The sequence below is a fragment of the Anastrepha ludens genome, chromosome X (assembly GCF_028408465.1).
Source record: "Anastrepha ludens isolate Willacy chromosome X, idAnaLude1.1, whole genome shotgun sequence".
Taxonomy (NCBI): Eukaryota; Metazoa; Arthropoda; class Insecta; order Diptera; family Tephritidae; genus Anastrepha; species Anastrepha ludens.
This window is the reverse complement of record NC_071503.1, coordinates 81,005,106-81,077,194: the sequence shown is the minus strand read 5'-3', so window position 1 is coordinate 81,077,194 and position 72,089 is coordinate 81,005,106. Positions and strand designations below refer to the sequence as shown.

Sequence of the window (72,089 nt, the reverse complement as noted above, 5' to 3'; positions counted from 1 at the left end):
ACGTGAACCGTCTTACCCTCCTCTTTGCACTTCGTGGCGTTCGATAAGGATCTAACGATGGACCAGAGCTTACTCACAGCAGTGGTGAAGTTGCAAATATTCAAATGCTTTTCCCGGTGGTTCCGCTTATGTTAGATGAACAGTTGCCGAATTTCCGAATTGAGATCCCTCATTTGGGGGATTCCCGAGATCGGCCTGGCGCAAGTAGTCACGCGCATTTGCTAAAACAGCTGCTTCAGATGGAAAATGCTGCTTCCACTAGGAATGAAACAAGCCGGAGCAGCTGCAATGCGCGGAATGCGCGCTCGCCTACGCAGACATCGGTGAAAATAGGGAGAGCGGTAAATTCCGCGAAGCCGGCACAATTAACTCTGTTGACGTATTTAAGTATATGAAGTGTTTGGAGCAGTCGTATCTGCATGGGCTAACGTAGTCATTCCGGTAACGTACAACCGGCTGCCATGATAGTGACGACCAACGCTAAGGAGGCCTGGCCATTCCTCTGCTACCCCCAGCTGATACCGCGTCGAATACTTTCAGAGCTGGAGCGTTTGTATTCATTCGGACAACATAACCCAGCCAACGTAACCGCTACATCTTTAATCGCTACGCTATGTCTATGTCGTCGTAAATCTCATACAGCTGATTGTTCCATGGCCTGGGATATTCGTCCTCACCAACGTGCAAAGGTACAAAATTCTTCCGCAGAATATTTCTCTCACACACTCCAAGTGACGCCATCGTCCAAGCTTATGAGTGTGTTCGAGCCGCTAAATAATTAAAAATATGTATATAGTATATATCAATGGCGCGTTTGGCCGAGCTCCTCCTCCTATTTGCGGTGTGCGTCTTGATATAGTTCCACAAAAGGAGGGACCTACAGTTTCAAGCCGACTCCGAACGGCAAATATTTTTTTGGAGGAGCTTTTTTTTATAATAATAAATAATTACTATAAATAATATTGCAACCCTGTTACTTTACTGGTGCTCTGTAGCTGATACTCAGGTGATACTGTGTAACAATACTGCAATGTTTATTTTTCGTCGAACGTGTTGCTTAAAAAAATGTAAATTTTAACTTATTTGATAGCAGATGAGGTGATGGAAAGGAGTTGTGATCATTTTTTAATAAACATGCACAAAAACAGTAGGAGAAGACATATGATAAAATGCTTATTGTTTAAAGATTGCTCCAAACAAAGAAAAGTGAGGAAAATGAAATCCTTTTTTGAAACTATTGCACTTTACCTTGAAAATATCTTTTTTACCCATTTTCAGATGACTCGACACACATTTCTTGTAAAAAATCAATTTGGATTATAGGAATATATGCATTTAGTATAATCGAAGTTATTTTATTTAGAAGTTACGTGGGGCTCTAAGCCCTTTCTGGTCCACAGTTGACACCAAGTATTCGTTGGAGCAATCGTTGTGCATCACCTTAAGGAAACTTGGCGACAGTAAGATTACTTATAGGGAAATCTCCGATCGCTTTAATGTTGGAAAAGGAAACGCACATAAACTATTTTTCAAAACCATCAAGACAATGTGACTCAAAACCGAAATTTCTTAGCCGAGCATAATTCAACAGTAGAACTTAGAACTTAAAAATAGAAAGTTGTCAAACTATTAGAACGAACTGTTTTCCATTCGTTATTGGATGCGTGGACAGTATTCACTTTCCGATTAACACACCAAAGAATGACGCTATAAGCTATTATCACCGTAAGGAAAATCATTCAATAATCATGCAGGTTGGTGGCATATTCCATGGATGCCAGAAATGCACATGTATACACTAATACAATTTTGTCTCTATTGTGATATTTTAGGCTACTTATATGCGACAGTAAGCTTCGTTTCTTAGACGTTTTTATCGGGTTTCCTGGAAGCTGCCACGACGCTAACGTTTGGAGCAATATTCCAATTTACAAAGCAAACAGTTTAATTATCACCTTAGCTCTACCCGAGTTTTAATAGAGCAAGCATTCGGCATTTTAAGGCAAAAATTCATAATACTTAATCATATGGATATACCTATTATCTCTAAAGAGCGGTTGTATCACAAGTGGTATTAGCGTGCGCTATATTGCATAATTTTATAATTAATAATTGTTAAGATGAACACAGTTTCGAAGATATTGGAACGACACGAAATTCTATTGGCGATTGCGAGAATAATCCTGAAGCGGAAATTACAGACAATATTAATGACACCAATGAAAGAATTTCTAGACAAAGTGAGTAGAGAATCTTGTTTAATTCATAAGAATTCATTTTGAAAACTTTATTTCATGTAAATAAAATACTAAATACTAAAACAAAAAACATTACTTCATTCAAAAAATAAGTATTCAATACTAATAACTCTTTGAAAAGGACTGAGATCAGTTTTTGCAAATGGTAATATCACTTGCTCATTAATTTATTTAGAACTTCCCTGAGCTTCATCATTCCGGACACTTTTTCCTTTTCAATTTGGAGTTTTTCTTTTTCCAACGCCATAACGTCGCTATGCCTCCTCTTTTCCTCTACAGCCTCTTTTTTCAAAAACTCCAGTAACTCGGTTGCTGGCATTTTACGTTTTTTATTACGAACATTTACATCGTTCTCTTTTTCATTATTTAGAGAACTGTGAGCAGTTTCCCCATAAGAATCAATGTCGGATTGATGATCGTTGCCTGGGCATTCATGAACTTCCCCATCATCTTGTATAACTTCGTTGCAAGGAATGCCGAGGGAACTCTGCAGATTTTGAGATGGAGGAGAAATGGAATGTCTACTGCCATTAACTTCGTAAAATTCATTAAAAAATTCCCAAGTTGTGACATCTCGTCTTGTACACTTGATTCTCTTTTTAATTCTTTTGCAGGTTATGACCATATTTAAAAATTTCCTCTGTCATTGACTTCTTGTAGGGCTGAAATCTGGAGCAACAGTTTTCATTTTATCCAGAACCTTGCCCCAAAGAACAAATTTTTTTTCCTCCTACTTACAAACTCATATTCCATGTCCAATCGACACCTGACCAACAACTTGGTTTCAGTAACAGTTAGTTTTATGCTAAAAAGAAGTAATAAACAATATTAGAACATAAAAATAACCTTTTTTGCGAAACTAACTTACTTTTTCCCCTCCATCTCAAGTGTGCAGTCAGAATTTTTATGTTGCATATGATGAGCAACAGATTGTCAACATTTTGTTCAACGAACGCGTGACGTTGCCAGTGTTGCCGAATTCTTTCCTTAGAACGTGATGCTCTGTCATAAAAAGCAACACTGCCGAAATATTCACAGCTCGAATGAGTCATACACCCTATGTATCATACAATAGGATAGGCATGATGACAGTCTCGTGAGCATTACTTTTATTCGTCGAGAGAGGACCTTAATACTCAATTGCCTACTTAGTCCAAAGTAACACTTGTGGGCAAGAGAGATTCTACATTGAGTTTTAGGGCTGACATTGTTATCGGTGTCGATGCTGGTTCCTAAATATACGAAGTCTTTTCCAACCTCGTAATTATAATTGTCAACATTTACGTGGGTGTCAATACGCGAAAGCGCAGACTGTTTGCTTGATGACAGGAGGTACTTCGGTTTGTCCTCGTTCACCACTGGACCCATTCATTTTGCCTCTTTTTCCAGTTTGGAGAAGACAGAACTAACAGCGTGGTTGCAAAGGCCGATAATATCAATACCTCGGTTGGTATCAAACGGCTCGAAGAGGTCCTTCCCAATTCTGATGGCGCTGCATGTACTGAGCAACGTCATCTTGCATAGCCGTGTTAATTTCAAGGGGATACTAAATTGAGACATTGTGGCATATAGGTAACTCCTTTTCGTAGTGTCGAATGCAGCTTCGAAATCTACGAAAATACGGTGTGTGTGGATTCTCCTTTCATGGGTGTTTCCAAGATTTGGCGTATTGTGAATATTTGGTCGATGGTAGACATTCCAAGTCTAAAGCCACACTTATAAGGTCCCATCAGTTGGTTGACGGTGGGCTTCAGCCTTTCACACAGTACGCTCGAAAGAGCCTTAAAGGCGATATTTAGAAGACTAATACCGCGATTATTGGCACAGATTGCAGGATCGCCCTTATTATGGATTGGGCAGAGCACACTTAAGTTCCAATCGGCAGGCATGCTTTCATCCGACCATATTTTGCATAGGAGCTGATGCATGCACCTTACCAGCTCCTCGCCGCCATGTTTGAATAGCTCAGCCGGCAGTCCGTCGGTGCCCGCGGTTTTGTTGTTCTTTAGCCGCGTTATCGCTATTCTCACCTCGTCATGGTCGGGTAGGCGAACGATAATTCCGTCGTCGACGATTGGGGTATCGAGATCTTCACATTCTGTGTGACAAGCGCAGCTATCACTATTAAGCAGGTTCGAGAAGTGTTACCTCCATAATTTAAGTATGCTCTGGATTTCAGTGCCCAGATCACCGTCTTTGTTCTTACAGGAAAACGCCCCGATCTTAAAACCTTCTGTAAGCCGCCGAACTTCCTGGTAGAATTTTCGGTATTTCTCCTATTGACCAGCATCTCAAGCTCCTCAAACTCACGTATTTCGGTCTCTCGTTTCCTCATTCTGATAATACGTCTCTCTTCCTTTTTGAGATCCCGGTAGCGATCCCACACGGCTCACAACGCGCACTATCATTTTTTTCGTAGTTGCATGTCCTTTTTCGCTGCACGTTGGTGCAGAATCTGGTGCTGAAGACTACCATGTTTCGAGTCCCGGCGAAGTCGTCCAGCCTCTGTTACCGGGTGTTTCGTTCTGCAGGCTGAATTTTCCGTGAACAGAATTTTCTAAGGGCGTCTCCAGACGCCCCTCGATATCCCTCTCCTTCAATTGATGTGGCACCCAGTTACCTGCTTTCTAGACCATTCTCATCGCGTGCAAACATTTGCCGACGGTTGATCTGTCAACATCCAACTCTTTAGATACATCATCAAGGGGTCGACTGCGTCTTCATCCAATAATTGTTGTAGTTGAGTATCTTCGACTTTTTCGGTGCCCCTTCGCGATCTTTATAACTCATTCCGTAATTGCCACTTTGGAAGAGTCGAAAACTCTCTTTACAAGTTGAATTTGATGGAGCGTGATTACCGTTAATGTTGATCAATATACGACACGTTTCATCTCCACCTTTCTTTAAAAGGTCATACTAAAGCATGACTTTTATGCCGTTAATGCTGTTTTTCCGGACGAACGTAGACATTTTTGACGAATGTCAACTACTGCGATCGAGACCTCATATATACACCTTCAAATCACCAGTACCGCCCTCTAGGGAAACTTATTCCCATACCCAATATGTAAATAGATTGCAGGTTTCTACAACCTCAATAAGAGATCTTTATTGTTGTCTGATATTGGCCTGGGCAGTAAAAGAAAGATAAACGTAAATGGGAGTCTTACAAAGGAAAATAGGGAAATAATGTACCATGCAACCCGAAAAGCGAAACTTGTCATCTGTGTCATCTACATTTAGCTCTCGGAAGTCTACAACAATGCAGAAACGATTACAGTAGACAGCAAGCAGAGCTGATGTCAGTCCAAATAATAAATTAAGTAAATGTATTGAAACTTTATTTACTTTATCTAACTGTTTATACTTTATATTTTGTCTTTGTCTTTCTCTCTCTTCTTTCTCCACCTTTGGCCTAAAATTATTCTTATACATATATCTTGTTTCTATTTTATCTTCAGAGGATGTGGAACACTGACAAAATTTGTGTAAAAATTTTACTTAACTTATGATCTCAAAATCTTTCTCGAATTACAGTTGTGCTACGTTATTTCTCGATGTTTTAATATTAATAAAGTGGACTAAATACGCGTTTTTGTTTGGAGACCATTTCATGCAGTCTGTGGGTGTATTCAGAAACGCATTATAATGCGCAGTAATTGCAGTGTTGGCAGCACCGCCAATGTGACAATTCATGCAATTGATAGATTTGCTGACGTTTTGCAAAAGAATTTGCTGCATTTAAGAACGCGCTCTGCAGTAAAATGGAATTATTACTAAGTTTAGTAGCCGACGATGCGAGTCAAAAACTGATATTTTTTTATTAAATTTAAGACAAAAAAACCGCGAAAAGCTTTTTTTTTATTTTTATTTCTATTATAAATTACGATCTGTTAATATTAACAATAAGTAATTGGTGTTAGGGTTTGGAATTAAAATGTCCCTTCCCTTTGAAAGAGAACATTATTGCCTTTGGTGGTATTTAGCTACAATTTTACTAATACTTAGTTTGCTATAATTTTATATTATTATGGGCTTCGCACCACCATACATAAAATGTTTTTTCTATATCGCAAGAAATTTTTCATATTAAGTTTTCTTTATAGAACTCGTAAAATGTTTAAACAGTTGAATTAGTTGATTTTTTTCATTCAACATACTTTCTAAAGATGTCACAATAGCCTTTTCTGTACTTTTTTAAAATTTGATTGTGGTGGTCACCTATATACAGGTAAGGTGAAAGAGCCGATAAAAACTTGTAATTAAACTTTGATTCTTTAATTTCCATTTCAATTTTTTACGCTAAAATTTTAAAATTTTTTTTAAAGTTTTATCAAACTTTTATGAATTTTTTTATTGAACATTTTTTTTTATTTTTTTTATGTTTGTTTATTTACAAATTTTTGTTTCAAAATTTTCAAATTTTTTTTTTAAGTTTTATCATTAGCATCACCCAGTGGGCTTCGCACCACCATACATAAAATGTTTTTTTTATATCGCAAGAAATTTTTCATATTAAGTTTTCTTTATAGAACTCGTAAAATGTTTAAACAGCTGAATTAGTTGATTTTTTTCATTCAACATACTTTCTAAAGATGTCACAATAGCCTTTTCTGTACTTTTTTAAAATTTGATTGTGGTGGTCACCTATATACAGGTAAGGTGAAAGAGCCGATAAAAACTTGTAATTAAACTTTGATTCTTTAATTTCCATTTCAATTTTTTACGCTAAATAAATTATGTGAAAATAAATAAAGTTAAAAATGTTTTTCCAGTTCCTTGAATGCTCCAGTTTTTATTATATTTTCGCCCAAAATTAATATTAACATAATACACTTACAACCACAACAGTACAACAGAAACGCTCATAAGCGGTTGTGTATTTGTTATTGTTTTTCCCATACAGGCATTTCGTATGAGAGGAAACCATTACTCAAATAAAATATCATAACTCAGGAACGGCTGCACCGATTTCAATCAAACTTCACACAAACCACCTCCTCAAAGATAGAAAAGAACTCTAAAATTTTTGTGTCAATCGGTTCGGCGGTTCTTGAGTTATAAGATTACCAAGGAAATGTAATATATAACGACAACTTGAAACAACCCAGGATCAGCAGTGTGGTTAGGAATTTCAGCTGATATAAGGCTATCGATTTGATCCGGAGTTATTTTATGTACCAGCCAAATTAGTATATGTGCGTGCGGCAATCCCCTTTTCTGCCATTCGATGGAGTACATATGGCAACGCAACTCCCCAAATACATATAATTTCACAATTAAATCCATAAGTGCTTTACATTTTTGCCGAAATGGATACTCATGTGGTTCAAACACATCCTAGGGTTATCCAGGTCCACGTTTTGGTCTATATCTCGAGACCCTAGTTACGGAGGGGCATTAAAAATACTCTATACTATAGAATCATCAGCAGCTTCCATTTGCTACCCATATTGTACAAACACATCCTAGGGTTACCCGGGTCCACGTTTTGGATTATATCTCGAGACCCTAGTCACGGAACGGTATGAAAAATACTCTATACTATAGAAATCATCAACAGCTTCCATTTGCTACCCATATTGTACGAACACATCCTTAAGTTATCGGGGTCCACATTTTGGGCGATAATATATATAATATATAAGTAATGCTAGCATCACCCAGTGCGCTTCGCACCACCATACATAAAATGTTTTTTTTTATATCGCAAGAAATTTTTTTATATTAAGTTTTCTTTATAGAACTCGTAAAATGTTTAAACAGTTGAATTAGTTGATTTTTTTCATTCAACATACTTTCTAAAGATGTCACAATAGCCTTTTCTGTACTTTTTTAAAATTTGATTGTGGTGGTCACCTATATACAGGTAAGGTGAAAGAGCCGATAAAAACTTGTAATTATATTTTGATTCTTTAATTTCCATTTCAATTTTTTACGCTAAATAAATTATGCTAAAATAAATAAAGTTAAAAATGTTTTTCCAGTTCCTTGAATGCTCCAGTTTTTATTATATTTTCGCCCAAAATTAATATTAACATAATACACTTACAACCACAACAGTACAACAGAAACGCTCATAAGCGGCTGTGTATTTGTTATTGTTTTTCCCATACAGGCATTGCGTATGAGAGGAAACCATTACTCACATAAAATATCATAACTCAGGAACGGCTGCACCGATTTCAATCAAACTTCACACAAACCACCTCCTTAAAGATAGAAAAGAGCTCTAAAATGTTTGTGTCAATCGGTTTGGCGGTTCTTGAGTTATAAGATTACCAAGGAAATGTAATGTATAACGACAACTTGAAATAAAAAAATATGATTAATATTATTATTAAATATATAGCAACGGGTACAGCGTTCTTTTGAACCAGCCATAATTTCGTTTACTTTTTTAACGCTTGGTTCGGAACTGAACTGTCAAATTGACAGTGTGAGTTACAATGTGTCAATATTTCTCTCTGATTTGGATGCCATAAGGCGAAGACGTAAGGGCAAAGTGTAAAAGTTGTTTGTGAATTTTTTTGGAGTGGATTTTGGAACAGTGCATAATTTCTTACGAAATTTGAGAATTAAATGTGAAATCCGAATGTTCAAATGAAATTGTGTGTTCGTGGAAGAAAACATGTTTTTCGTTTTTTTTTTTTTTTAAATATAAATGGATAATGGTTAAAAAAGCTCCAATGCTTAATAAAACATATAAATTGAAACGAAAAATTCATGGATGATCAGGAAAAAAGGCGATTGTTTCTTAGTTATTCATTTGCGTTGATTTGAAATTTAAAAACAATCTTCTTTTTTCCTGATTTTCAATTTATATTTTATATTTACTCAAAAACAATTAGAAAAACAAAAAATATTGTTTATGCCAAAGCGCTTGAATAAAGAATAAAGGAATAAATAATATGAAAACCATATCTTTTCTGTTCTAAACCATATCTATTCTATTTTAGTGTGCCCAGCGAAGCGGGTAATATATATAATATATATTCGGGTCTCGAGATATAATCCAAAACGTGGAAATAATGGTCTATACCCATTTTTTTATATAATTTTTTCCTATTTTATATCCGTTTTTTTGAATTTTTTTTCTTTAGGGTTCGTGCGGGGATTTTGTTTTTTGCATAAAAAATGCAATGCCATCAATCTGATGATTCGCAGTGAGAACATGTATAATAACCAGTTCGTAAATTGGCACACTTTAGGTGCACAGCTCGATCGCATACATTGCAATGAATCGAGTTGTTTCTGCTTAACTTTTTCGGCATTGCACCAATAAAAACTCAAATTTAACCAAAAATTTCATGATATATATACAAACAATGCATGAATATTGCGAGGTACTTATGAAAGATGCGTTAAAACGTCGAAAAAAACGGTGTCTCACAACTCCCCACATTTGTTGTCTTACAACTCCCCAAATCGTTTTTTTTTATAAATGGCCGCGTAGTCATAAACACATCGAACGTTCATGCCCAAGTGAATGTGTAAATTCAAAGCTAATAGGACAATTAATAATTTGTATATATAAACTTTTGCAATTCGCTTCAACAACTGATCGAATGTATCGCAAAACAAATGATGAAAAAAACTTACCGAGAAATTCCAAAACACAGTAACTGGAGAGACGCGTCGAATGCGTGTAAATATGACCAATGCTAGCTGAAAAGTGAGATCGCATCGAGAACACTTGTTGACACTTAAAATCGAATGTAAACAAATGAATAATGCCGAAAGGTAACAATGTCTCACAACTCCCTGTGTCTCACAACTCCCCATTTTCCCCTATATTAAATATATTTTTATTTGCTAATTTAGCTATCTGTTGTTCTTTGTTTTTTAGAGAGGAACTGTTTTGTATGCTCTTATTCTTTTTTGCCTTTGTTCTACTCCTTTTTTAAGGGTATTTGTGGAGAAGCGGCTTTTTGGCATAATTCTCTCTTTTCTTTTATCCATCTTGTTTTGTATAGCTTTTTTAAGAATTAAAAATAATTTTTTATTTTATATACTTTTTTTATTTTATATACTTTTTTTATTTTTATATTTTTTTATTTCTAGTTTTAATTTGGGAATTTGGAGATTACTCGCAGTGAAAAAGCGAGAAGGGTCGGTTAGGTAGCCGTTCACTTTGGCGCACAGGCCATCAACGTCATTGCCCAACACCATTATCGTGCAATCGTCAGTGTATGAGACCAGGGAGGAGCTTTTATTTGAATTTGATTTTTTTTATTGAATTTTTTTGTTTTTCTTTTATTCCAATTCTATATTTATGAAAGGAGAAAAAGGCTTTTTTTATATTTTTTCCAAATTTTAAAATTTTTTTTAAAGTTTTATCAAACTTTTATGAATTTTTTTATTGAACATTTTTTTTTATTTTTTTTATGTTTGTTTATTTACAAATTTTTGTTTCAAAATTTTCAAATTTTTTTTTTAAGTTTTATCAAAACTTCATCAATTTTTCAACAGAATTTTCAGAACTTTTCTGAAAAATTTAAAAAAGTATATATATTAATAAAAAAATTAACAAATCAAAAAGAATGAAAACATAAAAAATTAATTCCTTTCACCCATCACCCAGTGGGCTTCGCACCACCATACATAAAATGTTTTTTTTATATCGCAAGAAATTTTTCATATTAAGTTTTCTTTATAGAACTCGTAAAATGTTTAAACAGTTGAATTAGTTGATTTTTTTCATTCAACATACTTTCTAAGATGTCACAATAGCCTTTTCTGTACTTTTTTAAAATTTGATTGTGGTGGTCACCTATATACAGGTAAGGTGAAAGAGCCGATAAAAACTTGTAATTATACTTTGATTATTTAATTTCCATTTCAATTTTTTACGCTAAATAAATTATGCTAAAATAAATAAAGTTAAAAATGTTTTTCCAGTTCCTTGAATGCTCCAGTTTTTATTATATTTTCGCCCAAAAATAATATTAACATAATACACTTACAACCACAACAGTACAACAGAAACGCTCATAAGCGGTTGTGTATTTGTTATTGTTTTTCCCATACAGGCATTTCGTATGAGAGGAAACCATTACTCACAAAAAATATCATAACTCAGGAACGGCTGCACCGATTTCAATCAAACTTCACACAAACCACCTCCTCAAAGATAGAAAAGAACTCTAAAATTTTTGTGTCAATCGGTTCGGCGGTTCTTGAGTTATAAGATTACCAAGGAAATGGCTATATAACGACAACTTGAAATAACCCAGGATCAGCAGTGTGGTTAGGAATTTCAGCTGATATAAGGCTATCGATTTGATCCGGAGTTATTTTATGTACCAGCCAAATTAGTATATGTGCGTGCGGCAATCCCCTTTTCTGCCATTCGATGGAGTACATATGGCAACGCACCTCCCCAAATACATATAATTTCACAATTAAATCCATAAGTGCTTTACATTTTTGCCGATATGGATACTCATGTGGTTCAAACATATCCTAGCGTTATCCAGGTCCACGTTTTGGTCTATATCTGACCCTAGTTACGGAGGGGCATTAAAAATACTCTATACTATAGAATCATCAGCAGCTTCCATTTGCTACCCATATTGTACAAACACATCCTAGGGTTACCCGGGTCCACGTTTTGGATTATATCTCGAGACCCTAGTCACGGAACGGTATGAAAAATACTCTATACTATAGAAATCATCAACAGCTTCCATTTGCTACCCATATTGTACGAACACATCCTTAAGTTATCGGGGTCCACATTTTGGGCAATATCTCGAGACACTTGTTACGGAGGGGCATTAAAAATACTCTATACTATAGAATCATCAACAGCTTCCATTTGCTACCCATATTGTACAAACACATCCTAGGGTTACCCGGGTCCACGTTTAGGATTAAATCTCGAGACCCTAGTCACGGAACGGTATGAAAAATACTCTATACTATAAAAATCATCAACAGCTTCCATTTGCTACCCATATTGTACGAACACATCCTTAAGTTATCGGGGTCCACATTTTGGGCGATATCTAGAGACCCTAGTCACGGAGCGGCATCAAAAATACTCTATACTATAGCATCATCAGCGGCTTCCATTTGCTACCCATATTGTACAAACACATCCTAGGGTTACCCGGGTCCACGTTTTGGATTATATCTCTAGGCCCTAGTCATGGAACGGTATGAAAAATACTCTATACTATAGAAATCATCAACAGCTCCCATTTGCTACCCATATTGTACGAACACATCCTTAAGTTATCGGGGTTCACATTTTGGGCGATATCTCGAGACCCTAGTCACGGAGTGGCATCAAAAATACTCTATACTATAGAATCATCAGCAGCTTCCATTTGCTACCCATATTGTACAAACACATTCTAGGGTTACCCGGGTCCACGTTTTGGATTATATCTCGAGACCCTAGTCACGGAACGGTATGAAAAATACTCTATACTATAGAAATCATCAACAGCTCCCATTTGCTACCCATATTGTACGAACACATCCTTAAGTTATCGGGGTCCACATTTTGGGCGATATCTTGAGACCATAGTCACGGAGCGGCATCAAAAATACTCTATACTATAGAATCATCAACAGCTTCCATTTGCTACCCATATTGTACAAACACATCCTAGGGTTACCTGGGTTCACGTTTTGGCCTATTTCTCGAGACCCTGGTATCCGATTCTTAAAATTTTAAAACACGAACCATCTACTGAATAGTCCAAACAAAGCCTAAAAATTTGGTTTGGATAGGTGAGCTCGTTCTTGAGTTATAAGATTACCAAGGAAATGTAACTTCTTTTTATATATATATATAGATAGATGGGTATAGACCATTATTTCCACGTTTTGGATTATATCTCGAGACCCTAGTCACGGAACGGTATGAAATATACTCTATACTATAGAAATCATCAACAGCTTCCATTTGCTACCCATATTGTACAAACACATCCTAGGGTTACCCGGGTTCAAGTTTTGGCCTATTTCTCGAGACCCTGGTATCCGATTCTTAAAATTTTAAAACACAAACCAACTACTGAATAGTCCAAACAAAGCCTTAAAATTTGGTTTGGATAGGTGAGCCCGTTCTTGAGTTATAAGATTACCAAGGAAATGTTCGCTTATAACTCGAGAATGGCTGAACGGATTTATCTTATATTGGTCTTGAATTATTCGTGGAGGTCTAGGGAAGGTTTAAAAGGTGAGAAAAATTCGAATAATTGCCGGGAAAATGGTCAAAACGTGGACCCGGGTAACCTTCGGATGTGTATATACAATATGGGTATCAAATGAAAGCTGTTGGTGAATGCTTTAGTTCAGAGTATTTTTCATGCCGCTCCGTGACTAGGGTCTCGAGATAGAGACCAAAACGTGGACCCTAGAATGTGTTTGTACAATATGAATATCAAATTGAAGCTGTTGGTGAATGCTTTAGTACAGAGTATTTTTCATGCCGCTCCGAGACTGGGGTCTCGAGATATAGGTCAAAACGTGGGCCCGGGTAACCTTCGGATGTGTATATACAATATGGGTATCAAATGGAAGCTGTTGGTGAATGCTTTAGTTCAGAGTATTTTTCATGCGGCTCCGTGGCTAGGGTCCCGAGATAGAGACCAACACGTGGACCCTAGAATGTGTTTGTACAATATGGATATCAATTGGAAACTGTTGGTGAGTGCTTTAGTACAGAGTATTTCTCATGCCGCTCCGTGACTGGGGTCTCGAGATATAGGTCAAAACGTGGACCCGGGTAACCTTCGGATGTGTATATACAATATGGGTATCAAATGGAAGCTGTTGGTGAATGCTTTAGTTCAGAGTATTTTTCATGCCGCTCCGTGACTAGGGTCCCGAGATAGAGACCAACACGTGGACCCTAGAATGTGTTTGTACAATATGGATATCAAATGAAAGCTGTTGGTGAATGCTTTAGTACAGAGTATTTCTCATGCCGCTCCGTGACTGGGGTCTCGAGATATAGGTCAAAACGTGGGCCCGGGTAACCTTTGGTTGTGGATGTGCAATATGGGCATCAAATGAAAGCTGTCGATAAGTGCTTTAGTGTGGGGTAATTTTCATACCTATTGATGACTAGGGTCTCGAAATATGTGCCAAAACGTGGACCCGCCGTGTCTTTGCACCGAATTAAACCAAACTTACACACATTGTTAAGTAGGTATTGAAGATGGTTTCCGTATAGTTTGAATACCTATTGGTAGATAGGGTCTCGAGATATAGGTCAAAACGTGGACCCGGGTAACCTTCGGACGTATATGTACAATATGGGTAGCAAATGGAAGCTGTTGGTGAATGCTTTAGTACAGAGTATTTTTCATGTCGCTCCGTGACTGGGGTCTCGAGATATAGCTCAAAACGTGGACCCGGGTAACCCTAGGATATGTTTGTACAATATGGATATCAAATGAAAGCTGTTGATAAGTACTTTAATACGGGGTCATTTTCATACCTATTGATCACTAAGGTCTCGAAATATATGCCAAAACGTGGACCCGCCGTGTCTTTGCACCGAATTAAACCAAACTTACACACATTGTTAAATAAGTATTGAAAATGGGTTTCGTAAAGTTTGGTTGTAATTCGGAACACCGGCAACGCGTACAGCGTTCTTTGAACCAGCCATAATGTCGTTTACTTTTTTAACGCTTGGGGCGGAACTGAACTGTCAAATTGACAGTGTGAGTTACAATGTGTCAATATTTCTTTCAGATTTGGACACCATAAGGAGAAGACGTAAGTGCAAAGTGTAAACATTTTTTGTGAATTTTTTTGGAGTGGATTTTGGAACAGTGAGTAATTTCTTACGAAATTTGAGAGTTTAATGTGAAATCCGAATGTTCAAATGAAATTATGTTTTGTGGATTTATTTTTTCGGTTCATTTGCGATAAGCTACGATACACCATGAGTGAAAAAAAGGTAAAAAAAAATGAAAAAACAAAAGAAATTGTTAAAGGATGCAAGAGAAGAGCACGAAAAAAGCGTAACTTTGATGAAAAAATCAATAGTCTTATCATGCAAATTGTCACCAATTTTCAGAAGCAAAGAGATGATTTAAGAAAATCACAACAAAATAAAATAATGCTGACCATGTAGACTTGGGCTTTTAAACACATATGCATCGAAAATATAATCCACAAAATTGAAAAAAAACATGTTTTAAAATCTCAGAATACCATAATTACAATCATGTTTATTACAGTACAAATGCCAAGACAATCACGTAATCATATTGGTCGTTCGACAAATAATAATAGGAGCATGAGAAATGCCCGGAATAACGCGACATCAGAAGAACGTCAAGAACAAAATGAAGTAGTCAAACGATTGATGAATAATGCTATCCAAGCAACTATTTTAATTGGCAAATTCAAGAATGAAGACGTTCTAATACCCAGAATTCCAATGATTCCACCTGAATTGCCATTTGAATTCAAGCGTTTGCAACTGCCCATTCGTTTAGCATTTGCAATAACTATCAATAAATCACAAGGGTGAACTTTAGAAATATGCGGGATGAATTTAGAAGAACCAGTATTCACCCATGGTCAACTATACGTTGGCTGTTCACGTGTTGGGAAGCCAACAACATTATATATTTACTCAAAAGCAAATAGAAAAACAAAAAATATTGTTTATACCAAAGCGCATGAATAAAGCATAAAGAAATAAATAATATGAAAACCATATCTTTTCTGTTCTAAACCATATCTATTCTATTTTAGTGTGCCCAGCGAAGCGGGCCGGGTTTGCTAGTATACATATATATATATATTTATTTATTTATTTATTTATTTGTATGAAATAAATATTGCTTTTAATTATAGTGAGCCTAAGAACAGTTATTTTGCGTGACGCAATACGCAGGCTGGCATGACACTCGATGAAATTGTCTTCATTCACATAATACGTTATAACCTCTACAATTTTTCGTCGATTCAGACAAACTTAGGCTTAAAATGTAGGTGACAAAATTGTCTTTCAGAAAACCTATCTTATTTCGATATAAAAAAATTTTTTGTTCCTGAAAATAGTTAGTAAACTTTGATAATTTATTAAAAAACGTCAAAAATGCCTTTTTTTTACCTTCAACATCTGTTTTGCGAAAACTACGACTTCCATTGATACGAATTATATATTGCCATGTAGGTTATATGCATGCCTTTCGAAATTTATGCACTTCAAAGAAATGGCGTGCACTTTGTTCGAGATTGCAGGTAATAACTGCACTATTGCAAAACCGTTCCTTGAAAAAAAAATAAATAAATTCATTTTTGGTTTCAGCGACCTCAAATTAGTCTAAAAAACGCTTTTTGGTCGAGGACCATTTTTGAAAGTGAAAATTCGTAAAACTAGTGTTATTGATGAATCTTCAAGGACTTGTGATGATCACAGCAAGGGACTTCTGGAGAAACGGGCTCCACACAAACAATCGTAACTTTTACAATTATTAATTTTCTTTTAATTTTCCTAAAGTCAGGTCAAAACATGATGCATTATTACAATGTTTTTATTTTTGTAAAATAAAGTAATTGACTAGCAAAAGAACCCGATTGAAAATCGTCATTTTTTCGGGCATCCGACTACCCCTAACTCTTTAATTTAATGTGATAAACAATTTATTTAAATTACAGTATGTAGCTATAGAGAAAATATTACATATTGTGTAACATATACACTTGCCAGGAAAAGTATCCGTACACAAAGAAATGAAAGCAACATATTAAGAAATTCATTGTAAAAAAAACTTAAACATTTTAAACTTTTATGAGAAAAATTTAGTCAGTTATTTTTCTACAATTTCCATAAAATTTTTTCTAAGTACATTTTTAAAAAGGAAATATTACAAACCAAAAAACTTCACTTCAACGAAGCAGAAAAGGTGTCCGTACACATGAAAACAGGAATTCTCCGCAGTATGCAGTGGGACATTCATACCTTATAAAAGTTTTATTTTAGTTTGTAATTGATTTTCCTGTGATTACATCAATTTGGAGTTATTTTAAAGTTTTTGTGTACAAGAAATAGCGATGTCCCTCAAAACTAAGGAAATTAGTGTTGGCGAGAGAAAACTTACCCTGAAACTTAAAAATAAAGGGAAACCTTTCTCCGAAATTGGGCAAATCATAGGAAGAAGTCACTCTTCTGTGCAGTATGTCGTGCAAACATACAATACAATTGTGTCAAAGCCACATTCTGGTCGACCTATCAAGCTGACCGTACGTGTGAAAGGAACCATATTGCAATCAGTGAAAAATAGTCCTCTAATTACGGCTTCTCAAATATTTAAAAAGTTTTCAAATTCCTTTGACAAGAATGTTCACGACGATACTGTAAGTAAAATACTTAAAAAAGATGAGTATCGCGGATGTGTACCACGTAGAAAACCGTTCATGTACATACCTGAAATCAACACAAAGAAACCCATGGATTTTGCAAACGAATATTTTAACAAAGTTGCAAAATTTTTGGAACGTATTCTATTTTCGTATGAAAGCAAATATTGCATATTTGGCATTAAAGGAAGAAAACTAGTGTGGCGTAAGAGCGGTACAGCGGTCGCAAAAGTACCAACTGTGAGACATGGCGAAGTTAGGCGTGATGGTCTGGAGGTGTATGGCGGCGCAAAGAGTTGGCTAACTTGTTTTTATGGAGTCAGCATCGGATCAATTTTCTTATTTAAATATTCACTGGAGCAATTCCTTCCAGCAACCTCTCTCTAAATGCTTCTCCTCAGAGCTGGAATTGAATCCAACCCTGGGCCAGAAGTATTCTATTGCTACTTCTGCCATAAACGGCTCCACTTGAACTCCACCTCGGTTAGGTGCAATAAGTGCAACGGATGGAGCCATCTTAAGACCTGTTCAGGCCCAAATGCAATTCTTGCAATGGCTGGTGCCATTTCCGGAGATATTCCGGCCTGCACACCACCAGTGAGTGGACAATTTACTACGTTGCCCCCTGCTGCCGAGCTCTGCCCCCGCAACCGCCCCCCGTGGCGCGGCCGCCCACCATCCTCAGGCCGCAACAACTAGAGCGGATTGCACAGCAGGCGCAACGTAGGCAACCCCACGTGTCCCTCACCCCGCGAGTTACTACGACCTTACCAAGAAGCTTCAAGCTTCTTCAATTGAACTGCAACGGACTCACGAGCAAGGTCGACAAGATAGTTGACTTCATGAGCGGACACAGTATCACAATAACCGCGGTCCAGGAAACCAAGCTGCCCGCTAGGTCCTCTCTGATCACCAGGGATGGCTATAACGTGCACAGACACGATCGCGAGCGAGGCAATGGTGTAGGCCTAGCGTTTATAGTCCACCACACTGTGCAGTATCGTCTCATTTATGAAGGTATCGACCGCAGGGACAGGACCTTAGAATGTCAAGGCATAGCTGTCGGGACAGGTGATTTCGAGCTCGAATCCTGCTCCCCGGCAGGATATATATATATATAATTTGCGCGTACACCCTTTTTGGGTGTTTGGCCGAGCTCCTCCTACTATTTGTGGTGTGCGTCTTAATGTTGTTCCACAAATGGAGGGACCTACAGTTTCAAGCCCACTCCGAACGGCAGATATTTTTATGAAGAGCTTTTTCATGGCAGAAATACACTCGGAGGTTTGCCATTGCCTGCCGAGGGGCGACCGCTGTTAGAAAAATCTTTTTCTTAATTTTAGTGGTTCACCGAAATTCGAACCAACGTCCTCTTTGTGAATTCCGAATGGTAATCACGCACCAACCCATTCGGCTACGGCGGCCGCTCCCCCCGGCAGGATATCACCCTGATATAGGTGCGCCCATCAGAGGTGAAAACCGATTGGTTGCACGTGACTTAAATGCGCATCACGATCTTTGGAGTTCAAGCCGTCCAAACGATCGTAGGAGACAGCAATTGGCAGAGCAAATAGACCATTCGACATTCAGTACTGTGAACGACGACGCCCCCACCAGGGTAGTGGGCAATTGCAGCAGCTTGCCTGACCTAACAATAGCTAGCGCGGGACTGATAAATAGCATAACGTGGCGAACTATGCTATCCCTTGCATCAGACCACTTGCCCATTATCGTCTCGATTGAGAGACCTGCCGACTTCGCTTCCGCGAACCACCGGTCCTATTTTAACTTTAAAAAAGCTAATTGGGCCGGCTTCACGGAATTCACTGAAGACACCTTCGCCGCTCTTCCTATCCCCACCGATGTGCGCGCAGGCGAACGCGCAATCCGCAAGGTGCTCATAGCTGCTGCGGCTCGCTACATTCCTGCTGGAAGGTTCAAGGGCATTCGTCCTCATTTCCCAGCCGAAACAGCCAGCTTGGCAAACGTGCGTGACCACCATGTCGATCCCAGGGATCCCCGCATAAGGGATCTCAATTTGGAGATCCGGCAACTGGTAGATCAACACAAGCGGTCTAAATGTCGTCTATGTATCAGCAGACTGAGTAGACGTGTTTTTGAGTAGTCGCAGTTTAATCCGTATTTTTATTTAATCCACTGAGTGTTAGTTTGCTAAAAAACCACGTAAATCCTTTAAAAGCGGTTCTTTTGTCCGGGTAAATCAAAATCGTAATAAAGTTTACATAACTACTTGAAATACTGCGAAAAAACCTTGTTTCACCTGTTAAATTGTTTGAATTTGCTAACATGCCAAAAATGTCAACACGAACAACGGCAGTGAACAAATTGTCACCATCCCCGCAAACGCCTTCAGTACAAAGTAAGTCTCTTAGTACCGATGCATCAAGCGCTACTCTCAATGCGTGGTTTGCGAAAATTGAGAGTCGCCTAGAATCACAAAAGCAGAGCATCATTGAAGAGCTAACATTACGACTAAGAGAATCGGAAGAGCGAGTAATGGAGCGATTCAGTGAGTTGTCAGCGGATGTTATGAACTTGAAGTCGGCAGTTAAGCACATGGAAGAGCGCGTAAAAAAAACTGAACTGAAATGTGCTAATGTAGACAAATTGCGCAGCGAGGTATATGCACTCACCGAACAACTAAATGTATATGAGAATAACGCAATATCAACAGATGTGATTGTTAGTGGGTTGCCTATAAGGAAAGATGAGGACATACTAAATGATTTCTCCAAGCTGTGCCAAACGCTTCAAGTAAGACTAGCGCCCGTACGTTCTGCTTTCCGGTTACGACCAAACAATAAAAGCGTAGCTCCAATAATAATCAAATTGAGCTCTGCTGCAGATCGCTCTCAACTGCTGAAAGCTGTTGCTAAATTCTGCAAAGATAAGAGACGAGCACTTTCTCTTAGTGATGTCGGCGTCGGTAGTGAAGGGAAGCTATTTATCCACGAATGTCTTACGAGAAAAAATCGCGAACTAATGCGTTTGGCTATGCAATATAAAAAGCAAAAGCGTCTAACGTCAGTTTTCTCTGTTCATGGGCAAGTGTTTGTTAGAGCTCGACCCCAAACTGATGCTGTAATTATAACTGAAAAAACGAGTATAGAGAGCATTGCAACTGCTAATATGTAAAAACAAAAACATTTATGCGTTATATTATTAACGTTATGTATGCGTTAAATTTATTCTCTTATTTATCATTTATGTTTTCCAAACTCTTTGCTTTGCATTGTAATCATTGTTATTTTAGTATCATTTCTATTTCGTTCATCTCATTCGTACTTTTCATATTCTTGGCTTTGCAATGTAATCTTTTTTATTTTGATCTCATTCCTATCTATCTCATTATCCCCTTGCTTTATTTAAATTCCTCCACCTTGCGTATACTCCCAACCATAAACTGTCAATGTGTAATGAAATAGCAAAACAAGTAGACAAAGAACATGCAAGAGAATTGCTTAAACTCATTTCTAATCGCTACAATGGGTTTAATGTCTGTCAGTTGAATGCGCGAAGTTTGAATGCTGAAAAAATTGACTATCTAAATTTTGTTTTTGATAATTTGAGCATTGACTTAATATGTATTACAGAGACATGGTTTAAAGACTATATTGTTAATAATGTATATTCCCTGTGCGACTACACTATTATTAGATGTGAGCACCCCACTGCAAACCAAGTCTTTTGGATGTATTTTGCGTCAGTGACAGAGATTACGTCAGTCATATTGATCAGCTTCCTATGGCTGGAGTTTCCGACCACGAGTTGATATTCTTATCATACAACATCAAGTTCAACAGACACAATCAAGTAAAGGAGATATTTTTTAGAGACTTTAAGCTTATTCAGAATGATCTCTTAAATAAGGAGGCTGCCGAGCTTAATTGGAATATGTGTCGGTTATTCACAACAGTGGATGAAAAACTGCAACATTTCAATGCTTTAGTCAGCCATCTATTTGATAGGTTTGTTCCGTTGCGTAAAGTTAAAGTCCACGGAAATAGGAAACCATGGTTTACGCGTGAGATATTGTCTTTAATTAGAGAGCGTAGTAAAGCATATAAGAAATGGAAAAATGATAGAAACACTCACTTGTGGCAAAAACATCGTGTAGCAAGAAATAAAGTAACTGCAATCACTAGAGATGCCAAAAGGGCATATCTACAATGGAAGCTCAATGATAGTTTACCTCCGAAAGTCCTATGGAAAAACCTTAAAACCTTAGGTGTCTCAGCAGAGAATAAGCCCGTGTGCAGTTTGGACCCAGAAATGTTAAATACTCACTTTCTAGCATCTAACAGGGCTCCACTCGACATACCTGTAAAAGTTCCTCTACGAGAGCATGTTGATGACGGTGAGTTTGAATTTGTGTTTGCAACAGAGATGGATTTGATACAGTGTATACATACTGTTAAATCTAATGCTATAGGGACCGACGGCATTTGCCTTAAATTTCTTAAAATTATTCTACCATTTGTAATACGATCACTTACGCACATAATTAACTTTTCAATCACCTCATCTACATTTCTATATCTTTGGAAGACAGCAAATATAATACCTGTGCCAAAAACAAAATGCTCTACCGCTCCTCAGCACTTCAGACCAATAAGCATTTTACCTGCCCTATCGAAAGTATTTGAAAAATTTTTGGCGCGACAAATTACCTGCTACTTGGACAAGAATAATCTGCTGAGTAATTTCCAGTCGGGTTTCAGAAGTCTGCATAGTTGCTCCCCAGCTATGCTTAAAATTTTTGAAGATGTTCGCTCTGCTTATGATAAAAACTACCTAACAGTGCTAGTATTACTCGATTTTTCAAAAGCATTTGATACTATTGATCACAACATTTTACTGAAAAAATTGTGCTATCACTATAAGTTTGGAGCATTTTCTCTGCAACTAATAAAAAGTTACCTCTCGAATCGGCTACAACAAGTTAAGTGTGGCGATAACTACTCAAGTCTAAAACCAATTACGTCAGGTGTGCCGCAGGGCTCTATTTTAGGTCCAATTTAATTTTGCATTTTCATTAATGATATTGTTGAGTGTTGCCAAAATTCGTCGATTCACCTCTATGCTGATGACACCCAGATCTACCTGTCAAGGCCAATAGATCTTATTGAAGATTTGATAGCAAGGCTTAATGAAGACCTCACACGTATTTCTAACTGGTCCAAATCTAACAACTTAAAATTAAATGAGTCAAAGACGAAGGCGATTGCTATTTCTCATTCAAAGTATGACCTTAGCTCTTTGCCGCGAATATTACTTAATGAAGTAAATATTAACTTTGATGACATAGTAACTAACCTGGGTTTCAGAATAAATTCAAGACTATCATGCGTTGACCATGTAAACTTTGTTGTAAACAAGGTATATAATATTCTTAGAAAGCTATATTGTACTGCCTACTTACTGCCACGGCAAACTAAATTAAAACTTGTTAGATCACTCATTGTTCCTCATGTATCATACGCTGAATTAGTATATTGCAGGCTTGATAATAATTCGAAACAAAAATTGCAAATCGCTTTAAATAATGCAGCGCGTTTCGTGTTTGAAAAAAGGAAATATGACCATATATCTGTCTACTCAAAACAGATTCTCGATCATAACCTCGACTCGTATCTCAAAATACGCTCTGTTTTGTTCCTGCATAAACTAATATACACACAAAAACCATTGTACCTGTATAAAAACATTAAACAATGCCAGTGCACCCGAACATTGAATCTAATTGTTCCGACTTACACTTACTTGGAATCAGAACGCATGTTCTTTGACAGTGCCATTAAACTATGGAATTCTATACCAACTACAATAAAGCTTATAAAACAAGCAAGGTGTTTTAAAACTGCAGTTTCTAATTACTTCTAACCTTTAATACCCCTTTCCTTCTCCCATTCCCACCATCTTTCTCTTCTTCTCACTTATTACTCTAAGTTTTAGTCTATAAGTTTAATAGTTAAAATATTTTTAAATCTAAGTAGAATTTCTATGTATACCATCCTCGTATTCTAGAATTATAAGATGTACTACCACAAGACTCTGTCTTACTATGTACAAAACAAATCAAATAAATTGAATAAAAAAAAAATGGGTTGATTACTTGAAGACCTGTAACCTGGGGTGAGTAAGCTCTGGACACCGTTAGGTCCCTGTCGAACCTTAAGAAGCACAAAGATAAGGTGGCTGTCACCTTTAACGGTTGCACTTCCTCGGACCCGAAGAGATGCGCGAGCTACTTTAGCCGTCTTTTCATATTGCATGATCCGTCCGACAAAACCAAGCATCGTGCTACCAGAAGGCTGCACAAACTGACGAACGACAGTGCGTCACTTGCTTTCTCCGGTGATGAAGTCCAGGGGGGGCCATCAATAAATCTAAAACATCAAAAGCCTTTGGCCCTTACGGACTAAACGCGCTGATGGTGAAACACCTGGACCATTGGGAGTAGGATTTCTCACAACGGTTTTCAATCTGTCCTTAGCCACTCTCATCATCCCTGACAAGTGGAAAGCAGGGAGAGTGGTCCCACTACTGAAACCTGGGAAACCCGTCAACCAAGGGGAATCTTATCGTCCGATAGCTCTCCTTTCCCCAGTAGTGAAGACGCTTGAAGCCCTTCTACTCCACTCTTCCCGAAACATCTGGTCCCAGCCCCACATCAACATGGTTTCCGACAAGTGCATAGCACCACCACTGCACTCAGCGCCATAAACGCCCAGATAAACCGCGGGCTTAACCACAACCGCCCCTACGAGAGAACTGTCCTAGTAGCATTAGACTTGAATAAGTCTTTCGACACAGTCAGCCATTCTACGCTACTCGATGATATTTATTAGTCGACACTCCCGTCAAGCCTGAAGAGGTGGTACGCCAACTAACTGAGCGGTCGTGACTCGTCAGTGATTTTTCGTAACCATACATCTAAACAGAGGAAAACTAACCAAGATGTTCCGCAGGGTGGTGCCCTTTCAACCTTGCTTTTCAACTTCTACATCTCGAAGCACCCCCAAACACCAGAGGGAGTCTCCCTGGCCTCATACGCTGACAACTAGACGATAATGGCGACGGTAATGACATCGATGGCTTGTGCTCCAAAGTGAACAACTATCTCACCAACTTTTCTCGCTTTTTCACTGGGAGGAATCTCCAACTTTCCCCCACTAAATCCACGGCGACCCTCTTTACCACCTGGAAAAAGGAGGTCAAACTGGCCCTCAAGGTAAAAGTCGATGACACACCAATTCCGGCGATAAACAATCCCAAAACTTTGGATGTGACCTTTGACAGTTTGCTCTCCTTCTCAGCGCATACAACGACAATTGCCACTAAAGTCCAAAATCGCAACAAGGTCCTCAAATCGCTTGCCGGCAGCAGTTGGGGCAAAGACAAAGAACTGTTGCTATCGACATTTAAGGCAGACATGCTAAAATACTGCCATTCTGACAGCGACCGGCTGCCTCCTGATGTCCCCTATTCAACACCTTCGCAGGCACAAATGCTCCGTGTAGTGGAGCTCAATAATCAGCTCAGCAAGCAGTTCCTGCTGGGGTGCTACCGCAGGCTTCACACTTACAGACACCTGCTTGAGCCAGAACCGCCTCCTAGGCGCGTCAGGAGACACCTTTTAAATTACACCGACGAGATCCAAGTCAAAACTGACAGAAATCTACTGGACCAGACAGTATTTAGACATTTAATAAACGAAATTCACCTGGAGACCGTCACCACCTTCTTAAGCTCCCGCCCTGTGAATACCGTATTCGGAGACCAATCACCACCTATTGCAGATGAAGAGCTCCAGCATCCCCGTGAGGCACGCGTAACACTGGCACAACTACGTTCTGAATGCTGTAGCAGGTTAAACTCCTACTTATCCAGAATTGACCCCGGCATACCAAACATATATCCGGCATGTGACACTAACCACCTTTTCACATGCCCCTTAAACCTACTCATCTAACACCCCTCTCCCTCTGGACCCAACCCGTTGAAACAGCATGTTTCCTGGGCCTACCTTTAGATGAGCCAGACGAAGACGGCTGGTGATATACCCTACACTAGTGGGGCTTCTATTACTGTTAACAAACAAACAATATTAATTTAAAAGCATTTGTTTTTTTTTCGTTTTAGTTGATGTATAGGTTTAAAAACTTGTTTACAATAAGCTTAACTATTAATTTTACATACGTTAATCTCTCTGAGATGTAATTATGAGCGCTAGTGATAGATAGATCTGAAAGGTATTAATTTCATGTATGATTTCCATAGTACTCATACATCGGAATAATGTCATTTTCTATTACAATTCATTCAACAACTTGCTCCTTAGTTTTTATTCACTTTTTACATAGATAAATGTTCTCACAAATTTTAAGCGATTCTGAACATAAAGGAAGTCCCTAATATTTTTATAAGATTATCTTATACTATATTCATTTTCATACCAATTTTCCATTATCTATTGATTTCATTTCTTTAATAGTTATATTAATATATTTTCACTTGAACTTTCGTAAATATTCCTTACTGCTATAAAAAAAAATATATATCATTTTCAGCTTGCTTCTATCATTATACGCATGTATATATTTATATGTGATAAAAGATTTACAATAATATTTATAAGACCTTCCTAATTGCATACACTTTAAAGCAAATATTATGGATGTAGTCTTTCCTTAAAGGCATGTGTTGTTGATTAAAGTTCCGTTAATTATTTTCATCGCTAGTCTCGCTGCTAAGTACATGGTTGAAAAACGGATTAAGTCCTTTGACAGCGACACCTAAAAAATGTTTAACAAACTTAGATTAATTGGCGATAAAAAATAATAGTAATAAGTAGCACACCTTTGCCAGCTGATTGATCCTTCGAGTCCCGCCACTTAATAAAGGAATCTTGTGGTATTACATCAGCATCATAAAGTTCTCCAAACAGATCGCTCAGCAACCCTATTAGGAAAGATTTTAAATCAAAGCAATGAAATAAAATTGCAGTGACTACCTCTGGGATGTTCCAGGCGCGCTACTAATAGCTGCATTGAGTATAAGCATTCTAGTTCATATTCTTCTTTTGAATCAATATACCGATGTAAAACAGGTATGCAAATTTTTTGGAAGCACTCCGTATCCAACTTATAACTATTTTCCTTGTATGAAATTGCAAAATCACACAATTTAGTAGCTAAACTTCTGATAAAGTGCTTATCAATATCAACAACATTTCCCTGAATATGAATATATGAAAATATATTATAGAAAATATCACACCATATCTGAAAAAGCAAGAATTACGTACATTAATGTAATCTATTATACAACCTGCCGAAGTTTCCTCTTTTAACAAGCGTTCCACCTTCTCAGCAACTCTATTTATATAATCTTCCTTCGGTTCAATAATGACTATTGTAGGCTGTATTATTTCGTTGTCAATATATTCCAACTTCTATAAAACGATTGTACGAAAACAATAAATTATAGTAATAAATTCTCAAAATTATTAATAATTAATGGCCTACATTTGTTTGTATAAAAGTTTTGACCTCACTCTCATCCATAAAATCTGTCCATTTTATATTCGTCTTTTTCCACATGGTACGGGTAAAATTAGGACCAATTTCACTTAAACAGTAATCCAAAAATATTTTCAGGAACTTCTTTCCAAAGCTCGGAGCATTATCCCCTTTCACTTGCTTATTCCAAAGATCGTGGACTGTTATATATCTTTTGCTTACCAATGGGCCTATAATATTATATAACATTTGTATCTTTTTTATTATTAGTATTAGTATTGTATTACCCGTAAATTCGATGATATATTTCCAGAGATCAGGAATGTCGAGCGCTAAATCACTGGCTATTTCACAGAATTGCTTGTAAGCTAATAGAAAATGTTCGCGGGATATAAAATTATTGTTAATTAAATAAACCACTATATTGCCCAAATAACGTCTTTGCAGTTTTCCTATATGTTGCAAATGCAAGTAATCTGTCATAATATAATACAAAAGAGCACTACGTTGACTTTCCCGAATTCGAAGTATACATGGCTCTACAAAGTTCTTCAATGTTTTAGAGTTTGAAGCTACTTCTATCATCTCTGAAACAATCGACTTTAATACTCTGATATCACCAGAGCTAGATACTTCAAAAACTGCAGTTGGCGGCTCAGTAGGTGTCCCGCTACTGCTGCTTTCACCTAGTTGATTTGAATGGGAATATGTATCAATTCCACGTTGGGGATGTAATGATGACCCTGTCGACGAAAGCGTAGCCTAAAATAAAAAGTATTATGCCATTTTATGTCTTTCCTTAAAAACTTTTGAAATACTTTTGTTATTCTATTCGATGATGGCAATTGCTGCTGTGTATATTTAGAGTGGCTCAAAGACTTCTGCATTACAGCTGTACTCATCGATGAGCGTGATGTTTGGGGTCCCCGTGAAGAAGAGCTTTCTCGAGATGCCTGAGAGGAACCAGATCGCGGGTGCATACCTATTTAAAGCATTTATATTGGATAAATTAAGTTATAAAAATATATATAGTTAGGTCGTGTTTACCATAGCGTTCGCGCTCGATGGATCCTTTAGTGTATGATCCTTTGCTGCGAGGCCCACTTCGGTCCCTGTCACGATCACGGTCCCTGTCATTACTTCTATTAGTATCACTGAGTGCAGATAGAGCTGCAAAGGAATTCGTAGGAGTCGACGTGGGTGTAGAAGATTGTCGTGATCCATGTGACCATATAAACTGAGAAACTCCGCCCATTTTCTTAGTGTCGAAGTTATTGGCGGTTGTCTACGTAGAGAGAATTAGGAAACTAAAAAAGAGTTCCCTCAAATTTAAATACAATTAAGATACTAACCAAACCCTCCAATTTGTTTGTATCTAAACAACGACTTCCCTTACTAGTTTGAACAATCCATGTGCTGTCGTCATTATTGGAATTTGAGTGGCCTCCGCTCCCACCGTTATTACCACTACTCCCACCACCCTGCTGCCTCCTTAGGCTACCAGTATCGCCTCTCTGACTGTGACTACCACCATAATTTGACCGTGAGTCGGCATATCGACCACGTTCATCCCGTTTGCCCCCAGAACCTAAAGATGATGTTCCATTGGAACCACCTCCACTACCGCCCGAAACGGATCCAGCATAATTGTAATATTGTGATGACAATTGCTCAGTTTTCATCTCTTTTTCCACCTGGCCCATTGTCTTTGGAGCTTCGTTGCGTTTAGATTGCCATTTGTCACGCCGTAAGTCAATCACATCTTGAAGCATGAAACGAACACGTGAGCTAACCTTCGCTCCTTCTTTGTCTGATTTAGAAGCTATCGCTTGCATGCGACCTATTGTTTTATCCAAAGAATAGCAACGAGAAGATTCCTTCGTGTTAATAGGTGTCTGCTCAAATTTTGCACCAACGGTCGTTAAAAGTTTACACAAACATTCAAGCTGGTCTTCCGAATTGGGATTTAACAGGGCTTCAATGCATGAGTTTATAATCTTTCCGGTAAGCATAGAGATTTTAAAAAGTTCTCCTATAAAACGAACTGTTCCACCGGAACGTCGGCGAATTTTTCGTTCCTCTTCTTCCAGCTGCGCTTCTAATTCAGCCTTTTCGGTTCCATCAGTACATTTAGCGATTTTTTCAATAATCGGTTGCAGCTTCTTTTCCTTTGCTTTACTCTTTGTAACGTTTTGTGTGAATTCCCGTTCTGTTTTATCTAATAGAGCTGCACGGAATTGAGCCAAGTTAGTCTTTGTACCACTTTCCATTCGTTCGTCTCGCGCTTTCACTTCAGTAATCAAACGATGGCACAGACGTGCATATGAAACGGAAAAGTTCGGCTCATCTATAGCTTTTTCGAACACAAGAACCATTACGTCTTCCATTTTATCAGGTGTATCGATTTTGAGCTTAATAATTTCTTCAACCAAAGCATCAAACTTCTCGGGCGTTAGCTTATTTAATATGCCTCGCAATCTACGTATAAGATCCTCTTTTTCACGTTTCGCTTTAGCCTCGGGATCGGCTTCGGCCTCGGTGCCTTTAACCAATACTCTAGGTCGCCAGGCGTTGTCAGTTTCATTCAGTTTAACATCCTGGTTTAGTGAAAGATTCACGTGTATCATTCCTATTTTTTTTATAGAAATAATTGAAAGCGAATTAATACAAGTGTTAAACATGAAATTTCTAGAGTTCCGACTTATGACTAGTTAGCAATTTGTCAACAAACACAATTTTACTACGGAAAGGGAGAGTAAACTTTCTTTTCCTCTTCACATAATGACTTAAACATTTATGAGCTTATTGCTTGCGTAGTGAAGTTATCCAAATTAGAATAATGTACAATAGCAGGAGCAAAACGCAATCAGAGCTTGTGGTAAACACGGCAAGTTTTGGCATGAGAAGTAGTAAAATATATATACATACATATACATATATATAGTAGATGTTATCTTCTAAATTAACAATATTTATTTAATTTAATACTAAATGTAAAGCGATACAGAATAATAGGCAAAACTATAACGCGCGTTCGCTTGTTGTTGTTGTTGTAGCGGTATACTTAACCCTGTCGGTGTTGTAAAAATCACCGGTCGTCTTCGTCTAGCTCATCTATCCATAGGCCCAGAAAACTTGTTGCTTCGACAAGTTGGTTAGTGTTGGTAGTGGTCGCGATAACAGCATTCGGGGGTCGGGAGCTTAAGAAGGTGGTAAGTCTCTCCCAGTGAATGTTGTTTATAGTCTGTCTGTACACTGTCCGGTCAAGTATTTGCCGATATATTTTGTCCTGGATCAAGTCGGCATAATTGAAGAGGTGTCTGAGAGGTGGCAGATATCTACATGGGTGGGACCTACGGTAGCTCCTTCATAGGGAGCATCTGAGCCTCGTAGTGTAGGTGTTGTAGTGAGGACATCAGAAGGCATACCACCGCTGTCCGAATGGCAATATTTTGACAAGTCTGGGGCTTTCTCCAGAGCGTATCACTACTTTCAGGCGACCAGAGAGGCGCATCGTAGTTTAGAAACGGCCGGTCAACTGCCTTATATGTAGATAGCAACATTTCTTTGTCTTTGCCCCAAGTGCTACGGGCAAGCGACTTGAGGAGCTTGTTGCGATTTGAAGCTTTAGTGGCAATAACGGTTGTATGCACAGAGAACAGTAAACTTTTGAAGGTAACTCCCAAGATTTCGGGGTTGTTAAAAGTCGGTATTGGTGTATCGTAGACTTTTACCTTAAGTTACAGTTTGACCTCCTTTGTCCAGGTGCTGAAAACGGTCGCCGTGGACTTCTTGCGCGAAAGTTGAACATTCCTCGCAGTGAAGAAGCGAGAGAGGCAAGTGAGATAATCGTTCACTTTGGCGCACAGGCCATCAATGTCATTGCACGACACCATTATCGTGCAGTCTTCGGCGTAGGAGACCAGAGAGACTCCTTCTGATGGGTGGGCGAGTTTCGAGATATAGTAGTTGAAAAGCATGGGTGAAATAACACTATTCTGCGGAACACCCTTTTTTATCTTCCTCTGTTTCCAGGTTTGGTCTCGAAATATCACCGACGGATGTCGACCACTCAGATAGTACGCGGATCACCTCTTCAGCCCTGGCGGCAGTGTCGATTGTAAAATGTCATCTATTGGCGTGGAATGGCTGGCAGTGCCGAAAGTCATCTTTAGGTCCAGATCCAGCGCTATGAAGACAGTCCTCTTGCAGGCGCGGTTTTGGTTAAGCCCGCGGTTGATCTGGGTGTTTATGGCGGTGAGTAATGTTGTGGTACTATGCACTCTTCGGAAGCTCTATTGGTGTGGGGCTGGGGTCAGGTGTTTCGTGTAGAGTGGGAGTAGAAGGGCTTCAAGAATCTTCACTACTTCACACGCACTGTTGTTCGTAAGTTTGTACATCCGTCTGTTGGCACGACGCCTGGATCTGTCGACCGGAAAATGCAATATGAATTGCCGGCTAAAGTAGCTCGTGCATCTTTTCGGGTCCGACGAAGTTCAACCGTTGAAGGGGATATCCACCTTGTCGTTGTGCTTCGTCGCGTTCTACAGGGCCTTTCTGGTGAGCCAGAGCTTACTCACACCAGAGGTGAAGTTACAGGTCTTCAAATGCTCTTCCCATCTTTCCGGTTATGTTGGGTGACTAGTTGCCGGATTCAAATTGAAATCCATTATGCTGGGATCCCCGCGATCGGTCTGGCTTGGGAGATCATGCTCGTTTACCAGAACGGGTGCTTCAGCTGGGAAATTGGGGCGTATGTCCCTGAGCCTTCCAGAGGGGATGAAGCGAACCGCAGCGGCTCTGAGCCCCTTGCGGAATGCGAGTTCGCCTACGCGCACATCGGTGGAGATGGGGAGAGCGGCGAAGATGTCTTCGTTGAATTCCGCGACGCCAGCCCTATTAACTTTGTTAAAGTTAAAGTATCCGCGGAAACAAAGTCGACAGGTCTCTCGATGGAGATGATAGTGGACAAGTGGTCTGATGCAAGCGATAGCATAGTTCGCCAAGTTATGCTATTTATCAGACCAAGGCTATCAATTGTTTATGCCAAGCGAGCTGCTGCAATTGCCCACTACCCTGGAGGGGGCCGTCGTTGTTGTTGTTGTTTTAGTCTGGCTCATCTAAAGTTGAGTCTGACTCATTTAAAGTTGAGTCTGGCTCATCTAAAGGTAGGCCCAGGAAACATGCTGTTCCAACGGGTTGGGTCCAGAGGGAAAAGGGTGTTAAATGAGTAGGTTTAAGGGGGCATGTGAAAAGGTGGTTAGTGTCACATGCCGGACATATGTTTGGTATGCCGGGGTCAATTCTGGATAAGTAGGAGTTTAACCTGCTACAGCATTCAGAACGTAGTTGTGCCAGTGTTACGCGTGCCTCACGGGGATGCTGGAGCTCTTCATCTGCAATAGGTGGTGATTGGTCTCCGAATACGGTATTCACAGGGCGGGAGCTTAAGAAGGTGGTGACGGTCTCCAGGTGAATTTCGTTTATTAAATGTCTAAATACTGTCTGGTCCAGTAGATTTCTGTCAGTTTTGACTTGGATCTCGTCGGTGTAATTTAAAAGGTGTCTCCTGACGCGCCTAGGAGGCGGTTCTGGCTCAAGCAGGTGTCTGTAAGTGTGAAGCCTGCGGTAGCACCCCAGCAGGAACTGCTTGCTGAGCAGATTATTGAGCTCCACTACACGGAGCATTTGTGCCTGCGAAGGTGTTGAATAGGGGACATCAGGAGGCAACCGGTCGCTGTCAGCATGGCAGTATTTTAGCATGTCTGTATCTTTTTACACTGCGTGTCACTAGTTCCAGGCGACCAGACAACCGCAGCATAGTTCAGAACCGGCCGACCAATTGCCTTAAATGTCGATAGCAACAGTTCTTTGTCTTTGCCCCAACTGCTGCCGGCAAGCGATCTGAGGACCTTGTTGCGATTTTGGACTTTACTGGCAATTGCGGTTGTATGCGCTGAGAAGGAGAGCAAACTGTCAAAGGTCACACCCCAAGTTTTATGATTGTTTATCGCCGGAATTGGTGTGTCATCGACTTTTACCCTGAGGGACAGTTTGACCTCCTTTGTCCAGGTGGTAAAGGGGGTCGCCGTGGATTTAGCGGATGATGAGAATGGCCAAGGAGGAGGCGTCATCGTTTACTGTGCTGAATGTCGAGTCGTCTATCGGCTCTGCTAAGTGCTGCCCCTACAATCGTTTGGTAGGCTTGAATGCCAAAGATGGCGTCAAAGTCACCTATTACCAAACGGTTTGCACCTCTAATGAGCGCACCAATATCAGGGTGATATCCTGCCGGGCAACATGTGATACAGGGTATACAATTGTAAAATATTTTGAGCTCGGCATCACCTGATCGCACAGCTATACCTTGACATTCTATGTAGGTGCTATAGCTCGGGCCGATGCCTTCATCGATTAGAAGATACTGCAATGTGTGGTTCACTATAAACGCTAGGTCACCGTTGCCTCGCTCGCGATCCTTTCTGTGCACGTAATAGCCATCCCTTGTAATCAGAAAAAAGCTATCTTGATTACATGTCGACTCATGAAGTCGACTATCTCATCAATCTTACTCATGAGTCCGTTGCAGTTAAGGTGAAGGAGCCTGAAGCTCCTCGGGAGTGTAGTCGTAACTTGGGGTGTGAGGGACGCGTGAGGTTGTTTGAGTTGGCCCTGCTGTGCGTTCCGCAGTTGTTGTTGCAGCCTGATGGTGTCGGGTGGTCGCGCCACGGGGGGCGGTTGTGGGTGCAGAGCTCTGCAGCAGGGACAACATAGTCGCGTGTCCACTCACGAGTGGTGCGCAGGCCAGAGCACCTCCGAAAGTGGCACCAGCCATTGCAGGAAGTGCACTTGACAGATGTCAGGTTTCGAGAAACCCTGGCCTGTCACCCGGAACTGACTGTGCGGGAGACCAAAAGCTGCTGGTTTGTCCCCGCACTGGGGAGTCGTTGAGGCAGGGGCTGCCTGGTGGCGTGTGGACCACTCCCTATGTGTGTGGACCGCTCCCTATGTGTCTTTAAGCCTTGCTTCATAGGTTTGCTCCTGTGACGATAGATTGGTTTCCCTCGTTCGCAACCCTTGCCATTGATTTCGTTGCTGATCGATATTTTATTATTATTATTATTATTATTTCAAAATATAAGCTGGCTTAAGCCTATCGATGAAAACTTTGACTCGTTTCGATCAAATAAGTATCGTATACGTTCTTGGATACCTGTTGACAAGCAACGCAAGCTCCTTCGGCTTCCCGCGCTATGAGATTTGCGTTGGTCTAGTGGTTGGGAAATGTAAGTAATGTTAATGTTATAATTGACGTAAAAAACTTTGTTCGTCTACCGGATGACTTTTTCGATGTCCAGCAAACTGCTGGGTAAGCGCACTGGCCGCATAGCATCTGTATAATATAATAATTAATGTATAAACAGATAATTCTCTAGTCTTCCTTTACGATTATTCTTATCTTAAACCCAGCAAAACGGTGTCCGTCGAGAGACATCTAAGTGAGGTCTTTAACACACGGTACCACCTTTCTACCATTTCGTTCGCCTACGGGTAGCGAGTAAGTAATATGAATGAGCTTTCAAATTGTCATCCTTGGTCTGAAGTGATACACGTGTCCAACAGCTCTATCCAGGCCTACAGCAACCCTTAGCACGTCTCAATTTTGGCTGCCATATCAGTCAACGTAATGATTTCCCACCATCTTTAGAAACAGATTCACAGGTTGAGCGGTATGTGGCCTGAAAGGTCCGACGGTATCTACATTTATATTCTCAAAGCGTGGGGCAAGAATAGAAAAAAGGTGAAGCTTTCCTTTCATAGAGCGTAGAGTATTGCATCACCGGCATGCGGGAAAACTACGTACTCGTTTTCGCAAGTCGCTAAACATTGCTTTCCAACCGAAACCTTTTGAGATTCATTTAATAGTTGCTTTTGCTCTCGGATAGGGTAAACTGTGGTTGGCACAGAACACAATTTCCGAGGCAACGGCTTGATACCTTTAGCCGACCCTAGATGGCCAAAAAATCTCATCTTGGCGTAGTTGACCTTTCTAGTTTTCCGCAAGTGTTTTGCCATAGCGCATGACTGGAGACGTCGTGTTGCACTTTCCCCAATTGGACGATGGTATCAACAGAAAATTGCGCTTACCACGTTCTTTCGAGGTGACTGCAGGCGTGCAGTATCACCGTCACGATTGTATTCGTTTTGCAATGCGCTACGATGGTTATTAAGCTCCAATCTAACTAACCTGATCATCAAATCAGAGATTGCACACGAGATTGCTGACGACATTCACTTTGCTATTCATTGCCTAAACTTCCATTATGTTGTTGGCCTTCTTAGCTAACTTCGTCGTAGCCAATTAGCCAATTACTTTCATCAAGGTCTGCCAGTACAGTGTAGTCACCAGCCGTCATCATCCAAAAAAAGAGAGGTGCTAAGTGAGTGGGTTTAAGGGTTGGTGGTTGTCAGTGTAGTTGAATATATGCCTCCTGACTCGCCGGGGATGTGGTTCAGCCTCTAGCAAGTGCCTGCAGGGGCGGTTTTTGCGGTAGCAACCCAGCAGGAAGAGTTTGCTGAGCAACATTAACCGGGAGCATCATAGCCTTCTTGGGGGGATGTTTTAGGGTAAACATCAGGAAACACCCCGTCGCAGTCCTGATGACTGTATGCTGACAGTTTTGAAGCTTACTTCACTGCGAATAACTAAATGTATAAAAGGGGAAGTTTGATATAGAAGTTGAAAAACAAGGACGAAGGGCACTCCTTGTTTCATCTTCCTTTTTATCTCGAAGTATGACTGACGAGTGTCGTCCGCACATGTAGTTTTAGAAACTAACTCTTCAGTTCCGGCAAATTTAATATTTCAATATCGACATCGTCTGACCGGATAGCTGAATAGGTTATAAGGTCTACATCGATAAGTCCATATTGCTCGATATGGTGGACTCTGAACGCTAGGACACCACCACTGTCTCTCTTGCGATCCTTACAGTGCACATTGTAACCCTCACTGGTAATCAGTGAGAAACTGGCGTACAGTTAATTTGTCGTACTTGCCGACAACGGATACAGCTGCATTCGTACCCATAGAGTGTGACAATACTGCTGAGTCAATTTCAGCAACTATCGTAAAATATTTCGTGTGGTCGGTAGTGATATCTGCCATTGCGAATCGGGCTTCCACCATTCCGACCTAAAGACACGGGTCTAGTTTTGGTGCAACAGAGTATTCAAACGTACTGTTTGCCGAAGTAGCAACGCATAAGAATAATTGTTATCAGAAAAAACTTTAGAAAAATATATACAAATGTATGTGATTAGCTTAGAGTGTGGACACCGAAAAGATCAAATGTGTTAGCGCACATCACGGTGGTACGAATTTATTAAACGTTCCTGCTTTCGCTCTTATGGGAAAAGCTTAATGCCGCGTCAGAGCTGTTCGGCAAATTAATTGATAAACTACTTACAGGCGGGAGTGATGTAAAGAAATGTATATATAATGTAAAAAATGTATAAAAGGGGTTTTCCATAACAGGTGTATTTAAATATAATATATAAAAGGCTATCGAGAGATGATTAACGATTTTTATGGCCGGAATTGGATTGTATTGATCTGGACAACGTTTATTTCCTACAAGAAGGCGCTACGTGCCACAAAAGCAACGATCTTTACGGGAAAATTTTCCGGACCGTTTTATCTCGTGATCACAATTGGCCACCGACATCTTGTGATTTAACACCTTGTGACTTTTTTCTTCGGGGACACGTGAAAGATAAGGTCTACGCCAACAGCCCAGGGTCGATTCAAGACCTCAAAGACGGAATTCGTGAGGCTATCGAGGACATAAGGCAGCCACTTTGCAATTCGGTTATGGTAAATTTCATGAAAAAGATATTGTGCTGTAAGCGTGGTCGTAATTTGCCTAATGTTATTTTCCACTTCCTCTTTATAATGAAATAAACATCCGATCATTTATATTAAAAAATAGCATTTTTCTTTGAATATCAAAAAAACACTTCTTATTAGAAAGCCCTTTATAATGTAAGAATTGTATATATATTGTGTATGTTACCTTTCATGCTTCCCCGACCATGAACTCCTGACATTGAAGTCTGCTTGTTTCCATAGTTAGCGCCGCCATCTACTCCAGAAACGCTCCCAGCCGCACCGCGATTACTGCTCAATGAACCTACCATAGATTGCACACGTTTGGGATTACGGACGAAGGATGGCATCAAATTGGGTGTCGGTAATATAGATATATTATTCACTTCAGGCTGCCGGCGCGAGGCCTTCGACTCCCGTAACTGCAAAAGTTGCTCTCTGCCGTACTGCTTTTTCCCTGTTGGGTTTCTAGGTGACCATTGGCCCTCATAGTAGTTTATCAAATATTGTTGCGAGAATGACTGATCGTTACCACCTGGAGTATTGCTGCCGTCTGATTCGGATGGCCTGTTAATGGTTGGATTATTACCAGAAGCGTCAGCATTTGCATTGGCATTATTCTCGGTGTCACTGTTACCATTTTTAACACAACTACTCGCATCTGCTGAGTCTGTTATTTCACTTGTTGGTAGTGTAGTTATGTTTTCTGTCATTGCAGAAGCCGTAATATCACCTGAAATTGTGGATGTACTACTTTGCTCTGAATTTTCTTCTATATTATTAGATATTTGCTGTTGTTGATGGAGGGCACGATCAGTCTCATGGTATTCAATTACCGACGTTGTACTACTTCTACATATGGAACTATGCGGCTGCTGCAATTGGGGTTGGGCTTGATCTTGGGCAGGTTTAGTGTCAATCAACGAGGACTGGCTACTTCTGCTTACATTATTGTCAACATGATTGACCACAGCTTCATCTATCGAATTATTATTATTTTTGTTTTCAGTCGTCGACGTTAACAAAATCTCAGCACATTGTGTGATGGCAGCACTATTTCTCGCTTCCGATTGTTCTATGCCATTAGTAGTTTGTTTCACTTCTTTGGTCACAGCACCATGTGCATCATTTTGTTTATCGTCAGTATGTATTACTTCTGTAAGTTGCATATTATGCGCATTTAATTCAGTCACTAGCATCTGTGTTCCCAAATTTGTAGACAATTCAGATGCTCCGGCTGCCTCCACGATTACGGGTGCTTGTGACCCCGGAGTTTCATTAGACGGGAAATCTTGTTGAAATTGTGTCGGTGCAATATTGGGATTTTGAATAGCTTCCGAAGCTCCTGTCGATCCCGAAATATTAATCGGCAGGTTAATTGCGGTATTAGCACTGTAGTTTTGTTTTTGTTGTCGGTTATTACTTTCTCCAGCAGCACGTTCTTTGGATATGTTACTATTAATGTTGTCGCTAATAACTAAATTTGCGGTTGCAGTTCCTTGCACTTGCGGTTGCTTGGAATTGATTTGTGGCACTCGATGGGGCTGTTGGTATGGTTGTTGTTGCTGGGATTGTTGTGAAACAGCTAGTTGCTGTTGAATACAGTCGGACTTTTTAGCATGTACGGCTTCTTCTACAAGTGTAATTAATGGCTGTAGTGGCTGATTCTGATGTTGTTGCAAAGGTTTGTTGGCCAAATTATCACCTTGAGTACCTCCTACAATAAAAATTTCACTTTTTGTAGTTAGTTTTATAATATTAAGTCAAATGTAAAATTTTCTGAAGAACATCTTCACAATAGACTAAGAATTAATCATTTTGACAGCTGAAAAACAAAACATACAAAACAGAACGAGAAAATTCTCATACCTTCTACGGCATTTAGGACAAATACAAAAAAAAATGTTGTTTACTACATACAAGGCAATTGGCCGACCGGTTTCAAATTGCACAGCAATAATTTTGTTACCATTCACAGCAGGATGTGGTGAACGAAACTCTTACTTCCATGTTAAGAGGAAGAAAATTGTGTATACTTGATTGATACCGCAGTGACCATCCCAGCAGACTGCGCACAAATACTGCCTCTTCTATACCTGTACTTGTAAGTAATTTCTTCACTCAATCCTTTTTTCGATATTGGTACTCGGTGGTATAGGTACTTTGTGCCGTATTTGCTATATGGCAACCAGCGCGAATCCATACAAGATGGCTTCGGTAGGACAACAACATATTTTGTTTTCAATGAGCTATAATTGTCACTATCATTTAGCACTGTAAAAATTTGTACGATAAATGTTCTCGTGGCCGCTGTTGCCTCACTCACGAATTCCGGGAAAGTAGTCCAACATCATTTGTTGTGGGAGAAAATATCGATGTTATGCGCGAAATGATAGAGCAAGGTTGTCATGTCACATATCGTGAGATTGGGGCAGCCTTGGACATTTATATGAAGAGCACCAATAAGATTTTATATGATCCATTTGTAAAATGTGTGTACGCGTGGGATCCCACGTAACTTGAAAACCGCCCTGGAAACGATTTCAGCCAAAGTGCCTCGAGAATTGGTTAAAACGAATGCATAAGTGTAGTGATCATCGCTGATAATATTTTGAAAAGCAATGAAACCATTTTCAGCCACCAATTTTAATTTTTCCATAGTTAGGCCAGAAATATAAATAGCGAACCTATATGTTGTATCTATATAGAAATTCGGATGTAATACTTGCAAATAAACCTATTAAGAATTGCTTAAAGAACATCGCAGCTTTCAAAGGTTGGAAAGGTCGAGGAATTTGATCTTCAAAAAAAATTTGTATCTCAAGTGAAACGAAAACACGATTCCAAGCAGTGTTACTATCCTTATCATGTCGGTCTCCTTGCCGCAGGGATGAGGCTTAACCGTCAACTTCGACACCTGTAACGGAAACGGGAAAGCGTGGCAGAACAGAGGATTCCTCTGTAGCGCGGCGCTCTTCCGGAAACGAAACGGGGTATGTACCAACGACCGGGAAGAGGATAAAGGCAAAGAAGAGGAAAGTCGAGAGACGGAATTCGGAAATGCCTGCATCCTCGACCCAATCCAAGGCAGACAAACCTTTGCCTGACAAGGTAGAGGCTAAGGGACCTCAAATGTCGAATGACACTCTTCCGTCAACGTCTGGCGAATCATTCGCGAGAATGGCAGCAAAGGCAATGACGGTGGAGATATATACCGACAAACAAGATGGTCTACTGTCCAAAGGGCAACAAGACTATCTTGACAGCTATCTTTGGAAAGCTATCGGTGAGTCGACAGACGCGCCGACTTTCGAGGGGAAAAGCGTGGTGGACGGCATCGTAAAGGTGCACTGTTCCAATGCTTTTCCCGAGAATGGATAGAAAAAGAGATAGCAAAGATTCCAGCCTGCGAAAACAGGAAGTTTATTCTTGTTGAGAGTAGCAAAGAAAAGCTGGTACGAGCGAGTGTCTGGATTCCGGGTCCTTCCTGTAATTCAGCTGAACTCCTCAAACGCATCCGTGTTCAGAATAAGGATCCTGTCACGACTCTCTGGAGAGTATACTCGTGCATTAGGCAGAAATCCGCTACCACTTCGGAGGCGGGTTCCCACCTGGTACTGGGTATCGATCTTGAGTCCCTCAAGGTTCTTAAGTCGAAGTACGGGTGCCGTCCTCACCTACATCTGGGGCGAATCCACTTCCGTGTCCAGGATAAGGTGGAGGACAAAGCGTAAATATACTCAGTCTCATGACTGAAGTAATATTTACACAGATAAATCTGCAGCATAGCAAAGCGTCTACGGCTCTCTTGTGCCGTAGGCATGCAAAACTGCAAAGAAACACACACATAATACTTATACAAGAATCATGGGTATGTCACAAGCGTATCTGTGGTCTAAGTGATATGTGGTCTAAGGGAATGTGAGACCGCGAGCATGTATTATCATGCCGAGGTTGTTCGAACACACGATGTTAAAAGAGCTATGCTCCGGAGATATCGTTGCTGCAAAAATAAAGTACTTGAAAAGTGGAAACAATGTCGAAGCAATCATAGTTTCGGCCTATCTACCCTACGACTCTTTACAGCCACCTCCTTCGAGGGAGCTAAGAGAAGTGCTTAAATACGCAGAATCCAATAATCTGGGGCTAATAGTCGGCTGTGATGCAAATTCACAGAACATTGTGTGGGGAAGCAGCAAATGCAACCTCAGAGGTCTCAAGTTACTGGATTTTATCCTGTCATCCGATTTGGTCATTCAAAACACTGGTAACAAACCAACTTTTGCGACCAGAAGGAGACAAGAGGTGATTGATTTAACACTTACCAATAGGCCAGCTGGAAATCAAATCAACCAATGGCGAGTTTTGGAAGAGGACTCTCTTTCTGATCATCGTCTTATCGAATTCCGACTAGGAATTGACGCAATATCTACCTTCTGGTAGGAATCCTCGAAATGTGGACTGGGACAGGTATGATGAGCTTGTAACAGAGCGTTTACCAAACCTGAAAAAACTCAAATCAGCAGAAATGATTGAAGATGCTACTAAGAAATTAGAAGGTACTTTAATCAATTGCTTTGAGGAACTGTGTCCACTCAGGCAAAGCAGACAGGGGAAAGCGGTTCCTTGGTGGAACCCTGAACTGTCGAAGCTTCGTGTACGGTCCAGGAAACTTCTTAATAAGGCCTTGAAGACCAAAACAGAAGAGGACTGGGCTAATCATCGACTTACACAGAGAGAATATAAGGAAAAAAGTACGGAAAGCCAAACTTGAATCCTATAGAAATTTCTGCAGTAACGTCGAAGAAATGAGGGAAACAGCGAGACTTTGTAAGGTCCTTCATGCAGGGAGGTTTGACGGATATTTTCTTTACTGATGGTCCTTAAACGATAGTAATAAGTATCACTATGCTATGGGGAGAATGGCAACTGTTTTCCAAACTGAAGTTTTTGCCATCTTAAAAGTAGCCGAATGGATAATCGAGAGGGGATGGAGCGGGAAACAGATTGGAGTCTTCAGTGACAGTCAGGCTGCATTGAAGGCCCTGAAGAACGCGAAGCAAACCTCAAGGATTGTTCAAGAATGTAAGAAGAAGCTTAATTCTGTCGCAAGACAAAACAAGTTTGTACTTATATGGGTTCCGGGACACTCCGGTGTTCAAGGAAACGAAATTGCCGAGGAATTGGCCAACCGTGGATCTGCGGTGCCCCCACAGGGGCCAGAGCCAATAATCGGAATCAGTCCCGCAGGAATCAAGAATTGGATCAGCGATTATGTAGGCAATCTACATAAAGAGCGATGGTCCGGTCTAGAACGCTGCAGAACTGCAAAGTGTTTTGTGACAAGTCCGAACAGAAAACTGTCAAACTTTCTACTAAAACTTAGAAGGAAAGACATTCCGTTGATGGTCGGCATCATTACAGGACACAACCCATGGGGTCAGCATATGACCACCATTGGAATCATCGAGGACCCGGTATGCCTGTCATGCTTGGAGGAGGCGGATAGCACTGAGCACTTTCTCTGTGAGTGTCCTGCCTTTGCTAGAGCGCGACTACGAGTATTGGGTTCCGATGCCATGAGAATGAGTAATATTCGTTCTCTAAAACAGGAGGATATTTACCGATTTGCCAAAGAATCTGGAAAATTCTCACAGGACTAACTATCTCTATCTCTGTCTCTATTCTTTCCTATCTCTTTCCCTGATACTTTTCTCCCTCCCTCCTTGACTATCTACCCCCTTTCCAGAGCTTTAAATACAATGGGCTCTTTAGCCCGAGTGTTTTAGGAGCCACCAAATCTCCTGGTGCTCCTTGGCTCGACCTTTTCAAATTCATTCAATTCAGTGTTCCTATCTATAAATCCTAAAGGTCCAAAAATGTCACGTGCATCTGTAGCAAAATATTTGAAGAAGTCGAAGACATTCATAAATACTTGGGTGGAACAGTACGCCCAAGTTAATCACGTTAGCGACTCCCCCGGACGAGGCTTAAATAAATACCTCTCCAAAGCAAGATCAGAAGATCATTGATTTGTTTGCGACAAAGCTGAATTCATCGTTGCGTGAAGCTGAAACAGTTTTAAGGAAAAGTGGTGTCAATATATCCAAAGACCCGCTTCGAGGACATTTACGTACAGAAAACCTCAAGTTCCGGAGCACATTGCAAAAACCGCCGCTCTCATTATCATACATTTAAAAAAAGATTTGAATGGCCTAAAGCAAATTCAAAACGGAATTGGGCACACGTAATATTCAGGGCTGAATCTTTCTTTTGGGAAAAAATCGACAGCTTCGACGAGCTGTTATACATCCAGTTAAACTTCATGCTTGGGACCACTTCTTCGAAAAATGATTTGGCCACCAATTTAAATGCAGTTTTCAGGGAAAGTGGGCTAATGTATCCACAGACACGATTCGAAGACGTCTCAAATTGCAGAGCACATTGAAAACCCCGCTCATTATCACACAATGAAAAAAGACTTGGAATTGGGCAAACTTTATATTTACGGATAAATCTTCCTTTTGGGCTGATAATTGAGGGTATTAACGTACTGATAAGCATCCAGTCAAAATTCATGTTTGGGGTTGCTTCATCGAAAAAGGATTTGGCGGTTTATTTGTATTTACCGCCAACTCCAATGCAGTTTTGATCAATAAAATTTACCAAAAAGCATTACTCTAGGGGCTTAAATCACAGCTCCGAGGCGGCCAATTGATATCGGAATTCAAAAACGGTAGCCAAAAGTTCGAGTGTAACTTTGGCAGTGTGACAAGTTGCACCGTCCTGTTGAAACCAAATGTCGGTCATATCATCCTCTTCAATTTTTGGAAACAAAAACTCGTTGAGCATGTCACGGTAACGCTCGCCATTTACTGTAACCGCGGAAGAAGAAGACTCACCACTTTGGAAATAGGTTTTCAATATTTCACAATTTTCTTCAAGCGTATAGCGTCCCATTTCGCAAATGTCAAACATTTAAGTAAATTATCAACACATTTAACATGTCATTTGTGTTACCATTCTCAAAAAAAAGGTGGTTCAAAAAGCAAACGCTATATGGCTCACCCTGTATATAAATAAACGAAAACGTATATATCCATAGCCTTCTCATTTATTTTAAGCATAAATAAAAAAATACTATGAAGTCTGGTTACTCCGGGCGTGACGTACTGATAAGTCCTAGCGTAAGAGTTTGCGCCCGTTGTATGCTGCGTACTTAAAAAGGCAATTCCCCGGTTAAGAGGTTAAGAAATTTTGAAAACTCTACAACATCGAGTTTTTTTACATTGTGTAGTAATATTTACTAGGAGTCTGAAAGCCTTTCAACTAAACGCAACACAGATTTGAAAAACAAATTTTTTTGTGTTTTTTTTTTAATCAAACTAAAAAGCGAAATCCGATTGATGGAGTACTTCTTAAACAAAAAAATTATTTGTAAAACTCATGACAAATCTGTTCATCCGTTCTGTTTAAAGTCCAGTTTGGCATCGAAATTTAGAAACTCCGAAAGTAGGTTTCTTATAGACCCTTTTTTCATAATGTTTATTTAGGAGCTCTTCTAAGATTTAAAACTTGAGCCTTCCAGTATAAACTCCAGTGTATGCATATACGCGAAAGATGGCCACAAATGTTTCCCATTGGATTTAAGTGCGGGGGCCATGATGGCCCATTAATTCTTTAATTTACTTTTCCTGAAGCCAATAGGTCCTCAATAAAGCTAATCAGAACTTAACCAACAAATCTGTGTAGTCATCTGAGTTCATACGTCCGGAAATTTAGCACATGAGTGTTCCGCTATGTTAACTCAAATCAACCCAAAAAATCAAAGAACTCCCTCCAAGGTTTGGTAGAAAAACACTCGGGATCCTGCAAATCATACCAGTGGTAATTTAAACTAAAAGGACAATCGAGGTTAAATATCACATTCTTCTACTCATAGGTCCACGAAATGTGCTGGTTTACAAATTCTTGTCTGCCACGTTTATGTGGTTCCATCGAAACAGGTTTTGACTTATTTTCTTTCCAGACTAACGATTATCACTGACTGAAATCTATTGCATGCGACGTTTACACACTGGGGTAAGTTTAAATCACTCACAATTTTCCATGCCGGTATTTTTTTTTTTTGTTTTAGGCCACCTCGAATAATAGTGGATGCTTATCACGAAAATAACTTTTGGTTATTCTTGTTTGAACGATTGGTGTTATATACCTTCCTTATTTTTACCTTTCCCTTGGTTTTGCCACATTATCAATTACTGAATCCAAACGATTCTGTTTCTATTCGAACTTCTTGATTTATTTAAGTGTTCACAAGAATTGAAATCGTATACAAATATATCAAATCAAAACTTTGCAGTTACGCATAATTTCAATTGATATTATGCGCAACTTACTCATTTGAAGACCCAGAATAACTGCTTTTAATTGAGTTTCAAAAGAAAACTACCTCCCAGTCGAGAAATTTCAAAATTACGAAGAAGGAACTTACCGTACTAACTTTTGTGAAAAAAACATCAAAAATTAACTAAAACGGAAAACTTAGGGAGCAAAAACGCGGCACCGCTATAATTGAAACAAATTTTAATAGCATAAATGACAGCTGAAAATCATTTTAAACCTAAGCCAAAAGCAAAAGCCAAAGATGTACAGGGTGGGCCATATAGCGTTTGCTTTTTGAACCACCTATTTTTTGAGAATGGTAACACAAATGACATGTTAAATGTGTTCATAATTTACTTAAAGGTTTGACATTCACGAAATGGGACGCTATACGCTTGAACAAAATTGTGAAATATTGAAAACCTATTTCCAAAGTGGTGAGTCTTCTTCTTCCGCGGTTACAGTAAATGGCGAGCGTTACCGTGACATGCTCAACGAGTTTTTGTTTCCAAAAATTGAAGAGGATGACATGGACGACATTTGGTTTCAACAGGACGGTGCAACTTGTCACACTGCCAAAGTTACACTCGAACTTTTGGGTACCGTTTTTGAATTCCGATATCAATTGGCCGCCTCGGAACTGTGATTTAAGCCCGTTGCACTATTTTTTGTGGGGAGCCGTTAAGGACAAATGCTATGCGAACCATTCAGAGACGATTGATGATTTAAAACACGAAATCGAAGTTGCCATTCATGAAATTGGAGCCCAAACAATCGAAAATGTGCTTAAAAATTGGGTTGATCGAATGGCCTACTGTAAAGCCAGTCGTGGCAGTCATTTGAACGATATTATTTTTCATTCATAAATGACAATGTTCAATCTTCAAAATAAAAAAAAGTGGTTGTCTGTAAAGTCGGTTTACTGACGTGACGTGAACGTGACATCATAAGAAAATACTGATGGAATGGTTGGAATTTTCAAAACAAAATTTTAATTTTATTTGTTTGATAGATATTTTGTATGGATATAGAGAAGGAGGTAAATCGAATCGCAATGGAATAGGTCAAGTTACATTTACACAAACGTGAAAAATTACGAAACATTTATCAAATTCATGAAAGATATGTTCAATTTCTATTGCGCATCAGACGTTAATAAGTCAACAACACGAAGAGGCACCATCATCGATTTGACTTTTTCAAGAAACATTACACTCGAAACACTCCCTTTCATATTTCCTACTTTTCCTCTCATCGTCCTATTCTCAACAGAGAAATGGTTCATTACCATGCACACAGGAAGAAGACATATGCAAATACAAATATGTGAATTTATATACATATGCGCATATACATACATATTTATGTATGCTCACTCAAGTAGAAGAACGCCAGATGTCGAACGTTGCCGAACGCGGGGGCCGATTGTGCTCTTTGTCATTCGTTTCGCGTTCTCGGTTGCAGTTTAAGCAATGCACATTAGCTTACATTTACCCGATTTACACGAGGAGACATCTGGAAGGGAAACATTTTGTTCAAAGGCGAAGGACGGTCGGGGAAGAGAGAAGGGATTCTGTCTCCCGTACTCGGCGACACGCTTTGCTCTTCTTATTCGTATTTCTTATCTTAAAGCAATTTTTGACAGTTGCTTCATTCGTTTTCTTCTTTTGTGGAAGAAAGTTCTAAGTTATGTGTTGGTTTTCATACAAACGGAAGATAACAACGACGACAAACATCCGAACGCTGCTTGGGAAATGCACGATTATTTTTGCTAGTAAATTAGGTATAATTTAAAATAGTTATGGGACATATTTATGTTGATTTCTAATTTTTCCCTGCATTTCTAGATACTCAAGTTAATTTTAAGTTAATTATTTACATATGAAGTATTTTTAATTTAATTTTTTTTATTCAAGTATAAGAATTTATAAATATACTAGCATCACCCAGTGGGCTTCGCACCACCATACATAAAATGTTTTCTTTATATCGCAAGAAATCTTTCATATTAAGTTTTCTTTATAGAACTCGTAAAATGTTTAAACAGTTGAATTAGTTGATTTTTTTCATTCAACATACTTTCTAAAGATGTCACAATAGCCTTTTCTGTACTTTTTTAAAATTTGATTGTGGTGGTCACCTATATACGGGTAAGGTGAAAGAGCCGATAAAAACTTGTAATTAAACTTTTATTCTTTAATTTCCATTTCAATTTTTTTCGCTAAATAAATTATGCTAAAATAAATAAAGTTAAAAATGTTTTTCCAGTTCCTTGAATGCTCCAGTTTTTATTATATTTTCGCCCAAAATTAATATTAACATAATACACTTACAACCACAACAGTACAACAGAAACGCTCATTAGCGGCTGTGTATTTGTTATTGTTTTTTCCCATAGAGGCCTTTCGTATGAGAGGAAACCATTACTCACATAAAATAGCATAACTCAGGAACGGCTGCACCGATTTAAATCAAATTTCACACAAACCACCTCCTCAAAGATAGAAAAGAACTCTAAAATGTTTGTGTCAATCGGTTCGGCGGTTCTTGAGTTATAAGATTACCAAGGAAATGTAATATATAACGACAACTTGAAATAACTCAGGATCAGTAGTGTGGTTAGGAATTTCAGCTGATATAAGGCTATCGATTTGATCCGGAGTTATTTTATGTACCAGCCAAATTAGTATATGTGCGTGCGGCAATCCCCTTTTCTGCCATTCGATGGAGTACATATGGCAACGCACCTCCCCAAATACATATAATTTCACAATTAAATCCATAAGTGCTTTACATTTTTGCCGAAATGGATACTCATGTGGTTCAAACACATCCTAGGGTTATCCAGATCCACGTTTTGGTCTATATCTCGAGACCCTAGTTACGGAGGGGCATTAAAAATACTCTATACTATAGAATCATCAGCAGCTTCCATTTGCTACCCATATTGTACGAACACATCCTTAAGTTATAGGGGTCCACAGTTTGGGCAATATCTCGAGACCCTAGTCACGGAGCGGCATCAAAAATACTCTATACTATAGAATCATCAGCAGCTTCCATTTGCTACCCATATTGTACAAACACATCCTAGGGTTACCCGGGTCCACGTTTTGGATTATATCTCGAGACCCTAGTCACGGAACGGTATGAAAAATACTCTATACTATAGAAATCATCAACAGCTCCCATTTGCTACCCATATTGTACGAACACATCCTTAAGTTATCGGGGTCCACATTTTGAGCGATATCTTGAGACCCTAGTCACGGAGCGGCTTCAAAAATACTCTATACTATAGAATCATCAACAGCTTCCATTTGCTACCCATATTGTACAAACACATCCTAGGGTTACCCGGGTTCACGTTTTGGCCTATTTCTCGAGACCCTGGTATCCGATTCTTAAAATTTTAAAACACAAACCATCTGCTGAATAGTCCAAACAAAGCCTAAAAATTTGGTTTGGATAGGTGAGCCCGTTCTTGAGTTATAAGATTACCAAGGAAATGTAACTTCTTTTTATATATATAGATTTCAATAAAAAAAACAACAAATTATTTATTATTTAACCAGTTTGCATTTTTCATTCATATATTTAAGAAACTGTTGTCGAACGCTCTCTGCTTTACATGTAAGCGCGTGCTAGAATACATCCGAACCAGACGATGCTAAAGTATTAAATGTCAAAATGTCGCGGAAACATTTTTGCCCGTGTGTACGCGAATGAATCAAAAGAGAATTTCCAGTGTCTCCCTTCCAGATGTCTCCTCGTGTAAATCGGGTAATTTGCTTGCGTACAGAATGAATTCGTACATTTGATATGTCCATATGACTTGTATGCATCTTTACATATGGATTTGTTCTTTTTGTTTGAAAATTGCGCGAAATTTTATATAAGCATGTTTATATATATTGGCATATCACATATGTATATTATATATATATATATAGAATTGGCGCGTACATATGTACATATATTAGTCTATGAAAATTGCACCAAAGTATATGTATGTATGCATGTTTATATACATATATTAGTATACAACATATCTTATAAGGTATGTGGTAAATATTACCATACATTTTTTCCTTCATATATAATAATAAATTAATAATAAAAACATTAAAACAACAGGTATTATTAACAACTAGTCTTCTTCTTCTTCTTAATTGGCGCGATAACCGCTTACGCGATTTTGGCCGAGATTAACAAAGCGCGCCAGTCGTTTCTCTCTCGTGCTAACCGGCGCCAATTGGACACACCAAGTGAAGCCAAGTCCTTCTCCACCTGATCTTTCCAACGCAGAGGAGGCCTTCCTCTTCCTCTGCTACCACCAGCTGGTACCGCATCGAATACTTTCAAAGCCGGAGCGTTTGTATCCATTCGGACGACATGACCCAGCCAACGAAGCCGCTGGATCTTTATTCGCTGCGCTATGTCTATGTCGTCGTAAAGCTCATACAGCTCATCGTTCCATCGTCTACGATATTCGCCATTGCCAACGTGCAAAGGTCCAAAAATCTTACGCAGAATCTTTCTCTCGAACACTCCAAGCGTCGCTTCATCGGATGTTGTCATCGTCCAAGCTTCTGCGCCATACGTTAGGACGGGCATGATGAGAGTCTTGTAGAGTGTTAGTTTTGTTCGTCGAGAGAGGACTTTACTGCTCAATTGCCTACTTAGTCCAAAGTAGCACTTGTTGGCAAGAGAGATTCTACGTTGGATTTCAAGGCTGACATTGTTATCGGTGTTAATGCTGGTTCCTAAATACACGAAGTCTTTTACAACCTCAAAATTATAACTGTCAACAGTGACGTGGGTGCCGATACACGAGTGCGCCGACTGTTTGTTTGAAGACAGGAGGTACTTCGTTTTGTCCTCGTTCACCACCAAACCCATTCGCTTTGCCTCTTTATCCAGTTTGGAGAAGGCAGAACTAACAGCGCGGTTGTTAAGGCCGATGATGTCAATATCATCGGCATACGCCAGCAATTGTACGCTCTTATAAAAAATTGTTCCTGAGCGATTAAGTTCTGCGGCTCGTACGATGCTCTCCAACATCAGGTTAAAGAAGTCACACGACAGCGAGTCACCCTGTCTGAAACCTCGTTTGGTATCAAACGGCTCGGAGAGGTCCTTCCCAATTCTGACGGCGCTGCTGGTGTTGAGCAACGTCATCTTACATAGCCGTATTAGTTTTGCGGGGATACCAAATTCAGACATCGCGGCATACAGGTAACTCCTTTCCGTACTGTCGAATGCAGCTTTGAAGACGACGAAAAGGTGGTGTGTGTCGATTCTCCTTTCATGGGTCTTTTCCAAGATTTGGCGTATTGAGAATATTTGGTCAATGGTGGACTTTCCAGGTCTGAAGCCACACTGATAAGGTCCAATCAGTTGGTTGACGGTGGGCTTCAGCCTTTCACACAATACGCTCGCTAGAACCTTATAGGCGATATTTAGAAGACTAATCCCGCGGTAGTTGGCACAAATTGCAGGATCGCCCTTCTTATGGATTGGGCAGAGCACACTTAAATTCCAATCGGCAGGCATGCTTTCATCCGACCATATTTTGCATAGGAGCTGATGCATGCACTTTACCAGCTCCTCGCCGCCATGTTTGAATAGCTCAGCCGGCAGTCCGTCGGCGCCCGCGGCTTTGTTGTTTTTTAGCCGTGATATTGCTATTCTCACCTCGTCATGGTCGGGTAACGGAACGACAATTCCGTCGTCAACGATTGGGGTATCGGGATCTTCACATTCTCTATGACATGCGCAGCTGTCACCGTTTAACAGGTTCGAGAAGTGTTCCCTCCATAATTTAAGATTGCTCTGTACGTCAGTCACCAGATCGCCGTCTTTGTTCTTACAGGAAAACGCCCCGGTCTTGAAACCTTCTGTAAGCCGCCGAACTTTCTGGTAAAATTTTCGGGCGTTGTTCCTGTTGGCCAGCATCTCAAGCTCCTCGCACTCACGTATTTCGGCCTCTCGTTTCTTCTGTCGGATAATACGTCTCTCTTCCTTTTTCAGCTCTCTGTAGCGATCCCACATGGCTCGCGTTGCGCCCGATTGCAGCGTGGCTCTATAGGCGGCATCCTTTCTTTCTGCGGCAGCATGACATTCCTCGTCGTACCAATTGTTTTTTCGGGCTCGCCGGAATCCGATTTCTTCTTCGGCGGCGGTACGTAGTGAACGAGAAATGTTGCTCCATTGCTCGCGCATGCCGGTTTGTTGGGCAGTGCTCTCCGAGAGCAGGAGTGAGAGTCGAGTGGCGAAACTTCTGGCTGTCTGTTGTGATTGCAGCTTTTCGATGTCGAACATTCTTTGCGTAGGTAGATGTACGTTTTTTGCTGCACAGAGGCGGGTGCGCAGCTTGGCTGCAACAAGGTAATGATCCGAGTCGATGTTGGGCCCTCGGATCGTACGTACATCTAATACACTAGAAGCGTGTCTTCCATCTATCACAACATGATCGATCTGGTTTCGCGTTTTTCGATCAGGAGACAGCCAGGTAGCTTGGTGTATCTTTTTATGCTGGAATCTGGTGCTGCAGACTACCATGTTTCGGGCCCCGGCGAAGTCGATCAGCCTCTGTCCGTTACCGGATGTTTCGTTGTGCAGGCTGAATTTTCCGACTGTGGGACCAAAAATTCCCTCCTTGCCCACCCTGGCGTTGAAGTCGCCAAGCACGATTTTTATGTCGTGGCGGGGGCAGCGCTCATAGGAACGTTCCAAGCGCTCATAGAAGGAATCTTTGGTCGCATCGTCCTTCTCTTCCGTCGGGGCGTGGGCGCAAATTAGCGAGATGTTAAAAAATCGCGCTTTGATGCGGATTATTGCGAGACGCTCGTCCAACGGAGTGAACGACAGTACTTGGCGACGAAGTCTCTCTCCCACAACAAATCCGACACCGAATTTGCGCTCCTTTACATGGCAGCTGTAGTAGACGTCGCAAGGTCCTATGGTTTTCTTACCTTGCCCCGTCCATCGCATCTCTTGGATGGCAGTGATGTCAGCCTTTACTCTCACGAGGACATCAACCAGCCGGGCAGAGGCACCTTCCCTATTAAGGGACCGGACATTCCAGGTGCATGCCCTCAAATCATATTCCTTATTTCGTTTGCAGGGGTCGTCATCAGTAAAGGCAGTTCTCATCCGAGGCTTTGTAATTCTTTTCATTGGGGGGGATTTTTAAGTGGCGGGTCCCAAACCCAGCGCACAATCAGCTATCCTGGAATGCTTCGCCTTCTCACGTTAGCTCACTCCCGAACGGGTGTTCGGGAGCTACCCAGAGGATACGTGGACTAATCCCGGCCGTTGTGAGCTGCTTGAACCATATGTAGAAGAATCGTCCTGGCCACTCCCAAGTGAATGGCGATCAGTAACTTTCCCCACTTGCGTGGACTTCTACACATGGAACCATCCTCCCTAGTCACTAATTATAAATTCGGTAAGGATGATGATGATACACTGGTTTTATTTTAAATTCTTCAAGTAAATCAAATTAATAATAATCAATAAGAAGGCATATGCAAATACAAATATGTGAATTTATATATGTATGTACATATGCGCATATATATGCTCACTCAAGTAGGTGTGCAGATGTCGAACGTTGCCGAATGCGGGGGCTGATTGTGGTCTTTGCCGTTCGTTCCGCGCTTTCGCTTGCAATTCAAGCAAGGTAACGACCATGAGCAAGGTAACGACGATTGAGCAAGATAACGACGATTGAGCAAGATAGTGACACATTTTTTCGTGCGTGCAGCCGGCTAAATCGAATTATAAGACGTTATCACGTCACAAGTTTGAAAAAATATTGATTAGTTTTTTTTATAGCCGATTCAAAAAGCAAATTTTACATGGCCCACCCTATATAACTCTGAAGTACAGCCTTGTCCAGTTCTGTGAACAACGTAGAAAGGAAAAAAAACAGAATCCGCAAAATGAAGTAATTAGCTTTACGCTTGAACAACGCTTATTTCCAAAGTCAATATTGAAATGCATTTATTGAAAATAAATCCAAATCATTTTTTCTGACGAAGCTCATTTTCATCTCGGCGTCTTATTTAACTAGCAAAACTGCTACATCTGCGGATCGGAAGACCAACACGTGCTCCTCGAGAAACGAATGCATCCACCGCAGTTCCGCGCGGCATCGTTGGTCCATTTTTTTTTTTAAATGCTGCTGGTAAGCGCTACAAATTGCTCGCAAATTTTGATGATGGTATTATCCTCCGCCTCGGCGATATCAATTATGACGCTTTAGAAGATTGGCCGGCTTCAAATATTAGACTAGTTGTATTTTATACGCTTTATCTCCCAAGTAGTGCCATAAGATCGGCCAACTTGTTGAAATCGTCGCCGAATCGATTCTTCCGGGTCTTCGGCAAAACTCGCATTTACAGCCGCTATATTCTTGAACACTTTTCACAGAGCGTCGATTTTTGTATACCATTGTACGACTTGCAAACGTTGTTGAGGCGTAAGTCTGTAGATTAGATTAGATTTGTGGGGGGTTGGACAAGTCCAAGCACTCAGTCAGTAGACCATTGTACTACACCCGGATAGATATCAGTAGAAAGAATTAAGATAGGAGAGATAAAAAGTGAATGGTAAGACGGATAAATTAGCTAGCTTCCACAAATCTTTTGGATACATTGATGAATTTTAAGAGATCCGGAAGATGAAGAGTATGAACTTTACCCATACTCAGTTTATCGCATGTTGTAAGTCTGATTCTAGAAAATACAGGACAGCTACTGAGAAAATGCTCTGCAGTGTCGTCATTCTCAAGACAGGATAAGCATATCGGGCTGACCACAGACGTTTTGCCCTGTGATTACACCCACCAGTACTCTCAGGTTCTTTCTGCTGAGTTTTAGGAGCAAGGTCGCTGTTTTCCTGTTTGGTTCCTTCACAAAGCACTTGGCTACTCTGCACGAGTTCAACGACCTCTGTGGGTAGACCTCATAAAGTCCTCAATCAGGGCCTAGTGGCATACTTGCAGAGCCTTCATTTGCCAATTTATCGGCTAACTCGTTCCCTGTAATACCACAATGTCCAGGCACCCAAATAAGACTAAGTTTGTTGTGTTTTGCAACACCGTTCAGTTTTGTCTTACATTCACATTCTTGACTGTCACTACAAATTCCAATACTGTTACCCCGCCTCCTTCGCTCAATTAGCCAGTACGCCACATTCAAGATGACATAGACTTCTGCTCGACGTGCTTCTTCCAGGTAAGCCTACTATCTAGGAGTACTTCTAAATATTTAATCTCAGAAGACAGTTGCAGTGTTATCCCTTTCAATGTGGGTAGTAACAGGCCTTTCATATTGCGTTTCCTAGTGAAAAGCACTAAGGTACTTTTTGTAGGATTCACCGAAAGATCATGCAATTCGCACCAATACTCAACCTTATTTAGAGCAACGCTGACTCCTTTATCGCTTTCTCTATCCATGGTAAGCACTCATGGTAAGCAGTTTGGATGGCATAGAGTGGATCCACCTGACAATGATTTCTTCTACTCCATAACTTCTGATAGAAGAACACATAGAGTCAAAGGTAGCATTGTCGAAAGCTCCTTCAATGTCCACAAACACACCAAGAGTGTACTCTCTTGTTTCCCGCCGATTCGCAAGATTTCCCCCTTTGATAAGCATGTTGTCTGACGTTGAGAGGGTTATAAGGGTCCTGAAGTGTTTCTCCACCATACGTTCCAGACTCTTAAGCATAAATGATGTCAGGCTTATAGGTCTGAAACTTTTTGGAAAAGCGTAGCTGTCCTTGCCTGGCTTTGGGACAAATACAACTTTCACCAAACGTCACAATTGTGGAACATAAGCGAGCGCAAGACATGCCGTAAAGATTATTTTCAAAGCCTTTATTAGTTGTTCTCCGCCCCGCTTGAGCATGATTGGGTAAATGCCATCGGGTCCTGGGGACTTAAGGTTTTAGAATTACGAGAAGCCGAACCTTATCGTTTCCTCGTTAACTATCCTGTATGCAATAAACCATTCACGTCTGCTGGTAATAATATTGGCATAATCAGATTGATCGATAGAGCTTTGACCAATAACATTCCTGGAGCCAGGGAAATGTGTTAAAAAGAGAACATCGTACACTTCTGATTTTTAGTATAAGTACCATCTGGTTTGAGCAGTGAGTCCAGCCTAGCCGTCCGGACTCTTTGGAGGGCTTGGCATAACCTCATTGAACTCTTCCGTTCCTCAAGTTCACTGCAGAAGGTTCTATAAGAGTCCAATTTAGATGATCTAAATTTCTTTCTATATTTCTTCCCCAGCTTTCGGTAGGCAGTCCAATCTTCTTCCAACTGAGTTTAAGAGCTCTGTAAAGAAGTTTCCTGGAAGTTTTCCAGAGTTTCGAGAGTTCGGCGTAAGTCTTACCTTGATGAAATGTCAATGAATACTGAAAAAAATTATGTATTTAGTTTGACAGTTGTCCCGCGTGATCTGTTAAACAACCCTATTGGAAAGAGTATCTCCAATCTGATCACCCAATATTAACTGTAAGACACACTATAATTCTACATTCATAACCTGTAAGAAATGTTGTGTTCATAAATTATTATTTGAATAAATAACAAAATAAACCAAGTACACCAAAAAAACTTTATGTTTGCTAATTTTTTTTGAATTTCTTAAAAGAAACTACTATATGTAGAACTACTACCTGTAGATAACATAAAAGTGATGAATTCATATGACCAGATAAGTATTACTACAAATGGTGCCTAAATCATATGTGACATAAATTAACCAAGTATATACATATGTATTTGTATTGGCAATAACACGAAATGTAAGAATCTTATTCTGAAATAGGCAGGAGTACAAGAGTATTCACATTGCACGCCGCCAAGTTCCAGTAAAAAAATAACAAAAAATTGGCCCAGGGTCTCATTTGCCATTCTGTGTAAGAGTGGATGATAGTCCTTTTTAAGAATATATGAGTATAAAAAATATTTCCTCAAGCATAGGTATGTGGGAATAAGAAATAATGCCGCCATGGAGACAAATTGTGTGGACTCCGTGTTAAAGTCCACAAAATATGGAATAATACCAAGGTAAAATGTAGAACTAACGGTCCATAAGACATAACATCCTAAAATACTGTAGATAATTTACTTCAAACTTTGAAACGAAAAGGGTGAAGCGATTGAAATAACTTATATTCCAAATGGCGACTTTTTATATATGGGTATTCAAAACATTTTCTTTCGAACTCTTTTGGATATTTCACGGAAAAAGTTTAAGTGAATGGCCTTAAATTATTTAATAACTCAAACAGAGTTGTACTGATCCCGGCGCATCCAAATGGTTGGATTGAAAGCTGTGATGATCTTCCTTATTACTTTTCGCTGGGTTTAAAAAAAACCCGAGTATATCAGTGTTATATGAAAAATATTTCTATAATGGCTTAAAATATGCGCTAACATCATTTATGATTTATTCAATCGCACATCACGGTCTTGAAGTCAAAGAACAGAAAAACATTATAATAAAGGTAAATTTTGGAATGGTTTGCGAAGTTCCCTTGAGAAAATGCATTTATTACGTTTTGGCGTATTTAAAAAATTATTACAATTACTTATTACGAAAGCCCACCGACTTCGGTGGAGTACCAAGGCATTTAGCATCTTCTCTAAGAGATTTATTGATGATTGTTAGCATTATAAGTTTTTATGGTTAAATACTGACGATAAGTCTCCGGTGCCTAAAAAATGTCTGTTCGAAAATGACTCCTTTATTTAATTGAACACTTTATATGGAATTGGGTAAAAAAATACGGCCTCTTCATAATTAGTACAGCTGAAAATAAATGGGTTATTGAAAAACTTGTTAGCTTCTCTGCATAAATTCAAAACCACCAACCCCACATGAATTAATTGTACGTAAAATGATTCAATAGAAAAATGTGTGTAGATGTGAGTACTATGTACTCACCAAATTTGTTCGGTGTACGACTCGGCAAAGCATTAAGAGATTCAGTTACAGTCTGTGTCAGAAAAAAGGAACCGCGAAAGATATATGTATTGTATATTTAAACATTTTTTACATTAAAGTATGTATAAAACTACGAGTCGCAATTACTCCATAAGCCGTGTAGTATTCATCGTTGTCGAGTATAGCCCGGCATCTTCTTCATGTTTTGAACCAGCTTTTCTGCGTAGCTCGTCGACAAACAGGACTAGATTTTGCGAACTCGACGCACGAGTTACTTTAAGTCATGGACTGGCCGGCCTTCCGGCAAGATGCGTTTTCATGGTTCCCCACACATTTTCAATGGGTTTGGCGTCTGGGGACTGGGAAGGCTAAACCAATACTGTGATGCTATTTTCTTGTTTGTTGTTTCTCAATGTGTTTTTCTGAGAGCAGTGGTTTTGATGATGTGGGACGGTAGGATATGTTCGCCTCCTTCAGTCGACGTTCGATGGTGTTGATACTCACATCTATTCCCTTTTTAGCAAGAACTGATCGTGCTTGGCTTAGTCACAAAAAAGGGTCCCGCTTAAAAAGTTGGATGATCACTTTATGCTGCTTTTTTGTCGTCACTCGCTTCAAGCCGTGCTCGGAAAAGTCATCAACATTTTTATACACCCTATACCGCTGATTCCACATCAGAACAAAGTTTTTTGCTTTTTAATTACTTTTGCAGCCGCGGCGTAAGATAATTTCGGCCTTTTCGAATGCGTGGATAAAAATGCCGCCTCGAAACTCTTCGCGTACTTCTCACACATTTTTGTTTGGTTGCGTTTACGGGAAAGTTTCGAACGACACTAACCTGACTTAGCACTGGCGTCGTAGCCCTTAAGTGGGACTATTATGCAGCAAAAAGCAGAACGAAATATATCTTGAAGTTACACGAAAAACCCGGTTCTTTTCTTCTAACACAGACTGTATATCCATGGATTAGGTTAGAAATTAAAAGCTTATTAGTTTTTAGCTTAGTTTATAAGCTGTTACGTATGCATTGAAGCAGACGAATCCAAAAATCAAATCAGATGGAAATAAGATGAGGATCAGAAATTAAGTAGCATGGCCTATTCTTCTTTCTAATGTTTTGATTTCATTTCGTTAGCCTGCGTTCAGTAACGACATCTCTTTGTGCGTCAACTCGTAACTAAAAAATCTCTTTAAAGTGCAATCGGACATCAAATCGAGTCCTAACGAATCCTGGAACTACCTTACAACATTGAATAACTAATAAGATAGATTCACAATCACTAAATTTTTGGCAAACGGACATATTAATACGATCGGTCGGGTGAAAAGAAGAGAGGAAGGGCGAACCGCTGCAATAAGTTCTAGAGACAAGAAACGAATAGAAGAGACCTATATAAGGATATATTTTGTTCTTTAGAATCTTTGAAGCTTTGACAATATTTCGAATTTAAGGAATGAATTACTATTTATGCAGGCATTTTTTGTTTATTTTGATTCAAGTTTTATTTCATATGAAGTATTTTAGAGTATTTTCTTTTACTTTTTATCTAAATATTTATTGTACATATACGCCACATAAATAAATATTACATATTTTACATCTTAATGTACTATTTGAAAAACTTATGATCAAACGAATTCTTATACTTGCACATGTTATCGTTCATACGTATTTATGTGCATTTGTACATTTACAGATAATTAAATAATGTACACGGATGTATAAGCTGGTTTGGCCATTTCGTTGGCCTACTCGGGTTCTATTTAACCCTTCGCCGGCACACTATTTTTTTCCGGCACGGTCGCCTCACTGGGTCTTTAAAGTCCGAGTCATGGTTTTATTAATATTTGTTGAAAAAATAATATTGCATTTATTGATGTCTCAAAAGTTAAATACAAAAGTTAAGAGCCATTTCGGGAAAAAACTCAAATTTTTTATAAATGTGGCCTTTTAACATAAATTGATAGAAAAAATTAATTCTTGTGAATTATGACACTTTAAGGTATGGCCTTTTGGAAACTGGCAAAGAAATTTTGCATTCATCAAAAAAATATAATTATTGAAATGCGGTAAAATTCGAGATAGTAACATGGGAGAAAAAGCATGAATAATTAAATAGTGTATCCCAGTTCTTCGGCTGTTCATTCCGCGATTTTTAACAAGGCCACACTAAAATATTATTTATTTATATTATCATAAATACATTATACTAAGAGAAAAAAACGAATTTATTATATATCAACAAGTTTGCCTTACGTATTAAAAATCTGGTGAACTGCATACTGGGTACTAAAAAGACCAGGTTAACCATTTTCTCCCTCCATTTCGAAAATATGCGTCATTGAAATTTTCGGCCGGCCCTAAAAGACCCAGTGTGCCGGCGGAGAGTTAAATAAAAAATATGAAGTATATAATATTTTCAATAGAAATCACTAGCGTTTCCCAGCTACCACTACGCGGAGGTGGAGTTGCGACTTTGCAGCATTCATTCGATTTTATTATGTGATACTATTTTAAATTATATTATATTTTATTAAAGGGTTTTCCAATAACTGGTGTTATTTTGAATAACAGGTGCTGTTTCGAGAAATGCCACAAAAGCAACGATCTTTACGGGAAAAGTTTCCGGACCGTGTTATCTCGTGATCACAATTGGCCACCGAGATCTTGTGATTTAACACCTTGTGCCTTTTTTCTTTGGAGTCACGTGAAAGAGAAAGTTTACGCCAACAGCCCAGGGTCGATTCAAGACCTCAAAGATGGAATTCGTGAGGCTATCGAGAACATAGGGCAGCCAATTTGCAATTGGGTTATGGAAAATTTCATGAAAAGGATATTGTCCTGTAAGCGGGGTCGTGGTGGTCATTTGCATCATGTTATTTTCCACTATTAACGGCATACCTTCCTCTTTATAATGAAATAAACATCCGATCATTTATATTAAAAAAATAGCATTTTTCTTTGAATATCAAAATAACACCTCTTATTGGAAAACCCTTTATTATATTATGTTATTTTAAATCCTTCACCAAAAAATACATGTCAAACGTAAAAATCTACGAATTTTAGGATATATCTGTATGTGTGAAGGAAAACAATAAGCTCGTAAAAAACGTAAGGCTATTAGAGAAGCAATCGATGCTATTAATACATATTCATATATATGTCCATATGTAGAACACACACAGCATAAATCTTGATACCCTACCATTTCCAATATAATTTTAAGAAATTTCACACTTTTCACTTCACACTGAGACACTAATATACGAATAATACACTTTTTGTTCATTCGTAATCACAAAAAAAAAACAAGAATCTGCTGTATCAACAAGCAAAAGTGTAAAAATTGTTGTACGCATGGATAAAGATGGATCATCACACTCAGAAATCGGGGAAACCATCAGCAGGAGTAAAACAACAGTGCAAAAGGTAATACAAAGATTCAAAAGGAGACAAGTATCGAAAATAAGCAGATATCAAGCCGTCCTAGGAAGTAAACTGAGAGAGATGAACGCCTTAGCCAGAGAACAATAAAAAAAATCCTTTCGAAAATGCTCCGAATATAGCTATTGTATTGCAAACATCTTTTAACACCATTGTTTCATCCGATACAGTGTGAAGGTTAATCAAAAGAAATGGATTAAGGCATGTATTGCCAGAAAAAATCTCTTTGTCAGTGGTACTAATAGAAATAAGAGGCTCGATTTTGACAGAACTTATCGACTCAAAGAATTTTACTTCTGGGAGAAAGTAATTTTCTCCGACGAGTCGAAATATGATATTTTCGGATATGATGGGCGACTTAACCCTTTCGATCCGAACGGGACCTATGTGTTCCGGCATATGTTCGAGGATGCCTAGCCTGGAAATTAAGAGACTAAAATGGGTTTACCTTATCCCATTTCGTAGTTTATGGTTTTCTTAGCGGTATTTTCTTCCGTTATTTGATATTTAATGGTAAACACGTGCTCATAATCTGAAAAAAGATCGCAAGTTTGGACGGGAATTCCGTAAGTGGCACTGTTTTTTGCCATTATTCGTGGTTTTTGAGTTTTAAAACCAACCAAAAGTATAGTAATTTATTGTGTTACAGGTTTCGTTATATACTGAGGTAAGTAAGTATTCGTTCCTTTGTTTATTTTAAAAATCATTAGCATTTTCATTTTACTGGGTCGTACATATGTGTCCCACCAGAATTCATGGTGTCCCAGTCAGTATTGAACATTCTTGGAAATATATTAAAATGTAGGTACTGATAATATTTTTCATTTATAAACTCACATTGCCTAAAAAGCTTCATATGGATGCCATTGCTAATATTTTGGAATCATCTATCGAGAATGACGACTTTTTAAACGGTAGCAGTGATAATTATGAGCCTTCTTATAGTGTTTCAACTGCTCATGAAAAAGATATGGATGATAGTAATGAGGAGGATGCAGAAAATATTTTGGCAGTAACACGTTCTACAGCTGATTCTGCAGGTGAGGAGTTTGTACCAATAAAAACAATAACTAGCTATCGACTTCCCGATATTGCTTATAGCTTTGAAACTGACAATCCTTACAATATATTTATGAAAGTTTTCCCTGAAAGCCTTTTTATGCGTATTACCCAGTGCACGAACGAACGTATTGAGATAATGCGAAACTCAAAACCAGCGTAAAAAAATATAAAGCTAACAGATACTGGAGAAATTAAAATCATTTTTGGTTGCATGATAATTATGTATGTCATATAACTATTTGCCATCTGTAAGATACTATTGGTCAAAACATAATTCAATGGAAACGATGCAGTAAAATCGGCTATAACGCGGGATAGATTTCAGTTACTATCATCGGAAATGTACTTTGCTTCACCTGAAAAGTCTGAGGGAACATCCAAACTTTATTAATTGGAAGATATGATTGAGTGCCTAAAGTCTCGATTTGCAAGTGCACGGAACGAAAGTGCTTACCAAAGTATCGATAAAAGCATGACGAAATTCAAGGGACGCTCCTCTATGAAACAATACAATTGAGGCCCACTTAAGCTCAGATGTGATGCTCTTACTGGCTATACTTACGATTTTAATATCTATTGTGGGAGAGACGATGGAAATGTCGAAGGAACTCTAGGCGAGCGCGAGAATTTCGAGAAACGAATGCAACTCTGTGTCTCGATCGGTTCTTCACAAGTATCAATCTTCTAGAGACTATTATATCGAATCGGAAAAAATTTCCAGTCATCAGCACAAAGCTACACAGAGGTCATTCGTTTTCCGAGAGAGCAACACTGGTATAATGTATGCTAAATGACAAGATACCAAGGAAGTAATAGTTGTAAGCAATTGTCACTCCTCTCAAATCTCCATAATAGAAAAGAAATTAAAAAAATGGTCAAAAAGTTAACGTGAACTGCCCGGAAATGATAAAATTTTACCGATAATAGGGAGAGTTGACCGAGCTGATTAAATTGCAGGGTAATATGAGTTGGATCGGAAGTCTAATAAATGGTGGAAAAGTTTTTTTAGCGATTGTTAATTATGTCAGTAGGAAATTGTTGGGTAATCAGTTGGCAACTTCCACGGAAACAAAAACCACTTATAGATTTTGTGATGGAGCTGGCAGAACACATGATTGCTGAAGGGAAGGAAAGAGCAGCTGTTCAACGCAGTGGCACGTCAGGAAGGAAAAGGAAGCTAGTCGCAGGTCACCTACCCATTTCAATTCCCCATCGAGGTCGTTGCACAGGCTGTGCAGATCCCAAAAAGAGAGGAGGACAAAAACGATTTGCGAAGAATGTCAGACTCCTCTCTGCAAAGATTGCTTCGCTCCGTACCATAAATAAAGACCAAACTTATTTATGTTAAATATATTGCTTTTGTATTATTTTCTATATATTCTTCACCGAAACAATTAATTGAATTCCAAATAAAGTTAGTTTCTAATCAAACAAAAGTGCAATTGTATGTGAGGTACCGGATCATAAATAACTAATCGGGACATATAAGTCCCATTGAAAAACACTGACGGGACATATATGTCCTAGCCCCTCACACCACCTCTTTTTACCCGATTCAAATCCTGAAGTGATGGAATGCTTTTATTTTCCCTATTGTAACAATTGAACACGTAAAACAAGTTCCCTTTACCTCAGCGGCTTTTCGGATCGAAAGGGTTAAAATGTGGAGGAAGCGAAATGAAGAATTAAATCTAAAAACACGTCACAGTTTGGGGCTGCATGTCCACATCAGGTGTTATCAATCCTGTTTTTATTGATGAAGTACTGAGAAAATAAGTATATTTAAAAATCCTTTTGTTGCAAAGCGCTGAACAAAATTGATTGGCTGGTGGATTTTATTTTCAGCAGGCCAACGATCTGAAATACACCGCGCACTTAGTGAAGATATGGATGATATATAAAGTACCTCATTTGTTATCAACGCCTCCACACAGCCCAGATATGTACCCTATAGAGCAAAAATCACCTTAAAAGCTTGCTCTAGGTCGTATGGCAAAACATAAATTCTGATTATACAAAAAACTTGATTTACTCAATGCCTGACCGATTAAAAGTGGTTATTCGATTACGAGGGTTACGATTAAATGTAATTTTTCTTAAATTGTTATTAAACTTTTTTACTCATAAAACTTTATTGCAAGAGTGTCAACACTTTTGTTGTGTGAATTCTCAGCATATCCATGGTTTTTTCCTTCTTATTTCAGATATATATATTATATATATATATTATATATATATATTATATATATATTTATGTTTTATATTTTCTTATATTTGATACGGGAATAATTGGGAAGGGCAAAACATAAAACAGAAAAAAGTAGATAAACAATAGTCCAGTTAATTTATAAAAAATTAGGTGGAGCATGCCGAAAAATGTATAAAGAAAATAAGGCACCTAATGTATGGCTTTCAACTAAAAACAAAATCGATTTTATTTGGAGTTCTACTGAATTAATTGAAGTACTTTTTTCGCAAAAGATTTACGATTTTTTACGGTCTTTAATTTGCTGTTATTAGATCGGTACATTAGGGTGGTAGCAACTGAGATATGGTGGGTAGGTACCACAACGGAGCGCCTGTGATCAATGAGCTTTTTTAGGAAAACCCCACTCCTTGAGACAAAAAAATTGGTGTATCACACTTTAAAATCCGACAATAAATGCCGAAGATATGAAGAAAAATGCAATTGGGCGACATCTAGGGTTGGCAGAAAAAAAATTTTTTTTTTTTAATGTTTTTCAAAAACACTTCATATGAGGGGAGGTACGGGCGACTTTTTTTTTTGCCTATAGGGCGAGACGCTCTAATGTACATATAAGTATACAGTATGAGTATACCGGCACACACTTGCCCCAGCAAAAATTTCACCAGTCGCCAAATTAGCGACAATTCTATATTGCAATATATGTGCATACAAATGTATATATACGTGATCTACATATGTGCAAATATTTTAATAAATAATTGAATACTTTAATTTAGTAATTTAATTTAATTTTAAAGTTACGTTTATATTTTTTATCAAAAAAAAAAAATTAATTGATTAAATAAAAACGAAAAGTAAAAAGTGAAAATATGTATAGAGATGCCGGTCCCAGGGTTTGAACCCGGTGTCCAGCATCTACAGATCTTGTAAAAGCAATAAAGCATTGTAGTCACAAACGTACTACAAAAATTATAACAAATTACATATCAAAATCATGTATCAAACTCACACATCCACTGACCTCTAAAACATATGTTGATTATGCACCACAGCATGCCATATTTTTAAATTTCTTGCTCATTCCACACGATACCGAATTATTGTCAAACTTCGCAAAAATGAGTCACGCAACATGTTTGAATGGAAATAATATTTGTTCGAGAATGTGATCATATGTTATTACTTACTCAATGCTTAAAATTAAATTGCTTTTGAAAGCAACAGAATTTCGGTGTGTGATAGTCACGGAAGGAACCGAGCATGATACTAACCATCTTTTCACATAGCCACTCAAATGTAAGTAATACTCCTATAGTGGTCTCATCCTATCGAAACAGAATGCTTCCAGGGCCTACCGTTAAGTGAAATCGACGACGACGATCGATAGCTAACCTGCTTGTAGGCTTTTAGGCTCTTAAATTTACACACCTCCCAAGCACTTCAAACAAAAGCAAAATTCTTTGAATTAAAGATCAATGACGAAATTCCTTGTAAGACCTAACACGCTGAGAAAAGCGCCAGACCTTACAATTGATGATCATAAATTTGAAAGAGTGGATCAAATTAAATATGGCGGTACTATTCAAGACCGTGCGTCGGCTGAAAACAGAGCATATTTGTCCACGTCAAATTGTTGAAAAGCAATCTCTTGAGTAGAAGAATGAAAATCAAAATAGGTACATATATACAGGGTTCGGCACTCGAAGTGTAACCAATTAAAAAGGCCATAAGCTTAGTTTGGAAAATTACTTTTATTCAACTATAAGTAAAAAAATTGTGTAAATAATACAAAATTAAGAATAAATTTACTTTTGGTCGATATGAACACCTTTTGAATTGACTATGGCTTAGAGACGGTCCAGAAACGAATCGCAAGCTGCCCGAATGTAACTTGCAGGTATTTTGGCCAACTCGCGGACAATAGCTTCTTTGCACCGTCTTGAGACTGATGAATCTTTTTGTTCGGACCTTGCCCTCCAAATGCTCAAGGAGAATAGTCCATCGGATTTGCGTCTGGTGAATTTGAGAGCCGTTGTGTGGACGTTATGAAGTTCGGAACGTTTTATTTTTAACCATCCTTGGTTCACTCGAGCTTTGCGAGACGGTGGTGAGTCCTGTCGAACCGTCCATGGTTTGTCACCGAAATGTTTGTCTTCAAAGCAACCTCCAGAATACTTTGCCGATATTTCGTATTTACCCTGACGCCAGGCTCTATGAAAACGATTGGAGAGCGCCCATCTGCGGTTACAGTGGCCCACACCACTACCTGTGGGGGGTGTCGTCTCCTGGTGACCAATCGATGGCTCAAGTTCTCATATGAACGGTCGGTTCAATAATCCCTATCGTTTTGGAAGTTTACGTATTGCTCAATATGAAAAATTTTCTTGTCAGAAAACACAATGTTCGGAAATTTAGCACTTTTGCTCAAGCGAAGCAACTACTTCGCTCCCTCCCTTCGCGTGTTTTGGATCTTGTAGGCTTGACTTTGGGATACTTTTTCAATATGGTCAGATTTTTTCAGTTCTTTCGTCATTTGATTGGCACTTCGTCGGGAATTTCGCTCTAGTCACTTCTTCACTTTGTGAACCATTTCACGTGACGCTGCAGACTTTTACTGACCACCTCTATGATGTTTCCTGACGCTATCAGTATCATTCTTACGAGTATTGGTGCGATAAACAATAACTGTATTTACTTTAAGGTGCTCGAGCTCACGAACCATTGCTGGTTGTGATTTTCCAGCCAAATATAATGCAATCACACTATTACGTTTGAAATCCATTATATATATACATATATAATTGGCGCGTACACCCCGTTTGGGTGCTTGGCCGAGCTCCTCCCTCCTCTTGTGCCGTGCGTCTTGATGTTGTTCCACAAATGGAGGGAGCTACAATTTTAAGCCGACTCCAAACGGCAGATATTTTTTATGAGGGGCTTTTTCATGACAGAAATACACTCGGAGGTTTGCCATTGCCTGCCGAGGGGCGGCCGCTATTAGAAAAAACTTTGAAGTCCATTACTGATTTTCTTTTTTCGCGTTTCCTCTCGGCAAATGCTGATATCCGTGAATCAGCTTACACTTCGAGTGCCTGACCCTGTAAAACACTGATTCGACCAGTGGTCACACATGGATGTGAAACGTGGACACTGAAATCAGATACAATTACACAATGCCTAATTGTGAAGAAGAATTGGAAAGAATACTGGTTCCAGTACGAGGAGAAAATGGTCTCTATCACATTAGATTTAATAACAAGCTAGAGGAATCCGATGGTCTGAACACGTTTGCAGAATGCTAGATGAGAGAATACCTCGCAAAGAGAGGCCGCGGAAAAGATGGTTAGAAGATGTTCAGCACGATCCAAGAAGCGTAGGAGCAACCAACTACCGTAGTACGGCTATGGACCGAGATGCATGAAAAAAAATTGTTTTGGAAGCTAAAGCTCACAACCAAGCTGTATATCTAGGCATGATGACGATGGTGATTCGCGCAAAAAATTCTGTTTAATGAGAAGAATTTCATTTTTTCCATTTTTTACGAAAAAGTTCGTACGCGTCTGTTTTAAATGACCGTCATAGTAAAATTGTTTGAGACTTCAGTCTTTAGCGTTACTGTATAGTGTGTTTGCACGCCAGAGGTATTTTGGGCTGAAAAGCCAGCTACGATTAGTGATATCCGACCCTAGACGCACGATAAGGCCGGGTTTTCTGTAAAAATGGTCCAAAAGTAGACCACAACAGATATTAACTATTGCATTCCTTCTTTTACAGTCTATTTGAAAAAAAAAAAAAGTTTTACACCTCTAAAAACAGAAACAGCCGTTATACGACGTTTCAACCGATTGTTTCGATTTGTTACAATACATCATCAAAAAGCTTAGAAAATATAAACGAAACTACTAAAAAAAATATTTGTGCGGAAACTGCTAGACAAGATTAACATAAATCTAGGTATGATGGTAGAGTCGTTCGAAGAAAGAAGTTTATTTCACTTGTGAACAGAAGAAAGCGCATTGAATTTACTAATAATTATATAAAACAAGTAATTTTTTAGACGAAAGTAAGTTTTGTATATTTGGGATAAGAGGTCGTCAAATTGTTTGGCGCATATCAGGAATTGCTCTTTAGAAACAAAATCTTGTTGGTACAGTCAAACACGGCAGTGGTGGAGTTATGTTTTGGAAATGCATGACGTCACGTGCGTTGAGTCAGTTGGAACTTATTGAATCGGCAATGGATAAATACAGATATTTGAAAATTTTAAAGAGGAATTTCACACAAAGTGCCGCAAATTGTGGTTTATCTAGATCGTTCTGGTTCCAAAGAGATATTCACCTCAAAACCCCGCCGAGATCGTTAAGCTTTGGCTATTGTAAAACGCGACAAAACAGCTCAAGCCACCCCATGAGCCGGTCCATTTGAATCCTATTGACCATTTGTGGGATCTATTAGAAAAATGAATTTGACAGCATGTAATAGTATATAAGGTGACTGACTTTGCGAAGTGTTATACGGACAAAATGGGCAAAGTTTACTGCTGGGGAAACAGAGAATTTAGTAAACTCAATACCAAATACATTAAGTGAAACCCTAAAATATCGTGGCTCTCCAACAAAATATTAGTCTTCGTTTTTATATATCTATATATATAAAAGAAAGTCATGTTAGTTACACTATTTATAACTCGAGAACGGCCCGTGAAGAGCGCCGCGTTAGTATGGCTCGACTTCGTGCTTCTCAACCACAAGAGCAAAGCGAGGCAGCCAGTGAAACGGCTCGGTTGGCAATGCGAAATCGTCGAGCGAATAACAGAGATCAACAAGTAGATCATTTTCGAGGCACAAGAAGATAATTATCAAGTGCTGATTTGAATCGAGCAGCGTTTCGCATCCTAGCGTTTGCATTGGGCCAATGAACTTTGTTTGCGAGTATTGTGGCACATTGAAGTTTTCCGGAGAAACGCCCGGATTGTGCTGCCTTAGTGGAAAAGTAAAATTGTCATTATTGACTTTTTTGGAGGCGCAATGATTTTACTGTCTGGCGACTTCCGCCAAACACTGCCAGTAATTCCAAGATCAACGGCTTCTGACGAAATAAACACCTGCCTCAAATCATCGAATCTATGGCGCTATGTGAAGAAACTTCAGCTGACAACAAACATGAGAGTTGCATTACTTAATGATACATCTACTGAAGATTTCTCTGAGCAATTACTGACTATCGGTAATGGTCGAGTACATGTCGACGAATCGAGCGGATTGATTTTATTTCCTCAGAATTTTTGTAACTTTGTCTCATAGCAAGACGAACTTATGATTAATGAATGCTTGAGTAAGCGAGTAATTTTAACGGGTAAGAATAAATATGTAGATGACCTAAACTGCATAATTCAAAATGATATCATAGGAACAATGATTTCATTCAAATCCATTGACTGTGTAACAAATGAAGATGAAGCCACCAACTATCCAATTGAATTTTTAAACTCCTTGGACGTGTCTGGCTTACCACCGCACAATCATGCTTCGAAACGTAAGCCCACCAAAACTTTGCAACAAATAAATTGATGAACAATGTGGTTTACGCGACGATACTCAAAGGAAAATTCGAAGGTGACGAAGTTCTCATTCCGAGGATCCCGATGATCCCAACCGATCTTCCGTTTGAGTTTAAAAGACTTCAATTTCCGATCCATCTTGCATTCGCCATGACCATTAACAAATCACAAGGCCAATCCTTGAAACTTTGTGGTCTGAAACTAGAAAATCAATGTTCTCACATGGTCAATTATATGTGGCATGTTCACGGGTCGGAAAACTATCTGCGTTGCTTGTTCTTGCACCTGATAATAACACAAAAAATGTCGTGTATCACAAGGTGCTTAACTGAAGAGTGCAATCTATTAAAGCTTCATTGAAATACTTGATTAATAAAAAAATTAACTTAATAACATCAAAAATTTGCTTTTTTATTGCCTCTAGGGCGGAACAAAGGTCGCCGGGTCAGCTAGTTATTTATAAAGCATATCTCATATGCTACAAAAATGCAAGCAGACGTTATGGTTGCTATATTTACATGTTGCTGCAATTACTTACCATTATGTAAACAATGAAGTGAGGAATCTTATTATTTTGTTTTTTGCGTTTGTAACTTAAGAATGTAATGAAATAATCTATATAATATATATAAATGTGAAAATCTGTCCCTATGTTCGCTTATAACTCGAGAATGGCTGAACGGATTTACCTTATCTTGGTCTTGAATTATTCGTGGAGGTCTAGGGAAGGTTTAAAAGGCGAGAAAAATTCGAATAATTGCCGGGAAAATGGTCCAAACGTGGACCCGGGTAACCTTCGGATGTGTATATACAATATGGGTATCAAATGAAAGCTGTTGGTGAATGCTTTAGTTCAGAGTATTTTTCATGCGGCTCCGTGACTAGGGTCCCGAGATAGAGACCAACACGTGGACCCTAGAATGTGTTTGTACAATATGGATATCAATTGGAAGCTGTTGGTGAATGCTTTAGTACAGAGTATTTCTCATGCCGCTCCGTGACTGGGGTCTCGAGATATAGGTCAAAACGTGGACCCGGGTAACCTTCGGATGTGTATATACAATATGGGTATCAAATGGAAGCTGTTGGTGAATGCTTTAGTTCAGAGTATTTTTCATGCCGCTCCGTGACTAGGGTCCCGAGATAGAGACCAACACGTGGACCCTAGAATGTGTTTGTACAATATGGATATCAAATGAAAGCTGTTGGTGAATGCTTTAGTACAGAGTATTTCTCATGCCGCTCCGTGACTGGGGTCTCGAGATATAGGTCAAAACGTGGGCCCGGGTAACCTTTGGTTGTGGATGTGCAATATGGGCATCAAATGAAAGCTGTCGATAAGTGCTTTAGTGTGGGGTAATTTTCATACCTATTGATGACTAGGGTCTCGAAATATATGCCAAAACGTGGACCCGCCGTGTCTTTGCACCGAATTAAACCAAACTTACACACATTGTTAAGTAGGTATTGAAGATGGTTTCCGTATAGTTTGAATACCTATTGGTAGATAGGGTCTCGAGATATAGGTCAAAACGTGGACCCGGGTAACCTTCGGACGTATATGTACAATATGGGTAGCAAATGGAAGCTGTTGATGATTTCTATAGTATAGAGTATTTTTCATACCGTTCCGTGACTAGGGCCTCGAGATAGAGACCAAACCGTGGAGCCTAGAATGTGTTTGTACAATATGGATATCAAATGGAAGCTGTTAGTGAATGCTTTAGTTCACAGTATTTTTCATGCCGCTCCGTGACTAGGGCCTCGAGATAGAGACCAAAACGTGGAGCCTAGAATGTGTTTGTACAATATGGATATCAAATTGAAGCTGTTCGTGAATGCTTTAGTTCAGAGTATTTTCCATGCCGCTCCGTGACTAGGGCCTCGAGATAGAGACCAACACGTGGACCCTAGAATGTGTTTGTACAATATGGATATCAATTGGAAGCTGTTGGTGAATGCTTAAGTTCAGAGTATTTTTCATGCCGCTCCGTGACTAGGGCCTCGAGATAGAGACCAACACTTGGACCCTAGAATGTGTTTGTACAATATGGATATCAATTGGAAGCTGTTGGTGAATGCTTTAGTTCAGAGTATTTTTCATGCCGCTCCGTGACTAGGGCCTCGAGATAGAGACCAACACGTGGACCCTAGAATGTGTTTGTACAATATGGATATCAATTCGAAGCTGTTGGTGAATGCTTTAGTACAGAGTATTTTTCATGCCGCTCCGTGACTAGGGTCTCGAGAGATATGTCAAAACGTGGACCCGGGTAACCTTCGGATGTGTATATACAATATGGGTATCAAATGGAAGCTGTTGGTGAAAGCTTTAGTACAGAGCAGTTTTCATGCCGCTCCGTGTCTAGGGCCTCGAGATAGAGACCAACACGTGGACCCGGGTAACCTTCGGATG

At 39.3% G+C, this 72,089-nt stretch overlaps 1 protein-coding gene and 1 pseudogene across 1 annotated transcript; one reads left to right on the top strand and one right to left on the bottom strand.

The window, feature by feature from the left end:
- Nucleotides 1-17,583: 17,583 nt before the first annotated feature.
- On the top strand, nt 17,584-24,691 carry LOC128870266 (uncharacterized; annotated as a pseudogene).
- Nucleotides 24,692-25,738: 1,047 nt separating this feature from the next.
- Nucleotides 25,739-39,391, bottom strand: LOC128870265 (eukaryotic translation initiation factor 4 gamma 3-like). Its single transcript, XM_054112866.1, has 11 exons — nt 39,364-39,391; nt 37,225-38,754; nt 28,501-29,777; nt 28,196-28,433; nt 27,967-28,130; nt 27,436-27,910; nt 27,155-27,378; nt 26,935-27,081; nt 26,641-26,863; nt 26,487-26,588; nt 25,739-26,422 (listed from the first exon to the last, which is right to left on the bottom strand). The coding sequence occupies exons 1-11, from the start codon at nt 39,389-39,391 to the stop codon at nt 26,349-26,351; spliced, it is 4,482 nt and encodes a 1,493-aa protein (XP_053968841.1). The 3' UTR covers nt 25,739-26,348.
- Nucleotides 39,392-72,089: the final 32,698 nt, after the last annotated feature.

Bases quoted from the DNA above. Each gene is read 5' to 3' on its own strand.
- LOC128870265 (XM_054112866.1), bottom strand. From the start codon at position 39,391: ATGATGTTGGACTACTTTCCCGGAATTC. The intron at 28,131-28,195 runs GTAAACACGACC...TGCTTTAAATAG, and splicing joins CATCGAGCGCGAACGCTATG to GTATGCACCCGCGATCTGGT. The intron at 27,082-27,154 runs GTAGGCCATTAA...ATCGTTTTATAG, and splicing joins AAACTTTTATACAAACAAAT to AAGTTGGAATATATTGACAA.